Raw genomic sequence first — 72,089 nt, 5'->3', positions numbered from 1 at the left:
TCCAGTTGAAGTCTGTATTGGGTGGTAATGGCCTTGGGATAGGTGTTTCCAGTGGTTCTGCAAGCTTTACTCCCTTGTGGTCTTCTGTGAATTCCACCACTTCTTTGCAAACTTCTGCAACTTCAACTATATCTTGATCAAAGTCTTCGATATCTTCCTCATCACTTGAGTCATAATTGGGAGGTTGAGAAAAGTCTACCTCTGCATCATCTTCGTATTCACTTGGGGAAGATTCTTCTATCTCAAAGAATTCACTTGCGGATGCAAGTTCATTACTAGGGGAGCTTGACTTGTGATCATCATCATCAAGGAAACATGCGTCTTGGGTTACTCCATCCAATTCCTCATAGGATACCTGCTTTGGGGGTTGTGCACTATCCTCCTTAGCATCAATTGTAACGTCTTCGATGGAATTCTCCACAACTCTGGATTCTGGCGGAGGTTCGGCATCTCTTAAATCTTCAACCAACTCTTCTTTTTCTACAATGACAGCTTCCTCTACTTGTTCTAGCACGAAGTTATGCTCTACACTGTCCACTGGAGTTTCTAGTGTCTCCTTCATGCTACGTTCTTCATTGGATTCTCCACATGAAGCCATGGGGGTTTGTTGAGTGTACGAACGTTTGGAAGATAATTGATTTATTGCTTGCTCTAGTTGATAAAGGGTTGCATGAAATTGGTCTAATGATTCTTCGAAGCAAACCTGTGATTCTTGGCTTGATGGGTATGAACATGGTGCATAAGGGAGTGGTGGTTCTTGGGAGTAATTGGATTGGCGTTGGGGCGGGTAAGGGTCATATGATGGCGAATGGCAAAAAGAAGCTTGTGAGTATGGTGGTTCAAAGCTATGTTGAGAGGATGGTCTCTGAGCATAGGGTGGGGCTTGTTGGTAGCTACAAGGGTTTCCACCAAATCTATCAGTTCGGTATGCATTGTAGAATGGTCTCTGTTCATGATATCTTGGAAGGTGTTGTTGCCTCAAAGGTTGATCATATCCTCTTGGCTCCATCCATCTTTGATTGCTTAGACCTTGATGCATAGTCCTATTATAGCTTCCATTCCTTTCAACAAAAGTAGAACCAAAGTCAAAGTGAGAGGGGTGAGAATTCATAGTAGTTATTAGAAATAAGAAGGGAAAACAAAAACAAATAAACAAGTAAAAGAAAAATATTTACAATAACCAATAATAAGGCACACATTTGCAATTCCTCGGCAATGGCGCTATTTTGAAGAACTGAAGATTGATGGTTTAGAAGTTATAATAAATTCTTGTTGCAAGTATAGTTTCTAAACCAAGCAATCAACCTTTCTTACAAACGTTTGGTTGTCACAAGTAACAAACCGAATAAAATTCATTAACCGAAGTATTCAAACCTCGAGTCGTCTTCTCAAGGAATTATAGGGAGGTGTATTTTACTATCAGTTATGGAAAATAGTGTTTTTGGGTTTTGAAAAAGTTTTGAACAGGAGAAATGGATTGTAGAAATTAATAAATAAATAACGAAGAAATCTCTTGGCAAGGTATGAAACCTGGAAGTCCTATCCTAGTTATCCTTATCAATGGTGATGAGAATTATATTTCTACTACCACTAAGTCAACCTCAAACTATGAAGGTTAGTTAAGTGGATAAATTAATTTAACACCTAAAGTCCTAGTCAACTCCTTAAGGAAAGACTAGAGTTATAGGAATCTAAATTAATCAGTAAGAATAACAATTATCAATCACGATGAGTTTGATAACTCAAGAGTTACCAATTAATCAACCAGAACCAAGAATATGGAAAGCTAAATAAAAAACATAAATATCTGAAATACCTCAAATTATATTGAATGGAGATGTCAATTCTAACATGGAAAAGTTCATAAGCCAATTGGGCAACATAGATCACGACATCGAATGGTACGAAGGAAAATAAAAACATACAACTAAAAGGTCTTTAGGAAGCAAGTTTTCAATCATAGAATATTTTTAGGAAGGAATTATAAATACATGCAAATCATTTGAATAAGTAGGCGAAGACTTGACAAAACCACACAATTAAATACAATATGAATCATAAAATAGTGGTTTATCAAGTGCATTCACTAAGATCAAAGTCCAAAGAATTGTATGTACTCAATTCGCTCAGTGTTTAGGGTTTAACCACTCAATTCTCCTTTTTTTATGCTTTTCAAAGATTTGTAAGTCATCCAACAATCGACTAGTATTTAATGCATGAATAACAATTATCATGAGGTCTTTAGAGGGATGTAATGGGGCTAGGGTTTAGGTAGGATAAGATATGGTCAAGTGGACTTAAGGAATTGGTTCTTTGATTAGCTTAAATGTCCACCTAATCTTAGATCACCTATATACACATATTAGCATACCCTATTTACCCATTTTCTTTTCTCTTCTCTTTTTTTTTCTAACTCACCTCACTTATGCATTTTCTTTTCAAACATGGCATATGCATCCTTTATTTAGCTCTTTATTTCATACTTTGTTATGCACAAGGTTTTTTTTTAAATTGAACTATGAATGCATATGTCTTCATTAGTGAAATGCATGAGCTTTACTTAATTGCCAAAACTTTTTTTTTTTGAATTAATGCTTCTATCACCCATGTGTTCCCAGGTTCCCCCCACACTTAGAATTTACACACTAATCCACCCAAGCTAATCAAAAAGTAATTTAAGGACATCAATAGCTTTTTGCTTAAGGGAAGCAATGTGCTATTATCAGAACAAATGGGATTCATAGGCTCAAAGGGGGTTCACAAAGGTGCATGCAAGGGTTGGCCATATAGGTTAGTGAGGTTATCATCAAACATGGCCTCAATCATGCTAAATGCATTCAAACACAAATACAGGACATAAGGAATCATGCAAATCAATGATCACAATAAAAAAGGAGTAATAACCACACAAGAACAACATTATGGTTGAAAAGTGCAACCATCTATTACGGCTCAAAACTCACAACGTATGTTGTTTGAGCTTTTTCCCATGTTCTACAAACAGATTACTTCAAGCAAGTCAGAAAACACCACATTTCTTCAATTCAATCCATGGTACGTGGTGCACGGAATTGTGATACACAACTCCGATACAACTAACCAGCAAGTGCACTGGGTTGTCCAGGTAATACCTTACGTGAGTAAGGGTCGATCCCATGGAGATTGTTGGCTTGAAGCAAGCTATGGTCATTCTGTAAATCTCAATCGGGCAGATTCAGAATGTTATGAGAGTTTAGATAATTAAAAGATAAATAAAACATAAAATAAGATAGGGATACTTATGCAATTTATTGGTGGGAATTTCAGATAAGCGTATGGAAATGCTTTGTTGCTCCTGAACTTCTGCTTTCCTATTGCCTTCATCCAATTATTCATACTCCTTTTCATGGCAAGCTGTATGTTGGGGATCACCGTTGTCAATGGCTACCGTCCGTCCTCTCTGTGAAAATGGTCCGGCTACGGGTTACATATGGCTAATCATCTGTCGGTTCTCACTTGTGTTGGAATAAGATCCAAAGATCCTTTTGCGCACTGTCACTGCGCCCAATAGTCATGAGTTTGAAGCTCGTCACAGTCATCCCATCCCAGATCCTACTCGGAATACCACAAACAAGGTTTAGACTTTCCTGATCTCAAGAATACTGCCAATTGGTTCTAGCTTATACCACGAAGACTCTAATTTCACGAAATTGAAAGGCTCTGTTGTCAGGAGAGGCAATTATGCGTCGTGAACCAGGAACCCAAGAGATACACACTCAAGCTCTCGCAGATAGAACGAAAGTGGTTGTCAGGCACGCGTCCATAAGGGGGGTGATGATGAATGTCACGGATCATCACATCTATCAGGTTGAAGTACGAGTGAATATCTTAGAATAAGAATAAGCGTGAATTGAATAGAAAAACAATAGTACTTTGCATTGATTCATGAGGAACAGCAGAGCTCAACACCTTAATCTTTGAGGTGTAGAAACTTCACCGTTGAAAATACAAAAGTGATGAAGGTCCAGGCATGGCCGAATGGCCAGCCCCCAAAATGTGATCAAGAGATCAAAAGTGATCCAAAGATAGTCTCAAAAATGATCTAAAGATATAAATACAATAGTAAAAAGTCCTATTTATACTAAACTAGTTACTAGGGTTTACAGAAATAAGTAGATAGTGCAGAAATCCACTTCCGGGGCCCAATTGGTGTGTTATTGGGCTGAGCATTGAAGCTTTCATGTGCATAGGCTTTCCTTGGCGTTTTACTCTAGCTTTGGTGCCAGTTCTGGCATTTTACGCTAGAAAAAGGGTCTTTGACCGGCATTTAGACGCCAGTTCGAGCCATCAAATCTTGAGCAAAGTATGGAATATTATACATTCCTGGAAAGCCCAAGATGTCTACTTTCCAACGCAATTAAGAGCGCGCCGATTGGGCTTCTGTAGCTCTAGAAAATCCATTTCGTGTACAGGAGGGTTAGAATCCAACAGCATCTGCAGTCCTTTTTCAGCCTCTGAATCAGATTTTTGCTCAGATCCCTCAATTTCAGCTAGAAAATATCTGAAATCCCAGAAAAACACACAAACTAATAGTAAAGTCAAGAAATATGAATTTTGCATAAAAACTAATAAAAATATAATAAAAACTAACTAAAATATACTAGAAACTATGTAAAAACAATGTCAAAAAGCGTATAAATTATCCGCTCATCACAATACCAAACTTAAATTGTTTCTTGTCCCCAAGCAACTAAAAATAAAATAAGATAAGAATAAGAGAATATACTATAAATCCCAAAATATCAATGAAGCTTAGTTCCAATTAGATGAGCGGGGCTAGTAGCTTTTTGCTTCTAAATAGTTTCGGCATCTCACTTTTTCCTGTGAAGTTCAGAATGATTGGCATCTATAGGAACTTAGAATTAAGATAGTGCTATTGACTCTCCTAGTTTAGTATGTTGATTCTGAACACAACTACTTTATGAGTCTTGGTCGTGGCCCTAAGAACTTTGTTTTCCAGTATTACCACCGGATACATAAATGCCACAGACACATAACTGGGTGAACCTTTTTACATTATGACTCAGCTTTGCTAAAGTCCCCAGTTAGAGGTGTCCAGAGTTCTTGAGCACACTCTTTTTGCTTTGGATCACGACTTTGACCACTCAGTTTCAAGCTTTTCACTTGGACCTTCATGCCACAAGCACATGGTTAGGGACAGCTTAATTTAGCCGCTTAGGCCAGGATTTTGTTCCTTTGGGCCCTCCTATCCATTAATGCTCAAAGCCTTGGATCTTTTTTACCCTTGCCTTTTGGTTTTAAGGGCTATTGGCTTTTTCTGCTTACTTTTTCTTTTTTTTTTCTTTTTTCTTTTAATTTTTGCCACTTTTTTTTTGCAAGCTTTGTTATTCACTGCTTTTTCTTGCTTCAAGAATCAATTTTATGATTTTTCAGATCATCAATAACATTTCTCTTTTTTTTTCATCATTCTTTCAAGAGCCAACAAATTTAACATTCATAAACTTCACTATCAAAAATATGCACTGTTCAAGCATTCATTCAGAAAATAAAAAGTATTGCCATCACATCAAAATAATTAAACTAATTTCAAGATAAAATTTGAAATTCATGTACTTCATGTTCTTTTGTAATTAGGAACATTTTTCATTTAAGAAAGGTGAATGATTCATGGAATTATTCATAGCTTTAAGACATAGACACTAGACACTAATGATCATGTAATGAAGCTAAAACATAGTCAAATATAAAGCATAAAAATCAAAAAATAGAAAAATAAGAACAAGGAAATTAAAGAACGGGTCCACCTTAGTGATGGCAGCTAGTTCTTCCTCTTGAAGATCTTATGGAGTGCTTGAGCTTCTCAATGTCTCTTCCTTGCCTTTGTTGCTCTTCCCTCATGGATCTTTGGTGCTCCATCCTTAGTTGCTCCATGTTAGAACTCAAATCTCCTAAGGAGGTGTTGAGTTTCTCCCAATAGTTGTGTGGAGGAAAATGCATCCCTTGAGGTATCTCAGGGATTTCTTGATGAGGAACTTTCTCATGTGCTTGTTGAGGTCCATGAGTGGGCTCTCTTGTTTGCTCCATCCTCTTTTTGGTGATGGGCTTTTGAGATGAATCTTTCCATCTCCCATGACTCGGAGGTGAAAGCAATTTCCTTCCCTTTCCTCTTCCTTAAGGTTTCTCCAGCCTTAGGTGCCATTAATGGTTATAGAAAAACAAAAAAGCAAGGCTTTTTCCACTCCAAACTTAAAAGGTTTGCTCGTCCTCGAGCAAAAGAAGAAAGAAAAGAGGAGAAGAAGAAGAAATAGAGGAGATAGAAGTGTGTGAAGGGTTCGGCCAAGGGGGTTTTAGTGGGTTAAGATGTGTGAAATTGAAGGTTTTAAGGAGGGCTATATCTAGCGAAAGAGAGGGGTGGGTGGCCGAATGGAAGTGGGTCAGTTTGGGAGGGAAATGGTTTGAATTTGAATGGTAAGGTAGGTAGGGTTTGATGGTGGGATTTTTGGGGAAGAGTGGATGGATGTGAGTGGTGAAGAGATTGTGGGGAAGAGGGTAGGATTTGATAGGTGAATAGTGGTTTGGGAAGAGTGTTATAGAAAGGTGTGAAGAGGAGAGATAGTGAGTTGAGGTAGGTGGGGATCCTGTGGGGTCCATAGATCCTGAGGTGTCAAGGATTTTGCATCCCTGCACCTTGCTGGCATTAAATGCCCCTCTGTGTGCCTTTCTGGCGTTTAAATGCCAGGTTGCTGCCCTTTTCTGGCGTTTAAACGCCAGTCTGCTGCCTTTTCTGGCATTTAAACGCCCATTTTAATACCTTTACTGGCATTTAAATGCCAGACTGCTGCCCATTTTTGGCGTTTAAACGCCCAGAATGGTGCCAGGCTGGGCGTTGAACGCCCATTTTGGTATCCTAACGCCAGTAAGCTCGTCCTTCAGGGTGTGCCATTTTTTATGCTGTTTTTTATTTTTCTTTAATTTTTGCAGTTATTTTTGTGACTCCACATGATCATGATCCTAAAGAAAACATAAATAACATAGATAAATAATATAAAATTGGGTTGCCTCCCAATAAGCACTTCTTTAATGTCAATAGCTTGACAGTGAGCTCTTTTCAGAGCTTTACAGATGCTCAGAGCATGATTGTGGCCTCCAACACCAAACTTAGAGTTTGAGTGTGGGGGCTCTGTCTGACTCTGTTTTAAGAGAAGCTTTTCATGCTTCTTCTCCATGTTTACAAAAGAAGATCCTTGAGCCTTAAATATAAGGTAGTCCTCATTCAATTGAAGGACTAACTCTCCTCTGTCCACATTAATCACAGCCCTTGCTGTGGCTAGGAAGGGTCTTCCAAGGATGATGGATTCATCCTCATCCTTCCCAATGTCTAGGATTATGAAGTCAGCAGGGATGTAAAGGCCTTCAACCTTCACTAGGACATCCTCTACAAGTCCATAAGCTTTTTTCATTACTTTGTCTGCCATCTCTAGTGAGATTATTGTAGCTTGTACCTCAAAGATCCCTAGTTTCTCCATTACAAAGAGTGGCATGAGGTTGATACCTGACCCCATGTCACACAGAGCCTTTTCAATGGTCATGGTGCCTATGGTGCAAGGTATTAAGAACTTTCCAGGATCCAGTTTCTTTTGAGGCAATGTCTGCTGAATCCATGTATTAAGTTTATTGATGAGCAATGGAGGTTCATCCTCCCAAGTCTCATTACCAAATAACTTGGCATTCAGCTTCATGATTGCTCCTAGATATTGAGCAATTTTCTCTTCAATAGTAACTTCATCTTCTTCAGAAGAAGAATATTCTTCAGAGCTCATGAATGGTAATAAGAAGCACAGTGGAATCTCTATGGTCTTTGTATGAGCCTCAGATTCCTTTGGTTCCCCATTAGGGAATTTCTTATTGATCAGTGGACGTCCATTAAGGTCTTCCTCAATGGAAATCACGCCATCTTCCTCCTCTATAGGTTCGGCCATTTTGGTCATATTAATGGCCTTGCACTCTCTCTTTGGATTCTCTTCTGTATTGCTTGGGAGAGTACTAAGAGGAGTTTCAGTGACTCTTTTACTCAGCTGACCCTTTTGTGTCTCCAAATTTCTGATAGAGGACCTTGTTTCATTTATGAAACTGAGAGTGGCTTTAGATAGATCAGAGACCATGTTTGCTAAGCCAGAGAGGCTCTGCTTAGAATTCTCTGTATGTTGATGAGAAGATGATGGGAAAGGTTTGCTATTGCCAAACCTATTTCTCCAACCATTATTATTATTGAAACCTTGTTGAGGCTTCTGTTGATCCTTGCATGAAAAATTTGGGTGATTTCTCCATGAAGGATTATAGGTGTTTTCATAGGCTTCTCCCATGTAATTCACCTCTTCCATTGCAGGATTCTCAGGGTCATAAGCTTCTCCTTCAGAGGAGGCTTCTTTAGCATTGTCGGATGCAGCTTGCAATCCAGTCAGATTCTGAGAAATTATATTGACTTACTGAGTCAGTATTTTGTTCTGAGCCAATATGGCATTCAGAGTATCAATCTCAAGAACTCCTTTCTTTTGAGTCATCCTATTATTCATAGGATTTCTTTCAGAAGTGTACATGAACTGATTATTTGCAACCATCTCAATGAGTTCCTGGGCTTCTGCAGGGGTTTTCAGATGAAGAGATCCACCAGCAGAATGGTCCAATGATATTTTTGACAACTCAGACAGACCATCATAGAATATACATATGCTCCATTCTGGAAGCATGTCAGAAGGACACCTTTTGGTTAATTGCTTGTATCTTTTCCAAGCTTCATAAAGGGCTTCACCTTCCTTCTGTTTGAAGGTTTGGACTTCCACTCTAAGCTTGCTCATCTTTTGAGGTGGAAAGAATTTGGTCAAGAAAGCATTGACCAACTTGTCCCAAGAGTTCAGGCATTTTCTAGGTTGTGACTCCAACCATGTCCTAGCTATATCTCTTACAGCAAAAGGGAAAAGCATAAGTCTGTAGACCTCGGGATCAACCCCATTGGTCTTAACGGTATCATAGATTTGCAGGACTTCAGCTAAGAATTGATGAGGATCTTCCGATGGAAGTCCATGAAACATGCAATTCTGTTGCATTAGAGAAGCTAATTGAGGCTTAAGCTCAAAGTTGTTTGCTCCAATGGTAGGAATTGAGATGCTTCTTCCATAGAAGTTGGAAGTTGGTGCAGTATAGTCACCAAGCATCTTCCTTGCACCTCCGCCATTGTTATTGGGTTTAGCCATGTCTTCTTCTTTTTCAAAAACTTATGTCAGGTCCTCTTCAGAGTCCTTTCAGGTTTAGGATCAGCTTCAACAAGAATATCTTTATCCTTGTTCCTGCTCATATGAAAAAGAAGAGAACAGAAAAGAAGAGGATTCCTCTATGTCACAGTATAGAGATTCCTTTATGTGAGTAGAAGAAGAAAAAAATAGAAGAATGAGGTTGAGGGAGAGAAAGGGTTTGAATTATGAGTAGAAGAGAAGTATTAGTAGATAAATAAAATAAATAGAAAGAGATGAGAGAGAGGGAATTCGAATATTAAATAAAAGAAAAAGGAAAAATATTTTTGTTTTTATTTTAAAAATTAGTTAATATTCGAAAATTAAGAAAAGGAATAAAATAAAATTAGTGTTTGAAACAATTAGTTAATTAAAAAGGTTTTTGAAAAAGAGGAAGGTGATTTTCGAAAATGAGAAGTGAAAAAGTAGTTAGGTGTTTTGTAAAGATAAGAAATAGTAAGTTTGAAAAGATAAGAAGTCAGAAAAAGATTTTGAAATTAAAATTTGAAAAGATATGATTTGAAAAAGATTTGATTTTAAAATTGATGACTTGACTAACAAGAAATTACAAGATATGATTCTAAAATTTAAAGATTGAACCTTTCTTAACAAGAAAGTAACAAACTTGAAATTTTTTGAATCAAATCCTTAAATGTTAGTAAAGTTTTCGAAAATATGAGATGGAAATAGGAAAAATATTTTGAAAATCAATTTTAAAATTTTCAAAAATACTAAGAAGAAAAATGAAAAGATTTGATTTTTGAAAAAGATTTGAAAAGAAAGAATTTTTAAATTGAAATTTTGACTTGACTAACAAGAAACAACTAAATTTTAAAAATCTTTGACTAAGTCAACCCAAAATTTCAAATTTTATGAGTGAAATAAGGAAAAGATATTTTTTATTTTTTTTGAATTTTAATGAAGAAAGAGAAAAACAACAAAAAGACTCAAGACAAAAATTTTGGATCAAAACCAATGATGCATGCAAGAACACTTTGAATGTCAAGATGAACACCAAGAACACTTTGAAGATCAAGATGAACATCAAGAACTTATTTTTGAAAATTTTTTTGAAAAGAATGACATGCAAGACACCAAACTTAAAAATTTTTAAACTTTTGATTCTAAGAATCCGAAAATGCATATGAAAAATAAGAAAAAACACAAAACAAGAAAATTTTAAGATCAAACAAGGAACCTTTATCAAGAACAACTTGAAGATCATGAAGAACACAATGCATGAGATTTTTCGAAAATCTTGGGAAAATTTGAAAACATGCAATTGACACTGATAAACCACTATTTTATGGTTTATCTTGTGCTCAATTTAGTGGTTTTTATCAAGCCTTTGCCCACTTATTCATATGATTTGCATGGTTTTACATTCTCTTTCCTGATTTTGTGCTATGATTGAAAGCATGTTTCTTTGGTTTTAATTTAGTTAATTTTAAATCCTCTCTTATTATCATTCGATGCCTTGATATGTGTGTTAAGTGATTTCAAGGATTACAGGGCAAGAATAGCTTAGAGGATGGAAAGGAAGCATGCAAAAGTGGAAGGAATACAAGAAGTTGAAGAAACTGCTAAGCTGTCTAGCCTGACCTCTTTGCACTCAAGCGGTCATAACTTGAGCTATACAGGTCCAAATAACGCGGTTCCACTTACGTTGGAAAGCTAACGTCCGGGGCTTCGATTTGATATATAATTCACTATAGTGGCTGTACATATAGGTGACGCGAACGCGCGCTTCACGTGGACGCGTCTCATCTGTGAATCTCATTCCACGCAAATGCGTGGATGACGCCTTCACGTCACTTGGCCGCGACCTGTTCGGACCAGAAAGCGCTGGAAGTGACTTCTGGGCTGTTTTTGATGCAGTTCTCAGCCCAGAAAACATAGATTAGAGGCTGGGAGTGGAGCAGAATCAGATGATGCATTCATAACTCACAATTTTAAGTTTTAGATGTAGTTTTTAGAGAGAGATGCTCTCTCCTCTCTCCTAGGATTTAGGATTAGGATTTTTAGAAATTAGGATTTATCTCATCTTTATATCAGGTTCAATATTCCTTTATTTTGACTTCTCTTCTACTTTGAGATACTTTAATGCTTTTATTTGTATTTGATTTATGTTGCCCAATTGGCTTATGACTATTTTTCATGTTAGATTTGACTGCTTTGAATGAATGTTATTTGAGGTATTCCAGATATTTATGATTTTTATTTAGCTTTTTATATTATTGGCTTTAATTGATTAACTGGAAGCTCTTGAGTTATCAACTATTCATGATTGATTGTTATGTCGGCTAATTAACTGGAATTCCACTAACTCTAGTCTTTCCTTAGGAGTTGGCTAGGACTTGGGAAATCTAACCAATTGGTTCACTTGACTTTCCCTTGCTTACGCAAAGGTTAACTAAGTGGGGTTAACTTCCATTCTTATAGGAGTAACTAGGATAGGACTTCCGAATCTTCATATCTTGCCAAGAGTTTATTTTATAGTCAATTATTTATTTTATTTGTCCTTTAATTTACTTGTTCCCCACTTTCAAAACCCCAATTTACAAAACCCATAACCAATAATAAGAACATACCTCCCTGCAATTCCTTGAGAAGACGACCCGAGGTTTGAATACTCGGTTATCAATTTTAAAAGGGTTTGTTACTTGTGACAACCAAAACGTTTGTAAGAAAGGTTGATTGCTTGGTTTAGAAACTATACTTGCAACGAGAATTTATTATAACTTCTAAACCATCAATCTTCAGTTCTTCAGACACCAAACGTAGGATTTGACACCAGACTCAAATAAGAAACACAAAATATTTTTTGGGTTTTTTTATTTTATTAAAAATTTTTTTTGAAATATATTATTATTTAAAAAAAGCTTCTTGAAAAGAAAATAAAAGTTCAAACAAGAAAGAAAAGTTACACAATCTAAGCAACAAGATGAACCGTCAGTTGTCCAAACTCGAACAATCCCCGACAACGGCGCTAAAAACTTGGTGCACGGAATTGTGATACACAACTCCGATACAACTAACCAGCAAGTACACTGGGTCGTCCAAGTAATACTTTACGTGAGTAAGGGTCGATCCCACGGAGATTGTCGGCTTGAAGCAAGCTATGGTCATCCTATAAATCTTAGTCGGGCAGATTCAGAATGTTATGAAAGTTTAGATAATTAAAAGATAAATAAAACATAAAATAAGATAGGGATACTTATGCAATTCATTGGTGGAAATTTCAGATAAGCGTATGGAGATGCTTTGTTGCTCCTGAACTTCTGCTTTCCTATTGCCTTCATCCAATCATTCATACTCCTTTCCATGGCAAGCTGTATGTTGGGGGATCACCGTTGTCAATGGCTACCGTCCGTTCTCTCAATGAAAATGGTCCGGCTACGGGTTACATAGGGCTAATCATCTGTCGATTCTCACTTGTGTTGGAATAAGATCCAATGATCCTTTTGCGCACTATCACTGCGCCCAACAGTCATGAGTTTGAAGCTCGTCACAGTCATCCCATCCCAGATCCTACTCGGAATACCACAGACAAAGTTTAGACTTTCCGGATCTCAAGAATGCTGCCAATTGGTTCTAGCTTATACCACGAAGACTCTGATTTCACAAAATTGAAAGGCTCTGTTGTCAAGAGAGGCAATCATGTGTCGTGAACCAGGAACCCAAGAGATACACACTCAAGCTCTCGCAGATAGAACGGAAGTGGTTGTTAGGCACGTGTTCATAAGGGGAGATGATGATGAGTGTCACGGATCATCACATCCATCAGGTTGATTTATGAGTGAATATCTTAGAATAAGAATAAGCGTGAATTGAATAAAAACAATAGTACTTTGCATTGATTCATGAGGAACGGTAGAGCTCCACACCTTAATCTATGAGGTGTAGAAACTCCACCATTGAAAATACAAAAGTGATGAAGGTCCAGGCATGGCCGAATGGCCAGCCCCCAAAACATGATCAAGAGATCAAAAGTGATCCAAAGATAGTCTCAAAAATGATCTAAAGATATAAATACAATAGTAAAAAGTCCTATTTATACTAAACTAGTTACTAGGGTTTACAGAAATAAGTAGATAGTGCAGAAATTCACTTCTGGGGCCCACTTGGTGTGTGCTTGGGCTGAGCATTGAAGCTTTCACGTGCATAGGCTTTCCTTGGCGTTTTACTCAAACTTTGGTGCCAGTTCTGGCGTTTTACGCCAGAAAAGGGTCTCTGACCGGCGTTTAGACGCCAGTTTAGGCCATCAAATCTTGGGTAAAATATAGATTATTATACATTGCTGGAAAGCCCAAGATGTCTACTTTCCAACGCAATTAAGAGTGTACCAATTGGGCTTCTGTAGCTCTAGAAAATCCATTTCGCGTACAGGAGGGTCAAAATCCAACAGCATCTGCAGTCCTTTTTCAGCCTCTGAATCAGATTTTTGCTCAGATCCCTCAATTTCAGCCAGAAAATATCTGCAATCACAGAAAAATACACAAACTCATAGTAAAGTCCTGAAATGTGAATTTTCCATAAAAACTAATAAAAATATAATAAAAACTAAGTAAAATATACTAAAATTTATATAAAAACAATGTCAAAATGTGTATAAATTATCCTCTCATCAATACGCCCTAGAAAAGATCTCATGGACATTCCTTGGTGTTTCAACAACATATATATTCTATCATGCAACATGAAAATAATAACTACTGAGGATCCATACGACAGAGAAATATTTACAACTAACCAAGCGAAATGTAAAAAAATTAATAAAACTACTCAAAACGAGGAAAAGTACTACAAAAAAAAAACATTGCAAAAGTATCTTGAAAGGAGAAATTTTTATCCCCCTTGGAATCATAGATCCTCCCCCACACTTAGTATGTGCACGGTCCTCCGTGCATGCTTATGCTCCGGGGAAGTGAAGAAGGGGGCCACCTTCAGCTGGTGGACTTGGAAGTAGGTTGATCAACCGCATCATACTCCTCCCCAGCTGGCTCGGATGAGGATCAAGGAATTGGGCCGGGGTCTCTTCCTTCTAACCTTGCCGCTATCCACTAGAAACACTTTTGCTCCAAATGCTCCTTATAGTGGATATCGTGCAAGATGTCTTCAAACAATTCGGGAAGAGGACGGAGAATGGGTAAAGCAGTTGATGAGGTTGGTAGACTTGGTGGTGGTGCTGTGGGTGTCTTCCTCTTTGAGGGGGTGGTTAATTTTTCCAAATCACCCTAGGGATGAACATGTTGCCTTTAGGAACCATGAACATGATATCTTACGGACGCCATTCTACCCCTGCTGCTTTTGCTATTTGCAACGATTCAATAAAATATTTATTTGAATTGGTGGGTACATGTATCAATACCCAATACAATGAATTTTGTTATGATGAGGATAACCAGAATTCGAATCACTTTTGAATTTATTTCAAATTCCATTGATATGATAACATCGATATCATATCATTCAAAATCAAATCTAATATCAATAAACTTTTTTATTAACTATATATTTTTTTCACTAGGTAAATCGAATTTTTTGTCCTTTAATGAGTCGATATGTATTCACATCACCATCGATGGAAAAGGAATGCTGACGTTCTTTTTCTCAATCAGTTTCCATATCAATGTGCGTAATAAAGGCATAATGGCTATGCTCTTTCCCTCCATGATAGCTGATGCACCACTATTTCGTGGCACATCTTGTGCTTAATTGAGTGGATTTTATCCACTAATCTCACACTTATTTATTGAATTCGCATGTTTTACATTTTCCTTCCTGATTTTGTGCTATGATTGACAACATGTTTCTTTGGTCTTAATTTAGCTAATTTTATTCCCCTCTCATTACCATTCAATGCCTTGATATGTCTGTTAAGTGTTTTAAGAGATTACAGGGTAGGAATGGCGCAGAGGATGGAAAAGAAGCATGCAAAAGTGGAAGGAATACAAGAAGCTGAAGGAACTGCAAAGCTGTCAGCCTTGACCTCTTTGCACTCATTCGATCATAACTTGATCTACAGAGGTCTAAATGAGGTGATCTCAGTTGCATTGGAAAGCTAATATCTGGGGCTTTGCAACGATATACAATTTTCCATATTTGGTCTGGCGTTTAAGGGAGCGCACACGCAAAGCACGCGTACGCGTGGATAGTGCGCAGACAAGCGACACGTACGCGCGCATGAGCCATGTGATGTACGTATCAGAAATTGTCCCCAGCAATTTTGGGCTATTTTTGACCCAGTTCTCAGCCCAGAAAACACATATTAGAGGCTGCAGAGTGGGGAAATCCATTCATCATTCATTCACTTCTCATTCACACAATTTAGGTTTTAGATGTAGTTTTTGGAGAGAGAGGCTCTCTCCTCTCTATTAGGTTTTAGGATTTAGGATTTCTCTTCTACTTTTATTTGCCTTGATATTCTAGTTTATTGATTTCCCTTGTTAATTACTTTAGTTTATGAATTCTCATGCTAGATTCATTTGCTATTTAATACAATTTGAGGTATTTCAGATTTATTGCTTCTTTTACTATTTGTTATTGATTGATGTTTGCAATTGGTTGTTTGGATTTAATATTCCTAGCTAGTTTTCTATGTTTTTATGTTATACCCTCCAAATACTTGACAAAATGCTTAGAAGGATATTAGAGTAGGCTTCTATGTTCTTGGCTTGGTTGAGTAATTGGTGACACTTGAGTTATCAAACTCCTTTATTGATTGATAATTGAAAGTTGCTGATTGATTTGGATTCCACTAAAGCTAGTCTTTCCTTAGGGTTTGACTAGGACTTGAGGAATCAAATTGATTAGTCCACTTGACTTTCCTTCATTCGTTGAGGGTTAACTAAGTGGGAGCAATGAACAATTATCATCACAATTGATAAGGATAACTAGGATAGGATTTCCAGTTCTCATACCTTGCCAATAGCTTTTCTAGTCATTTGATTTTCATTATCATTTACTATTCTTGCTTCTTATCTTAAAAAATCCCAAAACACACTTTTTCATAACCAATTATAAGCATACTTCCCTGCAATTCCTTAAGAGACAACCCGAGGTTTAAATACTTCGGTTATCAATTTTATTAGGGGTTTGTTACTTGTGACAAACAATCTTTTGTACGAAAGAATTCTTGTTGGTTTAGAAACTATACTTTCAACGAGAATTTATTTGTGAACTCTAGACCACACAAAAATCCGTTCGTCAAAATGGCGCTGTTACTGGGGAATTACAAATGTGTGCCTTATTATTGGTTATTGTAAATATTTGCTTTTTGCTTGTTTGCTAGTTTTCGTTAGTTTTAGGACTTTGTTGCTTTTTTGCTAGTTTTTGTTTTTATTTTATTTAACTACTATAAATTCTCACGCATTTGGCTAAGAGTTTAGTTCAAATTATGTTGTAGGGAATGGAGGCTACAATGAGAATATGCATCAAGGTTGGAACAATCAAGGTTGGGAGGAGCCGCAAGGATTTGATCAACCTTTTTGGCAACAACCTTCACCAACATACTATAACCAAGAGCCATTCCAAGAAGCATATCAAGATGACGGCTATGGTGAGCCTGAGTGGTTAAAGTCATGATCCAAAGCAAAAGAGTGTGCTTAAGAACTCTGGACACCTCTAATTGGGGACTCTAGCAAAGCTAAGTCACAATCTAAAAAGGTTCACCCAGTTATGTGTCTGTGGCATTTATGTATCCGGTGGTAATACTGGAAAACAAAGTGCTTAGGGCCACGGCCAAGACTCATAAAGTATCTGTGTTCAAGAATCAACATACTAAACTAGGAGAATCAATAATACTATCTGAATTCTGAGTTCCTATGGATGCCAATCATTCTGAATTTCAAAGGATAAAGTGAGATGCCAAAACTGTTCAGAAGCAAAAAGCTACTAGCCCCGCTCATCTAATTAGAATCTGAGCTTCACTTAAAACTTTGAGATATTATTGCTTCTTAATTTCTTTTTATCCTATTTTATTTATCTAGTTGCTTGGGGACAAACAACAGTTTAAGTTTGGTGTTGTGATGAGCGGATATTTTATACATTTTTTGGGGGTAATTTCATGTAGATTTTAGTATGTTTTAGTTAGTTTTTAGTATAATTTTATTTATTTTTAGGCAAAATTCATATTTCTGGACTCTACTATGAGTTTGTGTATTTTTCTATAATTTCAGGTATTTTCTGGCCGAAATTGAGGGAGCTGAGCAAAAATCTGATTTAGGCTGAAAAAGGACTGCTGATGCTGTTGGATTTTGACCTCCCTACACTCGGAATAGATTTTTTGAAGCTACAGAAGTCCAATTGGCACGCTATTAATTGGGCTGGAAAGTAGACATCCAGGGCTTTCCAGCAATATATAATAGTCCATACTTTGCGTGAAGATAGATGACGTAAAATGGCATTCAACGCCAGTTCCATGTTGTAGTCTGGCGTTCAGCGCCAGAAACAGGTTGCAAGTTGGAGTTCAACGCCAGAAACATGTTACAACCTGGCGTTCAACTCCAGAAACAGCCCAAGCACGTGAGAAGCTTAAGTCTCAGCCCCAGCACACACCAAGTGGGCCCCAGAAGTGGATTTCTGCACCAATTATCTTAGTTTACTCATTTTCTGTAAACCTAGGTTATTAGTTTAGTATTTAAACAACTTTTAGAGACTTATTTTGGATCTCATGACATTTTTAGATCTGAATTTTATACTCTTTGACGGCATGAGTCTCTAAACTCCATTGTTGGGGGTGAGGAGCTCTGCAGCATCTCAATAAATTAATGCAATTATTTCTGTTTTTTCATTCAAACATGCATGTTCCTATCTAAGATGTTCATTCGCGCTTAACTATGAAGAAGGTGGTGATCCGTGACACTCATCACCTTCCTCAATCCATGAATGTATGTCTGACAACCACCTCCGTTCTATATCAGATTGAATGAGTATCTCTTAGATTCCTTAACCAGAATCTTCGTGGTATAAGCTAGAATTGATGGCGGCATTTATGAGAATCCGGAAAGTCTAAGCCTTGTCTGTGGTATTCCGAGTAGGATTCTGGGATTGGATGACTGTGACGAGCTTCAAACTCACGAGTGTTGGGCGTGATGACAAACGCAAAAAATCAATGGATTCTATTCCGACATGATCGAGAACCAACAGCTGATTAGCCGTGCTGTGGCAGAGTATTTGGACCATTTTCACTGAGAGGATGGGAAGTAGCCCTTGACAACGGTGACACCCTACATATAGCTTGCCATGGAAGGAACTTTGCACTTTTGCATGAGTTGAATATTATATTACAGGAATTCAGAAGACAAAACATCTCCAAAACTCTAACATATTCTCCATTATTGCACAACAAGTAATTATTTCACGCTCTTTTATTTTTTTAGTAATTCAAACTGATAATTATAATTGATCTCCTGAGTAAGAATAATAAAATAAACATAGCTTGCTTCAAACCAACAATCTCCGTGGGATTCGACCCTTACTCATGTAAGGTATTACTTGGACGACCCAGTGCACTTGTTGGTTAGTTGTGCGGATTGCAAAAGTGTGATTGCAATTTCGTGCACCAGTTCACAAGGTGGTTGGTATGGTGGATATAAATTGGGGTCATATAGAGGTATTTGGTGGCAATAGGATGTGGATTGAGAGTATGATGGTTGAGGACTATGTTGAGAGTATGGTGCATCGAATGATGGTGGTTGAGTGGCATAATCATGATAAGAACCATCATATCCATGGGAATGATATGCATTATAGGAGGGGTTGCAATCATAGTAGCTTGGTTGAGGAGGTTGCCATGAGGATTGCTCACATGAATGTGGCTCCCTTCTCAAGAATTCTTTCCTCCCATAATGTGAGCCATCATTAAAGTTTCCATTACCTACAATATAGTCATGACCATATCCAAAACCACAAGGGTGAGAATTCATATGGAACAGAAAAAATTGAAACAAAGAATATCAAAAAGTAAAGAAAAAGTAAACTCCTAAGTACTAGCAAAACCAAGAAATAACCAAAAAGTAAGATATTCACAATATGAACATATTCATAATAGCCAATAACATAACACAATTGCGATTCTGATGAGCTATATTTTGTCGGTATAGAAATTTACCAAATAGGTTTGTCGTGAGTATACTCTAAGCCAACAAACTATAATACATCAAACAAAGAAAGTGTGTGTCCACAATCCAATTCAATAACCGAGAGTATTAGTCTCAATCATTCTCCCTAGGAGTTGCCCTAAGGTGCACATCATTGGCAAGGAGTCTCTTGGTATTTGAGGTTGAGTATGAAGAATGTAAACAAGCTTGCATAAAAGTAATGAACGAGTAGCAATGAAACTAAGGGACACAAGAAATTGGAATCAAGCAAAAGTGAATAACAATCAATCAATATAAAAGCCTTGGATAGGGTTGGGAATTGGACTTCCTATCATCATTATCTCTATCAATTGTGATGTCAATTGGTTATTGCTCCACTTAGTTAACCTCTAACTATGAAGAAAATTCAAGTGGAAATAATCAACTTGAGTCCACAAGTCCTAGTCAAATCCTAAAGAGAGACTAGAGTTAGTGTCATTCAAGTCAATTAGCAATTTCCAATTATCAATCAACAAAAGCTTTGACAATTCAAGTGTCTCCAATTATCCAACCCCTAAGTCAAGAGTGAAATTCTACTCTATAGCTAAAGTTGACATTTTCTCAAACAATTGGTGAGTAACAATGAAAGTCATCATGAAATTGAGAAAGGAGATTGAATTAAAGCTATAAATTGCAAACAATTAACAACAATCAACAATTAACAACAATTAACATGAAATTCCTTAATTCATTAATAGAAATCAAAGTAACAAAGTCTAGATCCAAGATCCACAATGTTAGAACAACAAAAACACTAAATTAAGAGTAGAAGAAGAAGATCTACAACTAGAACAATGTATAATTGAATCAAATTCAGATCTCACCAAAGAATCCAAATACAATTGGGATTGAGAAAGCCAAAAACCTAGAGAGAAGTTGGAGTTTCTCTCTCTAAAAAGTGTAACTACCAAAAACTAACTCTCAAAATATCTAAATGTGTGAAAAGAGTGAATCCCCTTCAACCCTTGGCTCTTTTAATCTTTTTCCGCCAGAATTCCACTCAGAATTGGGCCATGAGCTTCTCTGAAATCGCCAGGCACGCTTTCATTAAAGAGGTCACGTGCGCGCATCATGCGTCAATGAGAATTCTGGCCAGCTACGCTGAAGCGTCGACTTTTGCGCGCCAATTCCAAATCTGAGCTCCCATGCCTGAACGTAGGCTGCGCGTGCGCGTGCGCGCTGATTCCAATGCTTCAAAATTCCACTTTTATGCTCCTTCCACTTATGCATGCTTTCTTTCCCTCCTCTAGACCATTCTCGCCGCTATAAGCTCTGAAATCACTTAACAAACAGATCACGACATCGAATGGTAATAAAGAGAGATTAAAATATAGCTTATTTAGAGCCTAAAAAGCATGTTTTCAACCATTAAGCAAAATTAGGAAGGAAACACAAAACCATGCATTTTATGTGGATAAGTGTAAAGGAAGTTGATAAAGTCCTCTAGATTACTGGTACATGAAATTGTGATACACAACTTTGTGCAGCTGACCAACAAGTGCACTGGGTCATCCAAGTAATACCTTACGTGAGTAAGGGTCGATTCCACAGAGATTGTTGGCTTGAAGCAAGCTATGGTCATCTTGTAAATCTCAGTCAGGTGGATTCAAATGGTTATGGAGTTTTGATAATTAAAAGATAAATAAACATAAAATAAAGATAGAGATACTTATGTAATTCATTGGTCGGAATTTCAGATAAGCGTATGGAGATACGTTATTCCTTCTGAATCTCTACTTTCCTACTGTCTTCATTCAATCATTCATACTCCTTTCCATGACAAGTTGTATGTTGGGGATCATCGTTGTCAATGGCTACCTCCCGTCCTCTCAGTGAAAATGGTCCTCTACGGTTTCTGTACGGCTAATCAACTATCAGATTTCTTGTCTCGGATGAAAAATACCAGCCACAGCTACCGCATGGCTAATCAGCTGTCGGTTCTCGATCGTGTCAGAATAAGATCCAATGATCCTTTTGCACACTGTCACTGCGCTCCACAGTCGTGAGTTTGAAACTCGTCACAGTCATCCCTTCCCAGATCCTACTCAGAATACCACAGACAAGGTTTAGACTTTTCGAATCTCAGGAATGCTGCCAATTGTTTCTAGCTTATACCACGAAGGTTCTAATCTCATATTCAGATGCCCCATTGTCAGAGGGGAAATGATGTGAATCGTTGATTAGAGACTGGTGCACGAAATTGTGATCATTAACAATGGCTCCAACAACTTGGTGCTCTCAAACGTGAATCACACTTTGTCACAACTCTGCACAACTAACCAGCAAGTGCACTGGGTCGTCCAAGTAATACCTTACGTGAGTAAGGGTCTATCTCACGGAGATTGTCGGTATGAAGTAAGCTATGGTCATCTTGTAAATCTCAGTCAGGCAGATTATAATAGTTATAATGGTTTTCGAATGTAAAAATAAATAAAGCATAAAATAGAGATAGAGATACTTATGTAATTCATTGGTGGGAATTTCAGATAAGCACATGCAGATAATGTGTTCCTTCTGAATCTCTGCTTTCCTACTGCTTTCATCCAATCATTCTTACCCCTTTTCATGGCAAGCTATATGTTGCGTTTCACCGTTGTCAATGGCTACCTCCCGTCCTCTCAGTGAAAATGGTCCAAATGCTCTGTCACAGCATGGCTATTCATCTGTCGGTTCTCGATCATGTTGGAATAGAATCCTGTGATTCTTTTGCGTCTGTCACTACGCCCAACACTCGCGAATTTGAAGCTCGTCACAATCATCCCATCTCAGATCCTACTCGGAATACCACAGACAAGGTTTAGACTTTCCGGATCTTAGGAATGGCCGCCAATAATTCTAGCTTATACCACGAAGACTCTGATCTTTCGGAATAGAGGCTAAGAGATACACGCTCGTTCTAAGGTAGAACGGAAGTGGTTGTCAGTCACGCGTTCATAGGTGAGAATGATGATGAGTGTCATGGATCATCACATTCATCATGTTGAAGTGCAGCGAATATCTTAGAATAAGAATAAGCATGAGTTGAATAGAAGAACAATAATACATGCATTAATACTTGAGGTACAGCAGAGCTCTACTCCTTAATCTATGGTGTGTAGAAACTCCACCGTTAAAAATACATAAGTGATGGTCCAGGCATGGCCGAATAGCCAGTCCCATGAAGGTCTAAAATCGCATACACTGATTAAAGATCAATCAAAAGACCGAATGGTCAAAAGACTCTTAGTACAATAGTAAAAAATTCTATTTATACTAAACTAGCTACTAGGGTTTACAAAAATAAGTCTAAGTGCAGAAATCCACTTCCGGGACCCACTTTGGTGTGTGCTTGGGCTGAGCTTGAGCTTTACACGTGCAGGGGCTTCTCTTGGGGGTTAAACACCAAGTTGTAATGTGTTTTTGGTGTTTAACTCTGGTTTGTGACATGTTTCTGGCGTTTTACTCCAGAATGCTGCATGGAACTGGAGTTGAACACCAGTTTGCGTCATCTAAACTTGAATAAAGTATGGACTATTATATATTGCTGGAAAGCCCTGAATGTATACTTTCCAACGCAGTTGAGAGCGCGCCAATTGGAGTTCTGTAGCTCCAGAAAATCCATCTGGAGTGCAGGGAGGTCAGAATCCAACAGCATCAGCAGTCCTTTGTCAGCCTTCTATCAGATTTTTTTGCTCAGGTCCCTCAATTTCAGCCAGAAAATACCTGAAACCACAGAAAAATACACAAACTCATAGTAAAGTCCAGAAATGTGAATTTTGCATAAAAAATAATAAAAACATCCCTAAAAGTAGCTAGATCCTACTAAAAACTACCTAAAAACAATGCCAAAAAGCGTATAAATTATCCGCTCATCAGAGACCCAAGAGATATGCATTCAAGCTTATTTTCATGTAAAACGGGAGTGTTTGTCAGGCACACGTTCATAAGTGAGAATGGTGATGAGTGTCACTTGATCATCACATTCATCATGTTCTTGTGTGCGAATGAATATCTTAGAATAAGGATAAGCTTGTATTGAATAGAAGAACAATAGTACTTTGCATTAATACTCGATGAACAGCAGAGCTCCACACCTTAATCTATGGTGTGTAGAAACTCCACCGTTTGAAATACATAAGAACAAGGTCTAGGCATGGACGAATGGCCAGCCTCCTAAAAGTGATCAAAAGATCAAAATATGATCCAAAAATGTCAGTACAATAGTAAAAAGTCCTATTTATACTAAACTAGTTACTAGGATTACAGAAATAAGTAAATGATGCAGAAATCTACTTCCGGACCCACTTGGTGTGTGCTTGGGCTGAGCATTGAAGCTTTCATGTGTAGAAACTTTTTTTGGAGTTAAACGCCAGCTTTTATGCCAGTTTGGGCGTTTAACTCCAGCTTTTATCCTGTTTCTGGCGTTTAACGCCAGAATAGAGCAGGAAGTTGGCATTTGAATGCCAGTTTGCATTGTCAAAACACGGGCAAAGTATGGACTATTATGTATTGCTGGAAAGCTCAGGATGTCTACTTTTCAACGCAATTGAGAGCGCACCAATTGGGCTTCTATAGCTCCAGAAAATCCATTTTGAGTGCAGGAAGGTCAGAATCCAACAGCATCTGTAGTCCTTTTTCAGCCTCTGAATCAAATTTTTGCTCAGGTCCCTCAATTTCAGCCAGAAAATACCTGAAATCACAAAAAAAGACATAAACTCATAGTAAACTCCAAAAATGTGAATCTTGCTTAAAAACTAATAAAAATATACTAAAAGGTAGCTAGATCATACTAAAAACTACCTAAAAATATTGCCAAAAAGCGTATAAATTATCCACTCATCATAACACCAAACTTAAATTATTGCTTGTCCCCAAGCAACTGAAAACAAAATTGAATAAAAAAAGAGAATGTACAATGAATCTCACAATATCAGTGAAACTTAGTCCCAATTAGATGAGCGGGGCTAGTAGCTTTTTGCTTCTGAATAGTTTTGGCATCTCACTTTATCCTTTGAAATTCAAAATGATTGGCATATATAGAAATTCAGAATTTAGATAGTGTTATTGATTCTCCTAGTTCAGTATGTTGATTCTTGAACACAGGTACTTTATGAGTCTTGGCCGTGGCCCTAAGCACTTTGTTTTCCAATATTACCACCGGATACATAAATGCCACAGACACATAACTGGGTGAACCTTTTCAGATTGTGACTTAGCTTTGCTAAAGTTCCCAATTAGAGGTGTCCAGAGTTCTTAAGCACACTCTTTTTTGCTTTGGATCACGACTTTAACCACTCAGTCTTAAGCTCTTCACTTGGATCTTCATGCCACAAGCGCATGGTTAGGGACAGCTTGATTTAGCCGCTTAGGCCAGAATTTTATTCCTTTAGGCCCTCCTATCCATTAATGCTCAAAGCCTTGAATCCCTTTTACCCTTGCCTTTTGGCCTAAAGGGCTATTGGCTTTTTCTGCTTGTTTTTCTTTTTTTCTTTTTCTTTTCTTCTTTTTTATTCGCCATTTTTTTCACAGTTTTTTCTTGCTTCAAGAATCAATTTCATGATTTTTTAGATTATCAATAACATTACTCTTTGTTCATCATTCTTTCAAGAGCCAACAATTTTAACATTCAAAAACTTCACTATAAAAAATATGTACTGTTCAAGCATTCATTCAGAAAATAAAAAGTATTGCCACCACATCAAAATAATTAAACTAATTTCAAGATAAAATTTGAAATTTAAGTACTTCTTGTTCTTTTGTATTTAGGCACATTTTTCATTTAAGAAAGGTGACACATTTATGGAATTATTCATAGCTTTAAGACATAGACACTAGATACTAATGATCATGTAGTGAAGACACAAACATAGATAACACATAAAGCATAAAATAGAAAAATAGAAAGATAAGAACAAGGAAATCAAAGAATGGGTCCACCTTAGTGATGGCGGCTAGTTCTTCCTCTTGAAGATCCAATGGAATGTCTGAGCCCCTTTATGTCTCTTCCTTGCCTTTGTTGCTCTTCCCTCATGGCTATTTGATCCTATCTAATTTCATGGAGAATAATGGAGTGCTCTTGGTGCTCCACCCTTAGTTGGTTCATGTTGTAACTCAAGCCTTCCAAAGAGGTGTTGAGTTGCTCCCAATAGTTGTGTGGAGGAAAGTACATCCCTTGAGGCATCTCAGGGATTTCATGAGGAATTTCCTCATGCTCTTGTTGAGGTCCATGAGTGGGCTCTCTTATTTGCTCCATCCTCTTTTTAGTGATGAGCTTGTCCTCTTCAATGACGATGTATTCCTCTATGACAATTAGCTAAACTACATAGGTGACAAATGAGATGAGGAAAGGCCAATCTTGCCAAAGTGGAGGGCTTATCAGCCACCTTGTAGAGTTCTAGAGGTATGATCTCATGAACTTCCACTTCCTCCCCAATCATGATACTATGGATCATGATGGCCCGATCCACAGTTACTTCGGATCGGTTGCTAGTAGGAATGATGGAGCATTGGATGAACTCCAACCATCTTCTAGCCACAGGCTTAAGGTCCGGTCTTCTCAATTGAACCGGCTTGCCTCTTGAGTCTCTTTTCCATTGAGCTCCTTCCACACATATGTCCATGAGGACTTGGTCCAACCTTTGATCTAAGTTGACCCGTCTAGTGTAGGGGCATGCATTTTCTTGCATCATTGGCAAGTTGAATGCCAACCTTACATTTTCCGGACTGAAATCTAAGTATTTTCCCCGAACCATTGTAAGCCAATTCTTTGGATTGGGTTCATACTTTGATCATGGTTCCTAGTGATCCATGCATTGGCATAGAACTCTTGAACCATTAAGATTCTGACTTGTTGAATAGGGTTGGTGAGAACTTCCCAATCTCTTCTTCGGATCTCATGTCGGATCTCCGGATACTCATTCCTTTTGAGCATGAAAGGTACCTCAGGAATCACCTTCTTCTTTGACACAACTTCATAGAAGTGGTCTTGATGGACCTTTGAGATGAATCTCTCCATCTTCCATGACTCGGAGGTGGAAGCTTTTGCCTTCCCTTTCCTCTTTCTAGAGGTTTTCTCTGGCCTTAGGTGCCATAAATGGTTATGGAAAAACAAAAAGTAATGCTTTTACCACACCAAACTTAAAAGTTTTTCTCGTCCTCGAGCAAAAAAAGAAAGAAAGAAGGGGAAGAAGAAGAAAATGGAGGAGATGGAGGGAGAGAGTGAATTCGGCCAAGGGGGTATAAGGTGTTTATGATGTGTGAAATTGAAGGAGGGAATAGGGGTTTATGTAGGAGTGGGGGGAAGGGTAGGTTTGTGTATTTGGGGTTGGGTTTGGGAGGGAAAAGATTTTGAATTTAGAGGTAGGTGTGGTTTTTTGGTGAAGAGATATAGATTTGATTGGTGAGGGGTATTTGGGGTAGAGAGATGGAGGTGATTGGTGAAGGGTATTTGGGGAAGAGTGTCATGAAAAGGTGTGAGGGAGAGAGAGAATGAGTTGAGGTTGGTGGGGATCCTGTAGGGTCCACAGATTCTGAGGGGTCAAGGACTTCTCATCCCTGCTCCATTTAGGTGTGCAAAACGCTGTTAGAGTGCAATTCTGGCATTAAACGCCAAGCTGTAGCTTGTTTTTGGCGTTAAATGCCAGCTTTTATACCTTTCCTGGCGTTTAACACCAAGTTGTAGCCTATTTCTGGCGTTAAACGCCAGTCTGGTGCCCATTTCTGGCGTTAAACGCCCAGAATGGTGCCAGACTGGGCGTTGAACGCCCATCCTGCTACCCTTACTGGCGTTTAAACGCCAGTAAATTTTTCCTCCAGAGTGTGCTATTTTTAATGCTATTTTTGAATTTGCTTTAATTGTTGCAGTTGTTTTTGTGACTCCACATGATCATCAACCTAAAGAAAACATAAAATAATAATGGAAAATGGAAATTTAACATAGATAAATAAAAATCGGGTTGCCTCCCAATAAGTGCTTCTTTAATGTCAATAGCTTGACAGTGGGCCCTCATGGAGCCTCACAGATAATCAGAGCATGATTGTGGCCTCTCAACACCAAACTTATAGTTTGGTTGTGGCCTCCCAATACCAAACTTAGAGTTTGAATGTGGGGGCTTTGTTTGACTCTGTATTGGGAGAAGCTTTTCATGCTTCTTCTCCATGTGTACAGAAGGAGAACCTTGAGTCTTGAATACAAGGTAGTCCTCATTTAATTGAAGGACTAACTCTCCTCTGTCAACATTAATCACAGCTTTTGTTGTGGCTAGGAAAGGTCTGCAAGGATGATGGATTCATCTTCATCCTTTCCAGTGTCTAGGATTATAAAATCAGCAGGGATGTAAAGGCCTTCAACCTTCACTAGCACGTCCTCTACTAGTCCATAAGCTTGTTTCATTGATTTGTCTGCCATCTCTAGTGAGATTCTTGCAGCTTGTACCTCAAAGATTCCTAGTTTCTCTATTACAGAGAGTGGCATGAGGTTAATACCTGACTCTAGGTCACACAGAGCCTTCTCAAAGGTCATGGTGCCTATGGTACAAGATATTAAGAATTTACCAGGATCCTGTATCTTTTGAGGTAAAGTTTGATGAATCCAGGTATTCAGTTCATTAATGAGCAATGGAGGTTCATCCTCCCAAGACTCATTACCAAATAGCTTGGCATTCAGCTTCATGATTGTTCCTAAATATTGGGCAACTTGCCCTTCAGCAATGTCTTCATCTTTTTCAGAAGATGAATAGTCATCAGAGCTCATGAATGGTAAAAGGAAGTTCAATGGAATCTCTATGGTCTCTATATGAGCCTCAGATTCCTGTGGTTCCTCATTGGGGTACTTCGTAATGGCCAGTTGACGTTCCCTGAGGTCTTCCTCACTGGGAATCACTGCCTTTTCACTCTCTCCAGGTTTGGCCATGTTGGTCACAGTTATGGCCTTGCACTCTCTTTTGGGATTCTCTTCTGTATTGCTTGGGAGAGTGCTAGGAGGAGTTTCAGTAACCCTTTTACTCAACTGACCCATTTGTACCTCCAAGTTTATGATGGAGGACCTTGTTTCATTCATGAAATTGAGAGTGGCCTTAGATAGATCAGAGACTATATTTGCTAAGTTAGATGGATTCTGCTCAGAATTCTCTGTCTGTTGCTGAGAGAATGATGGAAAAGGCTTGCCATTGCTAAACCTGTTTCTTCCACCATTATTATTATTAAAGCCTTGTTGAGGCTTTTGTTGTTCCTTCCATGAGAAATTTAGATGATTTCTCCATGACGGATTATAGGTGTTTCCATAGGCTTCACCCATGTAATTCACCTCTGTCATTGCAAGGTTCTCAAGATCATAAGCTTCTTCTTCAGAAGATGCTTCTTTAATACTGTTGGATGCAGTTTGTAATCCATTCAGACTCTAATAAATCATATTGACTTTCTGAGTCAACATTTTATTCTGAGTCAATATGGCATTCAGAGCATCAATTTCAAGAACTTCCTTCTTCTCAGGCATCCCATTATTCACAGGATTTCTTTCAGAGGTGTACATAAACTGGTTATTTGCAACCATTTCAATGAGTTCCTAAGCTTTTCCAGGCATTTTCTTTAGGTGAATAGATCCACCTACAGATTGGTCTAATGACATCTTAGACAATTCAGACAAGCCATCATAAAATATATCCAGGATGGTCCATTATGAGAGCATGTCAGAAGGACACTTTTTGTTCAGTTGCTTGTATCTTTCCCAAGCTTCATAGAGGGATTCACCTTCTTTCTGCCTGAAGGTTTGAATATCCACACTAAGCTTGCTCAACTTTTGAAGAGGAAAGAATTTGGCTAAGAAAGCCGTGACCAGCTTATCTCAAGAGTTCAGGCTATCTCTAGGTTGAGAGTCCAACCATATTCTAGCTCTATCTCTTACAGCAAAAGGGAAAAGCATAAGCTTATAGACCTCGGGATCAACTCCATTGGTCTTAACAGTATCACAGATCTGTAAGAATTTAGTTAAGAACTGAAAAGGATCTTCTAATGGAAGTCTATAGAACTTGCAATTCTGTTACATCAGAAAAACTAATTGAGGCTTAAGCTCAAAGTTGTTTGCTCCAATGGCCGGGATTGAGATGCTTCTTCCATGGAAGTTGGAAGTTGGTGTAGTAAAATCACCAAGCACCTTCCTTGCATTGTTATTATTGTTGGGTTCAGCCATTACTTCTTTTTCGAGATTCTCTGTAAGGTTTTCTCTGGATTATTGTGCTTTACCTTCTCTTAGCTTCTTCTTCAGAGTCCTTTCAAGTTCAGGGTCAACTTCAACAAGAATATTCTTGTCCTTGCTCCTGCTCATATGAAAAAGAAGAGAACAGAAAAGAAGAAGAGTCATCTATGTCACAGTATAGAGATTCCTTTATGTGAGTAGAAGAAGAGAAGAAGAGAAGAATATGGTAGAGAGAAAATAAAGAGAATTTGAACACAGAGAGGGAGAGAGGGTTCGAATTTTAAGAAGGAGAGAAGTGTTAGTAAATAAATAAATAAATGGAAAGAGATGAGAGAAAAAAGAAATTCGAAAATCAAATAAAATAAAAAAAAGAAATAAAATAAAATTAGAATTTAAAACAATTAGTTAATTAAAAAGATTTTCAAAAAAGTTGTTAGTGGTTTTTGAAAATTGATAATTGAAAAAGTAGTTAGATGGTTTTGAAAAAGATAAGAAATAGTAAGTTTTGAAAAGATAAGAAGTTAAAAAAAGATTTTGAAATTTAAATTTGAAAAAGATATGATTTTAAAAAGATTTGATTGAAAAAGATATGTTTAAAAAGATATGATTGAAAAAGAGATTAAAAAGATTTGATTTTTAAAATTAAAATTGATGACATGACTAACAAGAAACTAAAAAATATGATTCTAGAATTTAAAGATTGAACTTAACAAGAAAGTAACAAACTTAAAATTTTTTTTTTGAATCAAATCCTTAATTTTTAGCAAGGTTTTCGAAAATATGAAATAAAAATAAGAAAAAGATTTTAAAAATCAATTTTTAAGATTTTTGAAAATATTAAGAAGAAAAATGAAAAAGATTTGATTTTTGAAAAAGATTTGAAAAGATAGACTTTTTAAATTGAAATTTTGACTTGACTAACAAGAAACAACTAAGTTTTAAAATTTTTTGACTAAGTCAACCCAAAATTTCGAAATTTATGAGTGAAATAAGGAAAATATATTTTTTTGATTTTTTTGAATTTAATGAGGAAAGAGAAAAACCACAAAATGACTCAACACATAAAAATTTTGGATTAAAACAAATGATGCATGCAAGAACACTATGAATGTCAAGATGAACACCAATAACACTTTGAAGATCATGATGAACATCAAGAACTTATTTTTGAAAATATTTTCAAGAAAAGAAAAACATGCAAGACACCGAACTTAGAGATTTTTCATGTTTAGACACTATGAATTCAAAAATGCATATGAAAAACAACAAAAGACACAAAACAAGAAAATATGAAGATCAAACAAGGAGACTAATTAAGAACAACTTGAATATCATGAAGAATGCAATGTATGAATTTTCGAAATTTTTTTAGAAAAATTAAAATGTGCAATTGACACCAAACTTAAAAATTGACACTAGACTCAAACAAGAAACACAAAATATTTTTTTTGGTTTTTATGATTTTATTAAAAAAAAATTTCGAGAATTATTTATGGAAAAGAAAATAAAAAATTCAAAAAAAATTTCAATAGGAATTCCAGGAAGCATGCAATGTTAGCCTAAAGTTTCAGTCTAAAAGGATTAGACACGGCTAGCCAAGCTTCAGCAAGACATCACATACAACAGCCAAATTGATGGGAATCAAAAAGGCTCTTGTGATGATGAAAGTATCATCTGAAACTCTAGAATTCATTCTTAAAAATTTTGAACAATTTTTCGAAAACAGAAGGAAAGTTTTGAAAGATTTTTTTGAAAATAAAACGAAAAGAAAGTTACCTCATATGAGTAACAAGATGAACCGTCAGTTGTCCAAACTCGAATAATCCCCGGCAACGGCGCCAAAAACTTGGTACAGGAAATTGTGATACACAACTTCGTGTAGCTGACCAGCAAGTGCACTGGGTCGTCCAAGTAATACCTTACGTGAGTAAGGGTTGATCCCACAGAGATTATCGGCTTGAAGCAAGGTATGGTCGTCTTGTAAATCTCAGTCAGGTGGATTCAAATGGTTATGGAGTTTTGATAATTAAAAGATAAATAAACATAAAATAAAGATAGAGATACTTATGTAATTCATTGGTGGGAATTTCAGATAAGCGTATAGAGATGCGTTATTCCTTCTGAATATCTGCTTTCCTACTGTCTTCATTCAATCATTCATACTCCTTTCCATGGCAAGCTGTATGTTGGGGATCACCATTGTCAATGGCTACCTCTCGTCCTCTCAGTGAAAATGGTCCTCTACGGTTTCTGTACGGCTAATCAACTGTCGAATTTCTTGTCTCGGATGAAAAATACCAGGCATAGCTACCGCATGGCTAATCAGCTATCGGTTCTCGATCGTGTCAGAATAAGATCCAATGATCCTTTTGCACACAGTCACTGTGCCCCACAGTCGCGAGTTTGAAGCTCGTCACAGTCATCCCTTCCCAGATCCTACTCGGAATACCACATACAAGGTTTAGACTTTCCGAATCTCAGGAATGCTGCCAAATGTTTCTAGTTTATACCACGAAGGTTCTAATCTCAGATTTAGATGCCCCATTGTCAGAGGGGAAACGATGTGAATCGTTGATTAGAGACCCAAGAGATATGCATTCAAGCTTGTTTTCATGTAGAACGGGAGTGTTTGTCAGGCACGCGTTCATAAGTTAGAATGGTGATGAGTGTCACTTGATCATCACATTCATCATGTTCTTGTGTGCAAATGAATATCTTAGAATAAGGATAAGCTTGTATTGAATAGAAGAACAATAGTAATTTGCATTAATACTCGAGGAACAGCAGAGCTCCACCCCTTAATCTATGGTGTGTAGAAACTCCACCGTTGGAAATACATAACAACAAGGTTTAGGCATGGCCGAATGGCCAGCCTCCCAAAAGTGATCAAAAGATCAAAATATGATCCAAAGATGTCAGTACAATAGTAAAAATTCCTATTTATACTAAACTAGTTACTAGGATTACAGAAATAAGTAAATGATGCAGAAATCTACTTTCGGGCCCACTTGGTGTGTGCTTGGGATAAGCATTGAAGTTTTCATGTGTAGAGACTTTTCTTGGAGTTAAACGCCAGCTTTTATGCCAGTTTGGGTGTTTAACTCTAGCTTTTATCCTGTTTTTGGCGTTTAACGCCAGAATAGGATAGGAAGTTGGCGTTTGAACGCCAGTTTTCATAATCAAAACTCGGGAAAAGTATGGACTATTATATATTGCTGGAAAGCTCAGGATATCTACTTTCCAACGCAATTGAGAACGCGGCAATTGGACTTCTGTAGCTCCAGAAACTCTATTTCGAGTGCAGGCAGGTCAGAATCCAACAACATCTACAGTCCTTTTTCAGTCTCTGAATCAGATTTTTGCTCAGGTCCCACAATTTCAGCCAAAAAATACCTGAAATCACAGAAAAACATACAAACTCATAGTAAAGTCCAGAAATGTGAATTTTGCTTAAAAACTAATAAAAATATACTAAAAAGTAGCTAGATCATACTAAAAACTACCTAAAAACAATGCCAAAAAGCGTATAAATTATTCACTCATCAATTACACACAAAATATACCACGTGGCGCATCAGATTCCTCGGCAACGGCACAAAAAACTTGATGTTTATACCGATTTGGAATTTATCAAAATAATTTCGTTGTGAGCATAGTCCAAACCAATAATCGATCTTCAAATCAAATTTCAATGTTTAGTTGTCACAAGTACAAATCCCAATGAAAATTAACTGAAGTATTTAAACCTTGGGTCGTCTCACAAGGAATTGCAATGAAGTGATCAATGATTGGCTATGAAGGAACAAGGGGGTTTGATTTGGTAATTGACAAGAAAATAAATGACAAGAACTAATAAAAGAAAGGAAAGAACTCTTGGCTAAGGCATGGGAATTGAGATCACCATCCTTGTTCACAAATTATATATTGACAATTATGAGGGATGAAACCCATTAAGTCTACCTCTATGCTTGAAGTACGTATAATGTCTACTTCAATTCTTGAAGTACGTCAAATAGGGTTGATCAACATCAATCCATAAGTCCTAACCTAGCTACTAATTGACTTAGTAATAGGCTAGTGTTAATGGTTATCAAATTGATCACATAGGGTTCTCAAATCACCAATTCAATGAGACCCAATGATTCAAGGTCACTTAATTCCCTTAGCCTAGGCCAAGAGTAAAGAAAACTACTCTAAAACTAGTGAGAATATTTTATCAAACACCTAGAGTACAATAAAAGTAAACATCACAAAATGCGAGAATTAAAGAAACCCATAACTAACACTAGCAAGAAATCAACAATAGCAACTAAGATAAACATAAAAAGACATGGAAACATAAAATTGTATTAAAAGAAAATAGAAATCCAACAAGGTTCATAAACATAAAAGAGAGCAAAATAAGAAAATTAATAAGAAAATCTAAGAAGATTGAGATAATAGAATATAAGGAGAATTGAAATAAAAACAAGAATTGAAAGTTGGATCTAAGGAAATTTAACCTAAACTACCCTAAATTCTAGAGAGAAGGGAGAGCTTCTCTCTCTAGAATTCTAACCTACAATATGATGAATACTATCCTATGACTATTCCCCCATTCTCTTGCAATCCTTGGGTTCAAAATCATCAAAAATGAGTTGGATTTGGGCCTCCTTGAGCTCAGAAATCGCCCCAATATTTTACCTTTAGTGAAGTCACATGCAGCTTGTCACGCATACGCATGGGTCACACATACGCGTCACTGGCAAAATTTCTCTTCACGAGTGTGCGTGGGTGACACGTGTGCATCGCTGGGCGAATCTCCTTTTCACGCGTACGCGTGGGTGGCACGTGTGCATGGCCTTCTGTTTAGCAAATCCTCATTTCTTCATGAATTCTCCATTTTTGCATGCTTTTTCTTCATTTCTTCAACCCAATCTTTGCCTTTTAATCCTGAAATCACTTAACAAACATATCACGACATCTAATGAAATTAAAGTGAATTAAAATTAGCGATTTAAGCCTAAAAAGCATGTTTTTACTCTTAAGCACAAATTAAGAGGAATTCACAAAACCATGCTATTTCATTGAATAAATGTGAGAAAAGTTGATAAAATTTTCAAAATTCAACACAAGATAAACCACAAAATTGAGGTTTATCACACAACCTATAAGCTCATTGACTTTCTTATAGAATTTTCCCTTATTCCATGTTAGAGCAGTTATTGGCTTGGGAAAAAAAATTCTGCAAAGAAGTTAAGATAAATAATCTTTCTTTTTGCTTATTTAACAATCTAAAACTTTTTGTGTTTTCAATTGATTTAATAAACTATTTGTATAAGAGAGGATTATTGGAGTCTTTGATGAGAGTAAGATCAATGCGAGTTAGATAAATAGAATTGTAGATATGAAATGAGTCATAATCTTACTTCTACTCTAAAATAAAATATTATGTAATGCTATAGCAATAATATAATGATGCAGATATTTATTTTTTGAAAATAACATTTCTTTCTCTCTTTTACATTTATTTATTTGTTTAATTTAGAATAAATCTTTAATTTGATTCGAAATTTTTTTTTAAATGTTAGTTGTTTTTAAAAGATTAATGGCATTAAATAAGCCTTTAAATTTTATATTATTTTGATGATAATTGAAAGCACATATTTATTTCTAATCATTTTTTACCAGTTGCTTTAGAAAGTTTGATTTCATTGAGACAATTGCTTTATTGAGTTTTCTTTTTTTTATTTTGTTTTTTTTTATTTGACTGATTTTCAATGAATGATTATTTATTTCCATCTTATCTTTGCACTTAGGGCCAGTTTGGCTAAATTTTTTAAATAAGTTCTTTTGAAAAAAGAGCTTAAAATATAAGGACTTTTATTAATAATAACTTTTAAATAAGTTATTTTGAGTTTGAATAGTTATTATAGAAGTCCTTGTTTTTCTCCTTTCAGTTCGTGTTTCTCTTGAAGTCCGGCTATTCTCTCAATGATAGTCTGCTCTCTTTCTCTTTTCGGACTATATTCTCTCTCTTTCGGTCTCTCTCCGAAACCTAGATTCTCAACCCCGCTTTTCAGCTTCTGGTTCATATTTATTGTCAACCGCCGCCATTTTTTTCTAAATGTTTGTTGTTTCATTCGATTTTATGTTAAGAAAACTAACTTGGTTGCATTAATTGCAGCTCCCATCATCAAAAGGTGTAAAATGGAAAGGCGAATTCAACAGAGGCGATGCCGAGTAAGTATCATTATTTTTTATTTCTTTGCCGGTTACTCTATTTTCTTTTTTGATCTGACTCGTGTTTTAGTGTGAATTAGACAAAATAATTAGGGTTTAGGGTTCTCCATATCTGGGATCAAAAGCTGTTAAGATAACGGGTTGATCTGAATTTTAACGTGTTAGATATTTGGATTTAGTTGTTCTGTGTGCTATTTCGTGATTTTTGTGTTGTATTGTCAAGCTTGTCGTAAATAAGAAAGGAATGGCCGTCGCCAAAGGTGACAGAAAAATCGGAAAGGAAAAATGTGTCTAAGACCCTAAGAAACTAAAGAGGCCACTGAGTGCTTTCTTCATTTTCATTTGATTGCCGATATGCTATTCTCTTTTCACTGAATATTTTTCACCTAAAAAACTTTTTGCCACACAACATGGCAATTAATTAATTCTCTGTTGTTATTTCTTAAATTATTTCTACTGCTATATATTTTTCTTAAATTAAATAATCTTAAACTATACATTGTTACAAATGATAATGCTTTCCAGGATTGAATTCCTATTCTGAAAATTAGATATCAAAATGGCAAATGGCGATTTGTAATTTGTTTCTTTTTTTCATATTTGATGGTTTATGGTAATTAGATTTTTTTATCTTATTATTTTGTGTTTTATAATTTGGAATAGTTTAAGCACCGCTACTTTTCATGTGACTGAGGCTGAGTTATATGTGCTTCTTAGCTTTTTGCCCATTTTGATGCTTGCTTTATGTTTTGTAAAATATTAATGTTTATTGTGACAGAAAAATGAAAAAGTCTTGGAAAATGGTTCAAGAAATTTATCTTGGGAAGAAAATCATCATCAAAGTATAATTTCTCAAAAAAAAAAATGATATTTTTATAAGTATGATTGATTTTAGATACGATTTTATTGTTTTTGTGTGGTTATGATTTGCCACATTTAGTTTTGTTTGTTAGAAAAGAGAGTATGGAAGAAAGAGTTCTTCAGTATGGTGCCTGTTGTAGGTCTTTATATTTTGAAATATGCATTTATCGGAGTTCTAATTGTTTGTTTCAATTTCTTTTAAAGAAACTAAGTAACAATTCATATCCAATGATGATCTTATTCTTTTCAATTTTGTTTTGTTTTACTTTTCTTTATTTATTTTTTAACTAATTTTCAGTGAATGATTATTTATTTCTATGATATCTTTGTACGCAGTGTCAAACTAGACATGGCTCTTCATATAAATTTTGTTAACAGATAAGTAGTTTAATAACTATTAATTTTTAAGATCTACATGCCATTCATTAGAAACAAGTTAATGTTTTTATAGGGTGCAATTTCAGCTGTTAGTGTTTGTAATTTGTATTTTGGAAAGTCTTGATGTGTTTTTTTACAATTTTTTATTTTGTTATTTCTCTCATTCTCTGTTTTTTTTTGTTTTTTTTTGAGTATTTATTTTATAAATACAAATTTTGTTTTCTTTTTTTTTTTAATTTTGGTAAGAGCAATGTTAGGGGCCAGCAATTTTTGTGATTGTTAGCCATCAACTAGCCATCAATGATAATTTGATGGTGTGAGATTGGTGTTAGATTTCATCCAATGGCTCACATTTCTCTGCTGGTTACATGCTGGCCAAAATTCAATAAAACTGCTGGCCCCCTAGAGTTTTCCTTTTGGTAATTTTATGTGTAGATTTTTAAAATTTTAAGACTCCTTGATTCTATATTATTATAGAGTCATGCATCTTCATCTTTCATCTATGTTTTTCCCTCCCACGGCGTCGAAAGGGTAATCTTTTTCTCAAGCTCATAACCCTCTTTCCCTTGATGTGGGTGAATACAAATTTTCATTGAAGATCAGAACTGGCTCCATATTTTCTAGATCATATCGTATCTTTGCCTCTTTCACAGGTATTCAGCCATCCAAATTCTTATCCATATCTATAAATCCTATTTCTCTCTACTTCGCAACATCTTCTTCCCTATTTTGGAGTAGAGTTTTTTTTTTTTTTTTTTTTGTTTCAGTTATTGGAGTAGAAACTGGTTCTTTTCCCTTACGCCTATAAATCCTATTATCCCTTACTTCCCAGCGTCTTCTGTGTTTGAAATTGGTTTTATTCCATATACTCTAAATCCTATATTCTGCTATGTATAGAGAATAGTCACCTGAGTCTACTAATAGAGTTTCTTTGTTGATGTGGTGGTGCATGATGGCTTATAATGAAGTTTTATAGCTTTTTTATGTTTTTCTTCTAATTAAAATTATATGTGCTGTAACTTGGTAACCATGTTTCATTTGAGTAGTACAATTAATTGAACTATTTCTCTGAGTTATCTAATATATGTTATTTGACGATTGTTGTTTTTTTTTTTGTGTGGTGGTGATTAAGCTGTCTTCTGGATGAAAAGATGCACTGCACAACCTACAAGCTAGCTGACTTCCGCAGAGAATCGCCCATTCCTCCATGTTGCAACAACTCCTGACTTGGGAGAAGAAGTTCTACGAGGAAGTAAGGTAAATTGTAAGACCAGAGCTTTTGGAAATTTTATTATAAGCCAATTCCAATTTAATTTATTTGTTAAAAACTTTAATTTCAGAAATTATTTTATTAAATATAATTAAATCAAGTTTTGATAAATTGAGTTTGCATTAAATTAGGATTTTTATCTAATTTTATAATTATTAAATCATTTTTATCTTCAAAATTTCAAAATTTAAAGTTTTAGTAGTTATAAAACAACAAGAATTTTATATGATTCAATTTGAATTTTAAGATATTGAATCTAATTTTTATGAATAAAACAAAATTAAGCAGAATATTACCTTATTTGAAAACCAATTAGCAAATTGATGAATAAATAGAATCCTCAAAGTAATTTTAAGAGATTAAATTAGGTTTTAAATTACTACTTGTAACACCCTTACTACCAAACTATCACACTTCCGGTTACGCCACTCTGACAGCGAGGATATTATGACAACATCCATATATTTTTATAATAAAATAGGAGCCTTTTAACTTGGAACTATATCAACTTTTTATTGAAAAACCAGAAATACTATGTCTTGAAAACTTACATACATACAGACATTGTTGTCAAACTCGCGAGTTAACTCGTAAACTCGTAACTCGTACGAGTTTACGAGTTTAGGTAGTGGAATCGAGTTGACTCGGATATAAACTCGATCTTGAGTAAACTCGGGTAGACTCGACTAGACTCGGTCAAACTCGGTCAAACTCGCGATTCCATGGCCGAGTTAGCGAGTTTGCTTTGTGCCCAATGTTCTTGGCCCAAAATGGCCCAATAAAAAACATTTTCCTTATAGGGTTTCAAAACACAGACTCGCTCATTCATTGCACCATTTTTCACTCGAGTCCCAACTCTCACTCTCTCATTGTGTCACGCTGCCGCCTTTTGTCGCGATGCCGCCGTTCATTGTGCTGCCGCTGTTCATTGTTGTTCTCCATCGTTCGCCTATTTCTCCTACCTCTGCCCTTCTTCACGCCATCATCCTTGGTCTCTATTGCTCTTTTGCTCTTCTTTGCTTTGTGCTTGTATCGTCCGCAACTCTACCGCGCTACCACTGTTCCTCAGTTCGTCACGCCGTCATCTAAACTCTCAAGTTTTTAACTTTCTAGCTCTCTACTTTGCTTCGTGCCACCAAGCCGTCCATCTCTGCTCTACATGACGTCTTTGCTCTCTCTGTTTCACGCTATCATTGTTCTCAATTGTAATTGGTTGCCTGGACTTTGTTCTCCTCATCTGAATTGCTGTATTCAAGTATTTTTTTTAAATATTATTTAAAATTTTTATAGATTAGAATTCAGCCATTTAGATATTACAATCTTTTTAATCACTCTGTATTATCATTGGTTCATGATTGTAGTTTTGTAGACTAAAATTTAGTAATTTGATTATTTAGTAATTTTATTGCTTTAAGTTTTTTCAGAAAGATTGGGATTTAGGCATATAAATTTTACAAGCTTTTCTAATCACTTTGTATTGCTTTAATTTTATTGCACTTGATTTTACAGATTACTTGAATAGGATTTATTAATTTTAGTATTTGATATTGTTGATTTAGTAATTTGAGTGTTTGTCATAGAAGACGAAGATGTCGAAGGATTTTAGATTTAGTTTATTAGAATATTTAATTGTTGATTTGTTATATTTAAATGTGTATTCTAAATTACCAATTATAATTTGTTCTACTATTTTAGTATATTTTGTATTTTAATGTTGAAATTGTTAATTTTAAATGTCTAAATTTGATTAAATATATATAAAATTTTAAAGAATTCATAGCTAATAAACTCGTCTGAGTCTACGAGTTAAATCGCGAGTCGAGTCTAGGTCAATTCCCGAGTTTACTTAGACTCGCGAGTTTGACAACCTTGCATACAGACAAACCAATCACAATATATAGACATAATAACGAGTTTTTTATACAAATAACTAATCATGACTCCTATCCCTCTTTACAAAAATATAATATTAATGACGAGGGAAATAATAACTAAACTAATACAACAATATCGTATAAACAAAAATGCAATATGAAACACCCTAATTAGTCTAAAGCTTTATCTCGCATCGTAAAGCAAAGGTTAATCAAAGGTTACGATAATTCTAAGCATAGTTATCAGAACCAAACCGGTAATTGATTTGGTCATATGACTGGGTCACCGGGTCATTGGTTCAATCGGTGGGTGATTAATTTATCCGATTAACCCGGTCATAATTAAATAAAAATATAAAATTATAAAAATAAAAAAATAAAAAATTAAATGCATGTTTTCAAAAAATATATTAATCATTAATGAAATATCAATTCTTAAATAATATTTATGGTGCAAAAATAGATAATAAATTAGTCGTTAGTATAAAATATTTTCTCAATTTAAATGAACGAGAGAAAACAAAAAGATAACACAATCAATATCAATATATCAATATGTTTGTATATTAGGTATTGTTATTTGTTTGGTATCCATGTCAATTCATGTTTAAAAGGATAAAAAAAGATATTTATGATTATTATATATTTAATTTTTGTCATAAGAAGTATGAAGATGCTTGATGGCATAACGGCAAGGGCTAGGGTCTGCATACTCATCACTCCGTGCTCGAATCGGTCGGTTTTCAACGAGTTTGACTACTGTTGATCGGTTCAACTGCATGTTCGGTTCAACTAACTAACCGAATTGGCCAGACTATCAGTTCATCGGTTTTTTGGTTGAACCAGTTGGTTCGGTCCGATTCTGATAATTATGGTTCTAAGCTCATACGTATGACATATAAAAGAAATAATATAATCTAGAAGCATATAGCTCAAAACAGAGTTTAAAAAGCGCAAAACGTACTAACGAAACTTCTAACTTACAGCACATGAAACATATATAATATAATAAAATATCATAGTGTAATATCATAAGGAGTCTAGCCATGGCTGGCGGAGTTTAAGCCGGCTAACCATATATACAGACAAAATAGAATTCGAAGCTTAAAACAGCTTATACAAGTTTTCCTCTCAATTACAAGCCTCTAGGCAAAAGTAAAATACAAAAGTGAGATATATATATATATATATATATATATATATACAGAAAATAAATCAAAAAGACTCCAAGAATAACAGGATCTTCCGCTTCTATCACCATCAAGCAACTCACCGAGGTCGGTTGCGACCTGTATTTGAAAAACACAATAGAAATATAGTAGGAAATTCTCAGTATGGTAACAGTGCCCACCGATGTAAGATATAAGACTTCGAGACGCCAAAGGTAATCCTGGACTTCATATCCATCACAAGATTTCAATCTTAAGGCATACTAAAACAATAAAGAATATATGTATAAATCTTAACATAAATAAAAAGGGTTATCTATCTTTGGGATTTATATTCTAACCAAACACCGTTGTTCCACGGCCTTCACCAATCTATCCTCCATGCGATTCTATTACCACCTCCTTCCAAACCTCTTCAATCCTGGTAGAAATCACAATTAATTACAATGCAAGTAAAACACAAGTAGAAGCATATAAGACTAGTAGTTCAAGTAAGCAATTAGGCATGCTATACAATTAGGCAAGTAATTACAAGTCGGTAAAGCAAACAAATAGATAGAAAATGCAGATGATGAATGTATGTCCTACTAGCTATGGTATCACATTGTCGGTTCAACTGCCAACTCGACACACCTCCATGAAGATGTTGCCATTCGAATCATCATTGGGAACCCCCGAGATATAGTGTTCGGATCACCGTCTAGAATTTTGTGCCTGCACACTCTATTGATCTGAAGGGATGCGAGCGGGATACTCTTGGCTCAGACCTCACATCTCAACGTAAGCGGGATTAACCACCGTCCTTACGCCGCTGCTACCTCGACAGAAGGGATTAACAACCGTCCCTACTGAGCGTATAACGTCTCATCAATCTCAAAATAAAATAGTAGTTCAGTGGTTCTTTTAGAAAACATTTTCAATACACCAATGATTCATCATTGCACATTCGAGTCCTCGACTCATCTCAACCACTTTCACATCAACATTTCCATTTCGAACTCAACAGTTCCTCAGTTCTCATTTCATATACCAATCTAACTTCGCATGCTATCAAACCATCCTCAATACATCTGAAATCTAAGCCTCCTTTTTCTAATTTCATAATAATATCAACTAAAACTCTTAGGATATTTTCCATGTTCTCATACTAAAAACTAAGCCCAAAAGTCTTAAAATAGTGTCACGGAAGCTTACAATCTTGTTGGGAAGGTAAAATAGTTGAAAACAAAATTTAAGTTTGAGAAACAGGGCGTGTGCGTACGCATAGGAGTATGCGTGCGCACGCCCAGAGATTTTTAAAACTTGTGCGTATGCATAGAGGTGTGTGTACGCACAGGTACCAAATTTTGCAATTCTGTTCGCTCGCACAGGCTGTGCTAGCGTCCTTTACAGATTGCGCTTCCCAACGTGTGCGTGCGCACCGGGCTGTGCGTGCACACAGGTTGTAAACTTTCATTGGATATGTGCGCGCACAAGCTGTGCTAGCGCTTTAAATAGATTGCCTGCCTCTGCGTGTGCATACGCACAAGTTTGTGCGTGCGCACAGGTTGAAAATTTCGCAAGGGTGTGCGTGCGCACAAGGCTATGCGTGCGCACATACCAGAAATCACAAAATTCTGCAATTTTGCAGAATTTTAGATTTTCAACACCAAACTTTGAATGATCATAACTTTCTCTACAAAAATCCAAATTTTACAAACTTTATATCAAATTGAAGAGTTTCTAATAAACTTTAATTCTAAACCAAATTTAACAAATTTTGAAAACCGAGGCAAAAGTTATGATCAGACAAAGTTCACCAAAAGCCAATTTTTTTCCAAATCCCACAATTTGTTGTAAAACACGGCCCAAACCATACCAAACCATTCCAAACTCCATTTTTCATCAAAATCTACCCTTTGTGTCATATTACGCCAATCTCACAACATTTTCCTTCACATTTCATGATTCTCAACCTCGACATCAAATACATAACGCTTATGATCAATCCAGCTTTAAATTTACCATCCACATTACCATTTCATCAACCTCAACATCGCATCTATCATACCAAATGACTTTTCAAATCCACACAATCATTCATCATCAACATATCATTATCAATGATCATAATTAAACTCAAAATTCATCAACCCATCATAACATCATACATTAACATTCAACAATTCATCAACCATTATAATTCAAACATATCCTATGAGTCACTAACCTAAGTGTCCATGAATATTATATACTACATAGAGGAAACCAAAATCATACCTTGGCTGATTCCCAATATGCCAAAAACCAAAAAATTGAGTTCAACTCAAGCTTTCAACCACAATCAAGCTTCTAATTCCACTCCAAAAAACACCAACAAGTTCCAGTAGCTTCCAAACTCATAATAATCAAGCTATATATGCACAATTCATCACTAATCAAATTAGGGCTCAACATAATTGAAATTTCACAAGGGTTCAAGACCTCTTACCTTTCCCAACAGCTTTGGAAGATAAAATCCAATGCTAAGCAAGGATTAGAATATACCTAAACACTCAAAATCACAAAAATTCACTTAATCACAAACCCTAGGATTCAAAATTTTGGAGAAGAATTGAGAGAGATTCGTGATTTTCTTACCACTTTCTTGGAAGGGTTTTGTAGAGCTCTTCACGAGAAACGCGTGGCCGCAAACGGTGCGGCGATTGAAGATCTGTAGCTCAATATATGAGCTTGAGAAGATGAAAGTGAATAGTATCAATGGAGCTTTTTCTCCTTCTTCTCTTATCAGCTGGTGGTGTTGTGCTTTAAGTGTTTTGTGTTGAAGTGGGTTCATTAAATGAAACTTTATATATGTTGGGTTTGGGCCCAACTTGGGTCCGGTCCAATCCGTTAATGTTTTTAGCCTGTCGGGCCAAACCTTTTAAAATTAACATCCGATTTTTGACTTCTAATATTTTTCTAATTTTTTTACTGTTTTCACTTTTTCTTGAGCAGTAATGGACAGACTTGAACCGGTTCAACTGGCTCAACTGTCAATTTGCGGTTTTTTACGATTTTTCGCAGAAAATATATTTTCTGACTCAAAAAACATTCTCAGTCCAAAAATCATATTTGAATCATCAAATCTGACTTTAATTTTTCGGAACCTAATTTAGGCAATATTAATTACTTAATTAAACAATTAATTAAGCTCGGTTCTTACATTCTCCCCACCAAATAAGAAATTTTGCCCTCAAAATTTAATGATTACCTGAGAATAGCTCGGGATAATCCTTTCTCATCTCAGACTCCAATTCCCAAGTATGCTCTTTAACTCCTGCTCGCTCCCAAACAACTTTAACCAGCTGAACTTCTTTTTCTCGCAGCTTCTTCACACTAGTGTCATCGATTCTCACTATTGTTACTTGAAATGTCAAGTTCTCTCTCAACTCGATCGACTCAGGCTCTAAAACATGAGCTGCATCCGACGTGCACTTACGAAGTTGTGACACATGGAATACATCATGCAAGTTAGACAAGTGAGGTGACAAAGCTACTTGATATGCCATCGGCCCGAACCGACTCAGAATCTCAAACGGTCCAATGAACATCGGATTCAACTTCTTGGTCTTAATTGTTCTTCCAACCCCAGTTGTCAGTGTAACCCTTAGAAACACGTGTTCTCCCACTTCAAATTCCAATAGTTTTCTTCAATGAACCGCATAACCTTTCTGTCAGCTTTGCGCAGTCAAAATTCTTGCACGGATCTTCTTAATGTTCTCAGTAGTCTCTGCTCCCAAATCAGGACCCAAAACACTTACCTCACTAGTTTCATACCATGTGGAGATTCGCATTTCCGTCCATACAAGGCCTCATACGGAGCCATTCTAATGCTCGCATGAAAGCTATTGTTGTACGCAAACTTTACCAATGGTATGTAACGGTCCCAACTTCCAGGTTGATCCAGGACACATGCTCTTAGCATATCTTCCAACATCTGAATAGTTCTTTTCGATTGTTCATCCGTTTGTGGATGATATGCGGTACAAAGACACAGCTTCATACCGAAAGTTTTTTGAAAAGCTCTCCAAAATCTTGATGTGAATCGGGGATCACGGTCCGATACTGTGCTCGATGGCACACCATGCAATCTTACAATCTCCTTGATGTACAATATCGCCAACTCCTCTATAGAACAGTTCACTCGAATAGGCAAAAAATGAGCGAATTTGGTTAAGCGATCAACGATCACCCAAATTGCGTCAAATCCTGACCTAGTCCTCAGTAAACCAGTCACAAAATCCATTGTGATTCCTTCCCACTTTCACTGAGGAATTTCAAGTGGTTGTAGCATCCCCGACAGTTTCTGATGCTCTGTCTTTACCTTCTAACAAGTCAAACACTTGGATACCATTGTAGCTACATCACCTTTCATTCCAGGCCACCAGAACATCTTCAAGTCATAAGACATATTCTGCTTCCGGGATGAATAGAAAACCCACTGTTGTGAGTTTTCGACAACAAGTCTTGTCTCAAACTCCCGACATCTGGTATGCAAAGCCTCCCCTTAGACCTCCATAATCCTTCATCATCCTTGGTGAATTCTCCACGCTTCTTATCACCAACTAGTTGAAACAATTGTTGAAGCTGTTGCTCATCTTGCTGAGCCTTTTGTATCTCTGTTTTAAATGTACTCAAAATCTGTAATTGATTCAAACAAGCTCTTTCGACAACTTCACCAATATCCAGCTTAAGATCTACAAACTTATCCACTAGCTCCTCTTCCTTGATCCTCATCCAAGCTATGGTTAAAGATTTCCGACTCAATGCGTCTGCTACCACATTCGCCTTTCAAGGATGATAACTTAGTTCAAAATCATAATCCTTAAGCAACTCTATCCACCTCTTCTGTCTTATATTAAGCTTTTTCTGATCAAAGATGTACTTGAGACTCTTGTGATCAGAAAAGACGCTAAACCCCACTCCGTACAAGTGGTGTCTCCAAATCTTCAATGCAAACACAATCGCCGCTAATTCCAAATCATTAGTTGGGTAATTTACCTCATGCGGTCTCAACTGACGCGATGCGTAACCCACCACATTCCAGTGTTGCAACAACACGCAACCCAAACCCTTCAAGGAAGCATCACAATATACTTCAAATGGTTTATGTGGTTCCGGTAAAATTAAAATAGGTGCTGAAGTTAACTTCTGCTTCAAAGTTTGAAAATTTTTTTCACACTCTGACGTCCACACAAACGACACCTCCTTTCTTGTCAATTTAGTCATCGGTAGTGCAATCCGGAAAAATTCTTCAATAAATCTCCGGTAATATCCGGCCAAGCCTAAGAAACTTCTGACTTCTGTCACCGTTGTTGGCCTTTCCCATTCCATCACCGCCTCACTACTAGAAATAGGGCTTTTTCGGACAAAAATTTCAAACGAAATTTATTCCGTCTGAATGACTTTTTCATTTCGGACAAATTTGAGACAAATGTTGAACAATTTTTAGTGGAGATATTGAAATAATATATTCTGTCGTAAATTTGTCTAAATTTTGTCCTAAATTTTGGCGCCAAATTTTTTTTAGATGGCGCCAAAATTTTCATACAGATTAGCAACACATTTTGGACAAAAACTATAATTCGTCCGTATTCCATCTGAATATGCGCAATAACTTCAGACGGATTTGGGACACATTTTGAAAAATGTTAATTCTATCCTAAATTTGTCTATAATTAGTCTTAAATGTTTTTACTATAACTAACCCTTCGAAGTAGACAAAATTTTTTCCCACAAATTTGAGACAAAAATAGCATCATTTGTAAATTCCGTTTGAAAGTTCATCAAATTTCAATCAGATTTCAAATATTTATTAAAAACTTTTAAAATTTAGTATAAAAATATTATTTATATTTTAAATTAGTCTATGATTTGTCTCAAAATTTTTACTATTCTAAAATAAAATTTTTTCTTAAAATAACCTTAATTATATATAACTTATAAAAAGGTACCGTTTTTGTTTGCACCTTTCAACTCCAAAACCTCTTGATTAAAATATGAAATAATCAGCATACCAATTAACATCTTATTTATTATTATACATATTTTTTAAAATTGGATTAATAAGTACGTTAGCGCTTATTTATGCATGCTTTTTTATATAAATAAGTAAATAAAAAAATTAATTCTCATAATATGCATGCAGAGAAAGCTTTACAAAAATGCGCAGGCCATTGTTCGCAAAGCACTCGCGAAATGGATTTAGTGTCATCATCTTAGGAGAGGCGCACACGAATTGAAACTTCTGGTGGGGGAAGTTTTTTTGTGCCTGGCGCCAACGAAATAGGTACTTTTGGTGGGGTTACCATGAAATTTAGTTGGTTTATTTTTAAAATATATTTTTAAATATTTTAAAAAATAAAAAAATCATTTAATTTTTTATTAAGTTAATAATTTATTTTTATATAATATCAAATATGAAATAAATTACAATCTTAAAATAATTAATTGAATCATTATAAATCAACCATTAAAATATAAGACTAGTAAATAAATCTATTATTCACAGTAACTCTTTTAATTCAAGTAGTACGTACTCAGTACTAAATAAAAAAAATTTAACAAATATACCTATTCAATCCTAAATTTTAGAACTAAATTGATTATATTAGTTTTTTTTTTCTATCATTATATATTATGTTTGATTTTTTTTTAGTTAAACTTGGAAACTCTATCTTTTATTTTTTTTATATACTCTATCTTCTTTTTTTTATTATTTTATTTTATTATACTTAATATTAAATTTCTCATACAAATTTTTATAAACCATCTTATATTTAATTTTGATTTTTTTAGTTACTTCATATTATTTTTTAATTTATTCTTTTAATTATTTACGTTATAATAATTCAAATTTTAATTTTTTAACAAATTTAAGATAAAGTGTATCAAAGAATTACATAGGTAAAAATTTTAAAAATAAATTAGAAGAGTGTTAGGAGTCAGCAGATTTTGTGATTTGTAGCCATCAATTAGCCATCAGTAGTGTTTTTAATGGTGTGAGATTACATCTAATGGTGGATAATTACTCATTTTTCCTTTAATGATTAAATGCTGGCGAAATTTTAATAAAAGTGCTAACTCCTAGACTTTCTCAATAAATTATATCCAATCTTCTAAAAAAAATAGTAAAAATAAAATATAATAAAAAAATCACGTAAAATAAAAAAGTCATACTTTTTCATAAAATTGTAGTATATTAAAAATTAAAAAAATACAAATAAATACATTTCTTAGTGGACTTTTTCATACTATTCATTTTGATCTTCATCCTCATTGTTCTCGTCGTCGTCCTCGTCTTCGTTCTCATCCTCATCCATATCTTCGTCTTCATCCCCAAGTGGCATCATCATCATCATCATCATCATCATCATCATCATCATCACTTGTACTATTGGTTTCCAGTAAATCAACAGTAATGTCAATATCATTTGAGATATGATTGTTAAATTGATTTGTGCCATCTTCTTGATATGCAAAATCCTCCGTTGTTTTAATCTCAATCTCACCTCTTGCTTTAGTCTTGAATACAAACCACCATTCTGCTTTTTCTTTGGTGTTGCTTATTGGATGAGGTGCAAAATATACTTGAATTGCTTTATATGCAATGATAAACGGATCATATTTACCATATCGTCGATTCTTTCGAATCTGTATGATTCCATACTCTTTGTTTACCTTTGTTCCTTTGCCAATTGTGGGATCAAACCATTCACATTTAAATAGTACAACTCTTTTTAGTGGTAGCCCAGTATACTCAACTTGAATAATTTCATTAAGCTGGCTATAGAAATCATTTTCATATTCACCATAACCTGTGCCTTTGACACATATTCCATAATTCTGAGTTGACTTTCCACTTGAGTGAGATCTTGTGTGAAACTTGAAGCCATTGACTTTGTAGATAGGCCAACATTTAACAATTCTCAAAGGACCCCATGCCAAGGAATGAATATTCGAATCTGTCACATTATTTAAAGGATCATGAACCTGTATTAAATAAGAACCAATAAGTAAGAATATAATATATCATTTACCAAAAATTGTGTGTACAATAAGACTATCATATCATGTTGACTTACATAATTTTTAAACCATTTTGCAAACTCCGCTTCAATAAATTGATCAACTTGTTCATCACTTAAAGTAATATGATCTTGGCGTATGAAATCCACAAAGATCCTATAGTACATGAATTTCAAATAAATTAAAATTATTAATATAAGGAAATATTATTAATAGTAAGAATATATATAGGAAGATAAATACTCACTCAATATATGGCTTAATTTCATCACAGTTTATTAGTATATGATTCATGGCTGCACTGAATTCTTTGTCATCTAAATAACGAGTTTTGCATTCACCAGCAAAACAACCAGGCAAATTAAAAATAGACAAATTTTGCTGAATTGAATCATCACCTTCATCATTTTGCTTTGCGTCGATGCTAGTTTGGTTAAAATAGAACTCACAAAAGTAAGAAATCTCCTCAATTAGGTATGATTCAACGATAGATCCTTCAACATGTGCTTTGTTCTTGACTTTTTTCTTAAGATGATGGAGAAACCTATCATAAAAAAATTCATAACAAAAATCAAATAACAAATAGTTGACCTAATAAAACAGTAAAAAGAAATTTGAGAGTAAATATAGAGGTGTAAATAAGGTACCTCTCAAAAGGATACATCCATCTATATTGCACAGGACCACCAAGCAATGCTTCAAATGGCAAATGAATAGGTAGATGTTCCATTGAGTCAAAAAATCCAGGAGGAAAAATACGTTCTAGCTTGCATTGCACAATTGGAATATTTTCTTCTAGCTTATTTAGAACATCTTCTCGTAACGATGTTGAGCACAAATCTCGAAAGAATCGACTTAACTCTGTTATTGGCTTCCATATCTGCTCTGGCAATGAACTAAAAGCAATTGACAGTAAACGTTCCATAAATATATGACAATCATGACTTTTCATTCCATATAACTTGCTCTCCTTCATGTCAACACATCTCCCTAAATTTGAAACATACCCATCAGGCATCCTTAACTCTTTCACCCATTCACATATTGCCCTCTTTTGCTGGAGGGTAAATGTGTAGTTTGCTTTGGGTTTTATAATTTTATCTCCACTTTGTTCTGGCAGTTCTAAATTTTTTCGCTTGTAGTATAATGACAGATCCATTCTAGCCTTTACATTATCTTTAGTCTTCTCTTTGATGTCCATGACAGTATTGAATATATTATCAAATATGTTCTTCTCAATATGCATTACATCAATGTTATGACGGATTAAATTATGACGCCAATAAGGCAAATCCCAAAATATGCTTCTTTTGGTCCAATTATGCGTACTTCCATATCCTTCTATCTCAAGTTGCTCAACATCACTTATCTTATCAAATTTCTGAACTATATACCATATTTGCTTTCCAGTCAATCTTGGCGGAGGTTCTGATCTCTCAATTCTATTCTTATAGAATGCATCCTTATTTCTTCTAAACATGTGATTATTTGGCAAGAATTGTCTGTGGCAGTCAAACCATGATGGCTTTCCCCCATTTTTTAATTGGAATGTCTTGGTTCATTCCATACAGTATGGGCATGCTAGCCTGCCTGCTGTCATCCATCCAGACAACATTCCATATGCAGGAAAATCATTAATAGTCCACAACAATGCAGCTCGCATTACAAAATTTGACTTGGAATGAATATCATAAGTTAAAACGCCATCTTTTCATAGTAGTTTTAGCTCATCAATCAAGGGCTGCAGGTATACATCAATCCTAGTTTTGGGATTACGAGGACCAGGATAATCATGGATAAAAACATGTAAGGAGTTTTCATGCACATAGAAGGAGGCAGGTTATACGGAGTGACAATTATTGGCCAACATGAATATTGTTTACCAGATTTACCAAAAGGGGTGAATCCATCAGCACATAATCCTAGTCTGACATTGCGTGGTTCTTGAGAAAATTGTGGATGTTTTCTATCAAAATACTTCCATGCTTTTGAATCCGATGGATGCTCAAGAACTCCTTTAAACTCGTGATCAAAATGCCATCGCATGTGAGATGTTGTGTTCATTGAAGCATAAAGTCTTCTTAAACGAGGTATAAGTGGTAAATAGTGCATTCGTTTCAAAGGAACTTGTTTACCCTTTTTACCTATTTTGTACCTTGGAGAATGACAAAATTTACATTCTTTTCTTGGTATATCATCCTCCTTGTAATACAGCATACAACCATTAATGCAACAATCAATTTTATTGCTTTCCATGCCAAGTTTCGATACTAGCTTCTTTGCTTCATAAAAATTGGAGACAAGTAAGTTATCCTTCGGCATCACTTCTTTCATAGCTTTCACGAAATCATCAAAGATTTGTTGAGATACATTCCCTTTAGCTTTTATACTCAACATTTTAACTGCCATTGATAATTCTGAATGATCAATACATCCCTCAAATAATGGGCGCTGAGCAGACTGTAATAAATCATAAAATTTTTTAGCTTCTGCATTCGGAGACTCCTCCATGTTTTCTTCAAATTGACTCATAAATTCTGGTCCAGCAGCATCAACCACCATAGATTCATACGAATTTCTTATTGGCACATTAGCATGCGGAGAAGAACATGCACCGTCTTGATTATTATCTTGATCTAAATTCAAGGGCAAAGGACTCTCTCCATGTGAATCCCAACACCAGTATCTTGGCATGAAACCACATTTATATAATTCTAATGAAACCTCATCCGGAGTTAAGAAAATCTTACTTTTATGTTTGTTGCAAGGACATCTAAGTACACCGCCTTCAAGTACAAATTGAGGTTGTTTTGTAACTGTATCAATAAAATTTCGAACACTATTGACAAATTCCTGTCGTAATCCTCCTCGATTTGGCAAATTTCTATTGTACATCCACTTTCGATGTTCTGGAATTTTCATATCTACATATATTAAAAATTAAATTAATTAAATTATATTTTTATGACATAACCAACTATGAGTATAATTAATTTAATGTTACAAAATTATAATATTATATTTTGATAAATAATAAATTATCTCAAAAAAATGTACCACACTTCACCGATAATTTAAATTACTATTAAAAAATTAGTATACCATACTATTAAAATGAACTATTTTACTATAATTTTTTAGGAAAAAAACTTAAATGTATGTGTTGACATTTATAATATGAAAAAATGATCATAATAAATAAAATATATACTAATTTTAAAAACACAAGGTAAAAATTACACAAAGTCAAATAAAATAATAATATTATTCTATAAAAAAATATATATCGATAATAATGATAAAAAAATTTATATCAACAATGAATAATAAAAATTCATGTAAAAAATTATAAAAATATACTTCAGTGAACATAAAAAATTTTTAAAAATTTTTAAAAATAAAAAAATATAAAAATAAACTTGCAAATATCTTATCCATTGTTATTAAAATTGAATCAGATCGATCGCTTCGACAAAAAAATCGGTCAAATCCTAAAAAACCGATCAAATTCGATAAAGTCGGTCCGATCGCACCGTATGAAGTTTAAAATTTCTCAAAATATGTGAAGTGGGTTCGAACCCTTTTCATTTACAATGAAAATATCTTTCTATGCCACTAAGCTGATTTAACTCTCATTAGTGTGTATGCAAATTATAATATATATAAATATATTTTATCAAATAGTTTACTTCTATTTAATTTATTTTAATTTTAATTTTAAACTCATTCATTCTTAAATTAATTATATTTTTAGTTAATAATAATTATAAACTCAATTATTTTTTTTATAATGATATAATACCTATTAATATCATTTTTGAGACAATTACTTGTAGTATATAATAGATATAAACTAATAAATAAATTATTAAAATTTAAAAATAATAGTTATTTTAATATAAAAATAAAATAAAAATATTTATAATAGAATAAAATTAACAAAATATATATTATTTCTATTCTATATTGTTTTAAATTAGTTGAATATTTTTAAAATATTAATAAAAATATATATTTTTTTAAAATTTTTTTATTACATTACTTTTTCAAATTTTTCAATCATAAAATTTCAAAGAGATCTACTGGAACCTTACTAAATCATACCGGTATTATAAATCTCATCGTTTTGAATATGACCGTTCATTGTTTCAAGTTTTTAACGTTATTTAATTTAAAACTTAAAAAGTATTCCATTCGTATGGCTGTGTTTGTTTATAGAGACAAGACATGATATGATATTGAGACAGAGACAGAGACAATAGGATGAAGACAATAAAAATTATTCTTTGTGTATTGTGTTTGGATACGATGTACAAGACACTAATATAATGTCCAGTATTATGTTTGGATACACATGGACAAGACTAAAATATTATAGTGAATGACTAAAATAATCATGTAATTCCAATTTTTTTACATTAAATACAAACTAATTTAGTAGAGAATGAGAGGACATAGGAGTACAGACAAACTTGAAAAAATGTTTGTAGAAGCCAAAAATTTTAATAAAAAAATATATAATAATATTTATATTAAAATAAAATTTATAAATATAATTATTTTATTTTTAAATTTAATATTTATATGTAGCAATACATATGGTTAAGATTAACAAAAAAATAAATCTGAGTTTGATTAATAAAAAATTTTGTTTAAGTTAATAAGTCAAACTAATTTTAAATAAAAAATCAGTTTTAAAAAAGAATTCATTTTTACATGAAAAAAATAGTTTTTGCACATAAAAATCTATTTTTATTTAGAAAACCAATGTTTTTTTATCTAAAAATTGATTTTTCTTTAAATTATATAAAATCAATTACAACTTATAAATTATTTTTTAGCATTTTAAAAGATCAATTTTACCTTTGATAATATTTTCAAAAGTTTTAAGATTAATTATTTTTGTTATTATTTTTATTACAAATCAAATAATATAATACAAGGTTAAAATGGTATTGAAATAAGAACAATAAGAAGGAAGGAATTATGAAGTCCAATAAAAAATTCTACAAAAAGGAGAGAATACCTGAAAGAAAGAGAAAGAAAGAACGCAGAGATAAAGAAAGACCAGGAAGAAGATAGTACCTCTTTGAACATAATGTAATAAGAAAAATAAGAAGGGGTAATAGTGGAATAATAAAAAATATCTATAGACACAAAGGAAAACAAAATTTATAAAAAAGTCTGTGCCCATCCTTCTAAATTCCGTGTCCATCACTGTCCTTCGTAAAAGAGTGGACACAAAAGTATAAAAAAACTGTCTCGGATAGATATTAAAAATTTTTTTACTCTTTATTCTTTTTTTTTTATAAAAAGACACAAATAACTTTTTATCTTAAAAATTATTAATTCAACTAAACAAGATAAAGTAAATAAAGAACTAATCGGTAAATAATAAAATTATTAATAATGAAAAATTATAATAATAAACATTAAATCACATAATGATAGATATTAAAATTTTTTTTACCTATGTACGGATTGTGAGATGGATCGAAAATTTGCGAGTTAAGACAATTTGTCTTATTGGAACGATGGGGCAGGTACTTATAAAGATACTCCAACACAGAATATATTTAAAAAGTATATATGTGTAGAATGAGTAATATAATTGAGGAGTCTTTAACACCTTTTTATATAATTTTAGACAATTATCTTATCTTATTTTATCTTATCTATCTTATCCATTAATATAAAATATGTATTTAATTATGTTGATCTTCTAAATATTTAGTTTTTAAGATTATTATGTAACAAAAATTTAAAAACATAATTTAATTCAAATACTTTAAATTTAATATTAGATATAATTTTTTAAAATATCTATCTTTTAAAAATCAATATTCCATAACTTATTTTTAGATATTTTCGTTATAATCTTTTTTTTTAATTTGAAAGTAAAAATTAGATATAATATTAATTTTAAAATTTATTATATGTAGTTATTTTAAAGCCACTTATTTACCTGCGCCAAAAATCCAAAATTTTTAATCAAGACCGCCATTTGGGTTCCAGGAATTTCAGATTTAGAGTGCCTTCTCCCTCCTCATATCACAGCTAGGGTCACTTTCTTCTGTGTGCTCTGCCTCCTGCTTGTGGCCGCCGCTGATCTTCCGGGACGAACGCTAGGCAGGCCTCAGACCTCACACCTCATGCAACCTCCACGCTCGTGCGTCGCGCTCAAGGCTACAACCCCAGTCGCTCACACTGCTTTGCTCACACCGTTCTGCCTCCTGCATGTGGCCACCTCTTCCGGTCTCAGAACTCGCATCCCGCTAGCCTCAGACACTGTACCTGAGGCGACTTCCACCCTCGTGCTTAGCTAGGTTACCCTTGCCTCCTTCTCCTCTCTGTGCATCCTCTGTCAGGTTCTAATTTTTATGAGTAGTAATTGTTACTCTGTCAGGTTCATTGTTAATTAATTTTCTTCGTTGTTAATTTGATTGTTATTCAGCATTGTTCATTGTTAATTTGGTTGCTAATTTTTGTGCGTCCTCTGCCAGTTAGATTTGTGTTTTTTTTTTCCTTTTTATTTATGCATGATTTTTCTGTTTTTAATGTCAATTTTAATAATTTGTCAATCTTTGTTTGCGAGTAACCAAGCAATTCAATGTGTGTATATGCTGAGACTGAGATCGAGAAGATGCATCTATGTAGATTGTGTGTCATTCATCAAATTGTGTTTAAATGATTATATAAAACAGTGATTTACTTAGTTTGTGGCTTGCAAGTAATAACTTGAACAGAGACAACCTTAATTACTTCTATTGGCTATTGGCTGTGATGAGTGTTCTCAACTTTGTGTTTTACTTAGTTTGTGCTTCTTGGTATAAGTACAAAGCAGTAGAAACAAGCACCGTGATTCAAAAGATAATGCTCTAAAAATGGTTAATGCGTAGGCCTGCACGCTCTTTATTGTAATTTATAAATTATATGCTGCTGTTAATTCTTACAAGAAGCTAGTTAAACTGTATAACAAGGAAATTGTTATTATTAATAAGTGAAAATAATGATTGTAGTTGGCTTTTGTATGTGCTATGGTTCCTATTAAGACAGCAATGACTGTTGTTTCCCAAATTCATTCCTGGATCATCATTAAGCAATCATACTGCAAGTTGAACAAAGTAATATAAGAAACAGTCCTTGTATAAAAGCCCGCGTTGCATTTTCTATACATGTTTTTATTTTATTTTATTTTGTTTCGTATCTTATGGTGAATGAATATGTTTTTTTGGCATCTTGGAAGCTGATCTCATAAATAATTTTATTTATGCCAAAAGGTCTTGAAATGGAGAGTAAGTTAGAGATAATTTATGCCAAAAATATTATATGCCAAAAAGAATGTTTAAGAATCCATTGAGATGAAATTTGAAATGGAAAGAGTGGTAGAGTACAAATGATAAATATTTCCTATAAAAGTTTAGGAAGAATTTATCTTTTTAGTTGTGTTTATCTTTTTCTTTTATAAGAAAAAACAACATATTAGGAACACATAGAAGAACTATAAATTATTAAATTGTTCAATAAAAAATATTCTTTAAATTTATTAATAATAAAAAAGAGTTTTGTTATTAAATCATATTAAATTCACAAATTATAAGTTGTTCGTACAATAATTTTATACTTTATTCATCCGGTTTTGAATCTATAGTCTTTTATAAATATGAGACTTTCTTTTCTTGATTGCATTCATCATATTATTCTTAGTTTATCTATGTATATAAGTAATAAATATTGATAAGAATTATCTAATATAGTTGTGAGCAATAATAGTTCCTGATTGCATTATTTCATATTATTCTTTGGCTTCAATATGGAATTTGCACTTGTACAATGGAGTAGTTGTGAGCAGTTGTGGAATATAAGTATTATATATATATAGAAAAAATGACCTTAATTTTAACAATATTTAAACCTATATAAAGTCAATTAGTTGCATTTTATTCAAATTGTTTCTTTTAGGCGCTTCTCAAGAGTTGTGAATCCTTCGTGAATTGTTTAAGTTTGTTAACTTTTTGATTGTGTCCTTTGTATGGCTTCTTTTAGAAAAGTAGGAGTCAGTAACAAGCTACATGCACACATATTTTAGTGAAGACTACGGCATAATCATGCATTCTTATGAAGAAAGGAGTAAAAAGGTATTTATGACTGGAAGTTTGATGTTAAAACACCCAGCGTTGTATATGTGATTATTTGATGTAATTGACTTTAGTTTTTGACTATGAATTATAATTGTCGTTGATATTATTGTGATTATAGTTTATTGGTTGGATTTAGTTTGATTATGTTGTGTTGCAATTATGACTATGAACTTGTTAAAATGCTCATGTGTACATATATATTAGTAGTTTAGTACTAAAGCATAGTAGCACTTTATTTTACATCCTCATTGATTATTTTGGCAGCTAAGTATTATTTTATATTGTTATTTTTTAAATTTTTTCGATGATGTACATGTTATTGAAATTTAAATGCAATGTCTTACTAATCTTATAAATCTTTGTTGTTTTAGATGTCAGGTTCTAAAAAAAATAAAAAACACTTGTCAATTAAAGTACAAAAGTCTGGTTGTAAGGAGGTGATTAGTGCACACAAAACTAAGCTTTCACACCCTAAACCTACAAAATCACGAGCTCCAGTTCCTTCACATGTATCTAAAAAGCCTTCAGCATTACCACCCTCTTCTTCGCAGCCACCACAAAAATTCAAGAGAAATTTACTATCTTCCCATGCCAATCATACACCATCACCATCACAATCACCAGCTGAATCACCATATTGTTCACCTATCCAACCTCAGTCATTTGATAATGCTCCTAATAATGAACGAAATTTACATCATGCTCACTCATCGGATGAAAATCATCAAGATGAATCTCTTGCTCAAGAAGGTGAACTTGTCACTCAAGAAAGGCTCTTGAAAATAGAGCCTTTTGGCAATGAGTAAGTACAACAATCAGTTTTCTGTTTTAACGTTCTCTCTATATTGTTTTTATTGTGAATACATGTGTAATTACTCATTATTTGAACTTCTTATATGTTTAATCCATGTACTGCTGTTCGTCATGTAACAAATGCCATTAAAAGCAAATTTTCAGAATTCTGCCCTTTCTGGAGACATGCTAGTGAGCAAATGCGAGATTTGTGGTTTACTGAATTTAGGGTAAGTATTTATTATCATTTTTTTGCTATTTTGATATTATACATAGTGGGTAATTCAATGTATATGTTTGTTTTCTTTTATAGAAAAATTGTATGTGGGAACCTCAACACAATGCAAGAATTCGTCAAATTTTTGAGATTAAAGAGAGTGATCGATTAAGATCGTTGATGAATCAGGAGAGACACAATTATTCAAATGACCCTAACCATGCACCAAAATATATTCCTGAACCCATTTGGCATCAACTATTACATTATTTTGCTACATATTCGAACTTTAAGAACTGGTCAGCAGCAAATACTGTGAATCGAGCATCAAATGCTGGAAGTTCCATGCATACTGGTGGTTCCATATCTATGGGTGAACATGCACGCAGAATGGTAAGATAAAAATAGTTTATTTATAGTATTGTTCTTATTATTTTGCAATGTTCTCTTATTCTTTTTTTCCTATCGATTAAAATTGTTATATTATAGGAGAAAGCTACGGGAGTAAAACCTTCTCTAGAAGAGGTTTATACCAAATGCCACACCAAAAAAGACAAAAGTTGGATTGATGAAAGATCTGAGAAAGTCATTGTATGTGATGCTAATTTGTTCTTCTTTTTGTTTTTTTCAACTGCTAATTTTCACTATATGTTAGTATTTGTTCATGGCATATTTAGTTGCGATTAACATGAATTGATTTTGTAGGGTGAATTCAAAAAGCGAAAGACAGAACTTTCTCAAGTAGCTTTATCCTTGGATAATGAGGGAGATGTTGAGGCATCTAAGGAAGGCCTAGATATACCAGATGATTATACTGTTTGGAACGAAGTTGTGACAAAGGGAAAAAAGAAAGCTGCTTTTGGTTTAGGTTCTTTTGGCTTAGATCTCTCTTCAAAGTTGGATTCCAGAAATTGTCCAGAGACATCCAAAGACAATCTAAATATTGAGCAAGAACTTCACATGTGGAAAGAAAAAGCAAAGGAGCAAGAAATAATCAATGAAGAGCAAAATGTTAAGTTGAAAGATGCTGAGCACAAGTTAAAAGATCAAGGACGTCAACTAAAAGTTCAACAGAAAAGAATTGGTTCTACTGAAAAGACAATTCATGCTTTGTATAAAAAGTTGAATCTCTCACTTCCTTCAACCTTGTCTGATCCTACGGAAGATGAGCTTGGGACAGGCTCTAGTGATGATAACATGAGTGATTGATATTTGGAGTATATGTTTCTTCTGATTTAGATTAAGGAATTTTAGGTGAATTAGTTAGTACATTTTATTTTATTCATGATATTTGACTTTTTTAAAGGCTTTTTTTGTTTTAGTTTAAGTATTTTTTTTCTTATTTTAGTTTGATTACATTTATGGACAAAAGTATTTTAATAATAAATATTTTTTTAACTCTTTTATGCTAATTAACTTTTTCATGATTTTATTATGTGTTTATAATTTGGATGATGTAATTTGAAAAAAAATGATTATGATGGTTTTAATATAGAAAGCAAATTGAATACAATTTATTTTCTAAAATATTTATCTATTAAATAGCAAATTATTTTGTATGAAAATTATTTGAAATATTATATTAAATTTGTAGAAAATTTGTGCGAAAATAATTGGTTGTTTTGTATGAAATTTGTTTCAAATACGTAAATTCTTTTAAATTAAATTTGTCTAAAATTTAATTGAAAAGAAATATTTGATTTGTCTAAAATTTGTTCGAAAAAAATTTGTTATATTTGACTAAATTCGTTAGAAATTTGTCTGAAATAAAGTATATTTTTTGTTTGAAATTTGTCTGAAATACGTTGTTTTTATGTTAGCTAATCTGTCTGAAATTCGTCTAAAATACATCATAATAGTTAGAAATCTAGCAAATAAATGCCTATTCGAAATTTGTCACAAAATCGTCTGAAAAAAATTTCGGACGAAATTTCAGACAAAATTTAAATTAGCAACAAGGCTTTTTGGGACAAAAAAAATTCGTCCCAATTTTGTTTGAAAAAAAATTTGTCTATAATTTGTTCGAAATTTATTTCAATTTCTTCTCAAAATTCGTCCGAAAAAGCAATATTTCTAGTAGTGCCTCCACTTTAGAAAGATCCACCGCTATCCCTCTTTTGCTCACCACGTGAACTAAGAACTTCACTTTCTCCTTCCAAAACTCGCACTTGGACAACTTAGCATACAATTTCCACTCCTTCAAGATTTGTAACACAATCCTTAAGTGTTCCTCATGCTCTTTTGTCATCTTAGAATAAACTAAGATGTTATTTATGAAAACCACCATGAATTTGTCCAAAAAGGGACGAAACACTCTGTTCATGTAATCCATGAAAACAACAGGTGCATTCATTATCCCAAAGGAAACGCGTCCTAAATGCAATCTGAGGGATATCATCCTTTTTCATCCTTATTTGACGGTAACTAGATCTCAAATCAATATTGGAAAATACTCCAACTCCTTGCAGTTGATCCATCAAGTCATCTATTCTTGGCAGCGGGTACTTATTCTTCATAGTCACTTTGTTCAAATGTCTGTAATCCACACACAGTCACATTCCTCCATCTTTCTTTTTCACCAATAAAACTGGTACTCCCCACGGTGATACACTCGGTCGAATGAACCTCTTATTCAAAAGCTCCTTCAACTGAGTCTTTAGTTCATCCAGCTCTATCAGAGCCATTCTATACGGCGCAATCGTCAGTGGTCCAGTTCCCGGCACCAATTCAATTGCAAATTCAATTTTCCTTTGAGGTGGAAACTCAGGGATATCTTTCGGGAATACCTCAGGAAAGTCTCTTACTATCGGGATTTGATCTAAGTTCAGGGCATCGCCCGATGCATTAGCAGTCATCAAGATATAACCTTAACACTTTTTCGCATTACAGTGCACCATTACAGAGTTCAGGTAGTAACCCTCAGCTACCACTCCTCCATTTTCTCCTTCCGGCATAAATTGAATCGACCATTCAAAACAATCCAACAAAATCCGGTTCTTTGACAACCAATCAAACTCCAAAATAATCTCCAATCCAACCATTGGCAAACAAATCAGGTCATGCACAAAATCTCTACCCTCCAGTTTAAATCCTACTTGCCTACAACCTGACCTAGTCATAACCGTCTGATGCGGAGTATGTACATGCAATTCAAATGCTAACTCTGGCACTTTCAAGCCTAATTCCTCAACTTTATCAAATAAGATAAATGAATATGAAGCTCCAGTATCATACAATGCAATTAAGGTTTTATCACTAATTAGACATATACCTCTCATCAACGGATCCGCCTTAGAAGCATCCTTGGCGTTCACAGCAAAAACTCGACCTTGATACTGACTCTGACCTGCATTCGGGTTCTTCCCACGAGCGCAATCCTTCGTAATATGACCAGGCAATCCACAGTTGAAGCAACCACCTAAACCAATCTTGCAAGAGTCATATGGATGAAAACACCCACAACGTACACAAGTCAAATTCGGAGAATTCTTACTCTGATTTCCTCTTCCTTTGGCATACTGAAACTGATTTTGAATGTTCTTTCTAAAACCTCCTTGTTCTTGAGGCACATATTATCCTCTCTTGAAACTCTGACCCCTCGAATGAAAATACTTGTCACGTCCCTTACAAGTATTCCCTCCATGAGTGTCCTTGGATGCAGCTACTGTCTTGGCATACTCCTCAACCACCCTCGGCTTATTTACCGAATCGGAGAAGGTACAAATCTCTATAGGAGTCACAACAGTCATTATGTTATCCTTCAAGCCCCTTTGGTACTTGATACACTTCCAGCTCTCGTAGGTCTTCGGGGCAACCCGACACACCCTAGAAAACCTATAAAGCTCCTCAAACTTACTTGTGTAGTCTGCCACCAATAAGGAACCTTGCTTCAGCTGCATAAGTTCCATCTCCTTCGCTTCCCTAGCAGACTCAGGAAAGTATTTCTTGTAGAAGTCCGTCTGGAATACGTCCCAAGGAACATCGGTATTCTGAAGCTGTAGCAAGCAGCACTCGGCTTCCTACCATTGTTGGGCCTCTCCCGCAAGCTAATAAGCAGCAAACTCTACGTATTGGTTATTCGGGATGTGCTGTGCTTGTAAAGTACGCTCCATGGCTTGAAACCAGTTGTCTGCTTTTGTAGGATTAGTTGATCCTTGAATAATTGGCGGATGAACCTTGAGAAAAATCGTCAAGGTCATCAGAGCAACTCCCGTGTTATCGCTGTTTCCCTCAGCATTGTCATTTGCATTTCCTTCGCCATTCTCATTTTCGTTTCCGACCGGTTGGCCTAACCTCTGCATAGCTTGCAGAGTCGTAACAGCATTAGCCTCCATAGTGTTCGCTAAATTTGTCATTGCCACCATAAATTCGGCATGGTTGTCTGCCGGTTGCTCATTCCTATTTTCTCGTGAATGTGCTCGATCTCGTCCACGAGTGGACATTAGGGTTCCTGTCTACACCAAATAGTCGATATCAAGGTGATTAGTCTCAATATCAAAAGCCTAGTGCTTCAATCATCCCAAACGGGCACTCACAAATAAGCATGCTATGAAATATCAAGTAGATAACCTAATAGCATCAAAGAAAAGACATAGAGTATGCAATGAAGCACAATTGGTCTATCCCTTAGGCTCACGAGGACGAACCGCTCTGATACTACTAAATGTAACACCCTAATTAACCTAGCTTTTACCTCGCGTTGTAAAGCAAATGTTAATCAAATGTTACGACAGTTCTAAGCTCATACATATGATATATAAAAGAAATAATATAATCTAGAAGCCCGATGAAAGATATAGCTCAAAACAGAGTTTAAAAAGCGCAAAATATACTAATGAAGCTTCTAACTTACAGCACAAGAAACAGATACAATATAACAAAATATCATAGTGTAATATCATAAAGAGTCTAGCCACGGCTCGCGGAGATTAAGCCGGCTAACCAAAAATACAGACAAAACAGAATCTGAAGTTTAAAACAGCTTATACAAGTTTTTCTCTCTCGATTACAAGCCCCTAAGCAAAAGCAAAATACAAAAGTGATATATATATATATATATATATATATATATATATATATATATATATAAGACTCCAAGAATAACAAGATCCTCCGCTTCTGTCACCATCAAGGAACTCACTGTGGTGGGTTGCGACCTGCATCTGAAAAATACAACTGAAATATGGTATGAGAACCGGAGGTTCTTTGTATGGTAACAGTGGCCAGTGATGTAAGATATAAGACCCCGGGACGCCAATGCAATCTTAGACTTCATATCCATCACAAGATTTCAATCTTAAGGCATACTAAAATAATAAAGCATATATGTATAAATCTTAACATAAATAAAAAGGGTTCTCCATCTTAAGGGATTTCTATTCTAACCAAACACCGATGTCCCACAGCCTTGAGTTCATGCGATCCCATTGCCACCTTCTTCCGAACCTCCCCAATCCCAGTAGAAATCACAATTAATTACAATGCAAGTAAAACACAAGTAGAAGCATATAAGGCAAGTAGTTCAAGTAAGTAATTAGGGATGTTATAAACTTAGGTAAGCAATTACAAGTCGGCAAAGCAAACAAATAGATAGAAAATGCATATGATGAATGCTTGTCCTACTGGTTGTGATATCACAATGTCTGTTCAACTGCCAACCTGACACACCTCCATGGAGATGTTGCCCTTCGAAATCATCATTGGGAACCCCCGAGATATGGTGCTCGGATCACTGTCCATGATTTTGTGCCTGCACACTCTATTGATCCGAAGGGATGCGAGCGAGATACTCTTGTCTCAGACTTCACATCTCAATGTAAGCAGGATTAACCACCGTCCTTACGCAGTCGCCGCTACCTTGACAGGCGGGATTAACCACCGTCCCTGCTAGGCGCATAGCGTTTCATCAATCTCAGAATAAAACAGTAGTTCAGTGGTTCTTTCAAAAAACATTTTCAATACACCAATGATTCATTATTGCACATTTGAGTCCTCGACTCATTTCAACCACTGTCACATCAACATTTCCATTCCGAGTCCTCGACTCATCTCAACTACTGTTAATTCACATTTTCATTTCGAACTCAACAATTCATCAGTTCTCATTTCATATACCAATCTAACTTAAGACGCTACCAAACCATCCTTAGTACACCCGAAACCTAAGCCTCTGTTTTCTAATTCCATAACAATATCAACTAAAACTCTTAGGTTATTTCCCATGTTCTCATACTCAAAATTATGCCTAAAAGTTTTAAAATAGTGTCACGGAAGCTTACAATCTTTTTGGAAAGGTGAAATAGTTGAAAACAAAATTTAAATTTGAGAAACAAGGCGAGTGTGCGTGCGCATGCCCAAAGAGAGTTTTAAAACATGTGCGTACGCACAGGTACCAAATTTTGCAATTCTGTTCGCTCGCACAAGCTGTGCTAGCACCCTCTACAGATTGCCCTTCCCAACGTGTGCGTGCGCACAGGTTGTAAACGTTCATTGGATATGTACGCGCACAAGCTGTGCTAGCACTCTAAACAGATTGCCTACATCTGCGTGTGCGTACGCACAGGTCTGTATGTGCGCATATGTTGAAAATTTCGCAGGGGTGTGCGTGCGCACATATCAAAAATCACAAAATTCTGCAACTTTGCAAAATTTTAGATTTTCAACCCTAAACTTTGAATGATAATAACTTTCTCTACAAAAATTCAAATTTTACAAACTTTATATCAAATTGAAGAGTTTTCAATATATTTAATTCTAAATCAATTTCAACAAAATTTGAAAATCGAGGCAAAAGTTATGACCAAACAAAGTTTATCAAAAACTAACTTTTTCCAAATTCCACAATTTCTTGTAAACACAACCCAAACCATACCAAACCATTCCAAACTCCATTTTTCATCAAAAACTACTGTTTGTGTCATATTACCCTAATCTAACCATATTTTCCTTCACATTTCATTATTCTCAACCTCGACATCAAATACATAACCCTTATGATCAATCCACATTCAAATTTACCATCCACATTACCATTTCATCAACCTCAACATCACATCTATCATACCAAACCACTTTTCAAATCCACACAATCATTCATCATAAATGAATTCAAAATTCATCAATCCATCATAAATCATCATACATCAACATTCAACAACTCATCAACTATTATAATTCAAACATATCCTATGGGTCACTATCCTAAGTGTCCATGAATATTATATACTACATAGAGAAAATTGAAACTATACCTTGACCGATTCCCAATATGCCAAAAATCCAAAAATTGAGTTCAACTCAAGCTTTCAACCACAAGCAAGCTTCCAATTCCAGTCAAACAAGCACCAACAAGTTCCAATAGCTTCCAAGCTCACAATAATCAAGCTATGTACACACAATTCATCACTAATCAAATTAGGGCTCAACATAATTAAAATTTCACAAAGGTTAAAGACATCTTACCTTTCCCATCATATTTGGAAGCCAAAATTTAATGCTAAGTAAGGATTAGAGTATACCTAAACACTCAAAATCACAAATTCACTTGATTATAAACCCTAGGATTCGAAATTTTGGAGAGAAGAACTGAGAGGGATTTGTGATTTCCTTACCAGTTTTTTGGGTCGGTTTTCTAGAGCTCTTCATGAGGAATGCGTGGCCACAAACAGTGCGGCGATCAGAGCTCTGTAGCTCAGGGTATGAGCTTGAGAAGATGAAAGTGAATAGTGTTAATGGAGCTTCTTCTCCTTCTTCTCTTATCAGCTGGTGATGTTGTGTTTTAAGTGTTTGTGCTGAAGTGGGTTCATTAAATGAACCTTTATATATGTTGGGCTTGGCCCAACTTGGGTCCGGTCCAACCCGTTAGCATTTTTATCTCTTTTGCCCTAATTTCAGGCCAAACCTTTTAAAATTAACGCCCGATTTTTGACTTCTAATATTTTTCTAAGGTTTTTGACTGTTTTCACTTTTTCTTGCGCAGTATCGGGCATACTTGAACCGGTTCAACCAGTTCAACTGCCGGTTTTCCGTTTTTCGCGATTTTTTGCAGAAAACACATTTTCTGACTTAGAAAAATTTACTGAGTCTAATAATCATATTTAAATCCTCAAATTCTCACTTTAATTTTTCGAAACCGAATTTGGGCAATATTAACTACTTAATTAAATGATTAATTAAGCTCGATTTTTACACGATAAACTCTTCAAAAGCTTTTTCGTTCGTTTCCTGAAAAGATAAGGCTATAGGGGGTGAGAACCTAACCACACGGTCTCACCAGAGGAGTTCCAGAATTGTCACAAGAAGATACATAAAGAATGTTATTTTCAACAGCAGTGATCATCGTTCGTCTTATGAACCTTTCTGAAAACAAACAGTTAATCACCCAAAATCCAAATTCATATTTTTCTTATAAAATCTTAAAAGTTACCTAAGCTGTATGAATGACCATCCTGTTCCAGGAAAAGGTACATTAAGTCTGTGTTGAACTAGTTAGATTTTTCATACTTTGCTAAACCTCAACACAAATCAATCTCGACCTCTAGCCCATCACATAATCAATCATGGCCTCCGGCCTAAACATAATCAATCAACATTCAATCCACCATAATCCGACCAACTAGTCACAATCACAAGTAATGATGTTTAAACACAATCAAGAGTAAGTACAACAAGTATGGAAATTAGCAGTTAAATAGAAATATTCACATAGGCAAATCAAGTACAATATGCACCCGTAAACCATGTAGCATAGATGCACATGATGCATGCCTGTCCTATTGGCCATGAGCTCACATATCGGTTCTGTTGCCATACCTAGCTCGAGCAAGCGGGATTAACCCACCATCCTTACTATTATGCTCTATAAAAGCAAGCAGGATTCACCAACCGTCCTTTCTTCAAACTTCCCTCTCTATCTTGCATCTCCAGGAGGCATATAATTCAGGGATTAGTGCGCTACCACCTTCTCCTAGAGGCAACGCTATCTAGGGATTGCGAGCTCGGCCTCTTATACGTTAGAGGGAACCAAAAACAAGCGGGATTAACCAACCGTCCTCGTTCGGAGAAAATCTTAAATCAGTACGCAAGTGGGATTCACCACCGTCTTGCCAATCTCAGTAATATTTACAATCAATCAAGCATAAAATCATAATCAAAATCGAACTATAAGCCTTTAAACTCATTTTCATCATGATTCTAAATCATTCTTGGCCCATTCACTTTCAAGAACAAAATGTATTTAGTTCACATCTCGCTAAGAATTACTTCCATATCTCATTTAATCTAATATTCACTGTCAGATTTGAAAACCATTTAGAAACTCAATTCATCAGATTTTCTCACTCATTCCATAGTTTAAAAATCAGTTATCAAACATCATATGGGTTTTACAAGGAATTACAAATTTTCTAGGAAAGCTAAATAGTCAAAAATAGAGTTCTTCAAAGAAAACAGGACGGGTGCGTACACACCACCCTGTGCGTACGCACAGCTTGCAATTTTTCATTGGCGTGCGTACACACTATCTTCAACCCACCCTTGTTTAGTGCGTATGCATGCGGCATGCGCGCGCACACCAACAAAATTTTGAAATTCATTTTTAAAGCCCAATTTTCAAACCTTTGTAACTTTTACTATAGAAATTAGTTTTTGTCCGTTCTTCGAACGTCATAAACTAGACAAACCGAAGTTTCATTCAAATTAATTCTGAAATTTTTTATTTCCTGGGACCAAGTTATGGCCTGTCTAATTTAACCAAAAATCATTTTTTATCCAAAAACTTAGTGCATTGAAAATAAACCATTTCCAAATTCATTCTCTTGAAATGCAAGTTAAATCCTTTTTCAAAATTACTTTTCCTTTAAAATCAATACCACTTTTGTAATATTTTTTGAAAAATACAAAACGACTTCACTTAAAACCATTTCTATTTTATAAAAACTAACTTTCACTCAACCAAAATCCTCGAACTAATTTCAAAACCGTTTCGAGTTTAAACCTTTCTCAGAAGACTTAAAAATTATTTACCCTTAAATCAATCACTTAAATAAATTCAAACTTATAAAAATTTTGGTAGCACTTTCTCTTAAACTTAGACTTTTTCATCCTTCAAGAATTTCATCCAAACCACATTTCTCAACCTTTTTCAACAGTTTCAAAATGAAACCATTTCTTAATATAACATATAAATAAGAACTTCAATACAAAACTATTTTTCTCAATAAAGATATGCAAATCCAATTTTCACCATAAAACCACTTTTTAATATATACATTCAAATCAACTTTTCAAATTAGTTTTCATTAACTACCACACGCTAACTTAATCAATTAATAATTCACTCAAGTAAATAGTCATATTCATCCAAAATAAACCAGTCAATCCATAAATAAGACTCACATAATCACCAAATATATATTTTTTGCATTAATATCAATTAATAAATATTTCGTAATGTAAAATATGTTTTAAGAAAAATCATACCTCAAATAGTCGAAACCCGTAAGCTACAAATCACGTCAAGACTCTTTTTCTCTCAGCCTGCAATAGCGACAGCCGTAATCACATCTTCATACTACTTTTGCAGCAACAACAACAACTTCAATCGCGACATGCAATAACCAAAACTCAACCTTATGGTAATAACACCGTAAAAACCTCAGTAACATATAACAGAATTGTGACTATAAGGGTTTTCGGAGTAAAAATAACTTATTGTACCTAAAGGAACCAAGTACATCTCGGCCGCAGCCCCAACGATTGACTCTAGCGAGTTCCATGATAAACTTCAATTTTGTGGTTTATCTTGTGTTGAATTTGGGGAATTTTATCAACTTTTCTCATATTTATTCAATGAAATAATATGGTTTTGTGAATTTCTCCTAATTTGTGCTTAAGAGTGAAAACATGCTTTTTAGGCCATAAAATAGATAATTTTAATTCACTTTAATTTCACTCGATGCCTTGATATGTTTGTTAATTGATTTCAGGATTAGAAGGCAAAGATTTGGTTGAAGGAATGAAGAAAAAGCATACAAAAATGGAGAATTCATGAAGTAATGAGGATTTGCTGAACTCAAGGTCATGCGTACGCGTCACCCACGCATACGCGTGAGATGGAGATTCACCAGCGACGCGCTCGCATCACCCAACGCGCACGCGTGACAAGTAGCACGTGACCAACTTAAGGGCAATATCCTTGCGGTGATTTCTGAGCTCAAGGAGGCCCAAATCCAACTCATTTCTTATGCTTTTAAACCCAAGGATTGCAAGGGAAATTGGGGGGGGGGAGTCATAGGATAGTTTTCATCATGTTGAAGGTTAGAATTCTAGAGAGAGAAGCTCTCCCTTCTCTCTAGAATTTAGGGTAGTTTAGGTTAAATTTTCTTAGATCCAACTTTTAATTCTTTTTTTGTTTTAGTTTTTCCTTTTAATTTATAGTTGTTACATCTTTACTCTTCTAGTTTTACTTAAAATTTTCTTTATTTTGTTGCTTTTGTGTTCATGCACTCTTGTTGATTCCAATTTTCTTTTAATGCAATTTTATGTTTCTATGTCTTTTTGTGTTTATCTTCATTGCTATTGTTGATTTCTTACTTATGTTAGTTATGGGTTTCATTAATTCTTGCATTTTTTTATGTTTACTTTTATTGTACTTCAGGTGTTTGACAAAATGTTTTCTCTAATTATTGGGTAGTTTTCTTTATTTTTAGCTTAGGCTAAGGGAATTGAGTGACCTTGAGTCATTGGATCTCATTGAATTGGTGAGTTGAGAATCCTTTGTGGTCAATTTGATAACCATCGACACTAGCCTACTACTAAGTCAATTAGTAGCTAGGTTAGGACTTATGGATTGATGTTAATCAAGCCTATTTGACGTACTTCAAGCGTTGAAGTAGACATTATACTTACTTCAAGCATAGGAGTAGACGTAATGGGTTGGTCTCTCATAATTGTCAATATATAATTTGTAGACAAGGATTGTGATCTCAATTCCTATGTCTAGCCAAGAGTTCTTTTCCTTTCTTTTATTAGTTCTTGTCATTTACTTTCTTTTATATTTTCTTGCCACTTATAAAATCAAACCCCCTTGTTCTTCATAGCTAATAATTGATCACTTCGTTACAATTCCTTGTAAGACGACCCGAGGTTTGAATACTTTGGTTAATTTTTTATTGGCGTTTGTACTTGTGACAACCAATCTTTTAAAATTTGATTTGAGTATTGTTAGTTGATTGGGAACTATACTATCAATAGAAATTATTTTGTGTGAAATTCCTAACCGACGAAAATTCTCTCATCAAATTTTTGACGCCGTTGCCGGGGAATTGCAATGGTGTTATGTTATTGGCTATTGTATATATGTTGATGTTGATATTGTGAATTTGCTTCTTTGTTAGTTTTTTCTTACTTTAGGAGTTAGTTTTTATTAGTTCTTATTAGTATTTGTTTTTATTTTCTCTTGTCACTATGAATTCTCATCACTTTTGCTATGAGTGTGGTTACAACTATGTTGTAGGAGATGGAAATTACAATGACAACATGCATCAAGGATGGAACAATCAAATATGGGAGGAGCCTCAAGGATTTGATCAACTCTCTTGGCAACAACCTCCCCAAATGTGCTATGAGCAAGAGTCATTCCAAGATGCATACCAAGTCAATGGTTATGGTGGACCCCCTTGTGATTATCAACAACCACCACCCTTTGCCTATGAACCCCCTCCACATTATAGTCCTCAACCATCATACTCACATGTCTCAAACCACCAAACACCTCCATATGATCCCAATCCGTATCCACCATATCAACCACCTTGTGAACCGTATGAACCATATGTAGAATCACCCTAATTCCACCACTAATACCCTCAAGAACCACCACCTTCATACTATTACCAAAATAAACCACCTCCCATGTATGAGAACTTTCAACCACAAGATGAATTTTTCTTTCTACCACAACCGTCCATGGAAGAATATCCATATCCATTAATCCAAGAGCAACATGATCCTACCTATGTTACTAAAGTGGAACAAGAACCAAGTTATCGTTTCAAGGAAGCAATATATCGGCTCCAAGCAATCATTCGTCAAAAGGAGCAAGAGGAAGCCCAAAGGATGAACGAAGCTATCGAGACCAACCTTGCCAAAATTAAAGCTAACTTAGACTCATGGGATTTATACTGTAGACAAAGCATCTCCACGGATGAATCTGAGAAATCAATCGAAGAGTGGAGCATGAAGGAGATTTTAAAATCCCAACATGAGGACAAGGAGATGGGGTATGTCTTGCAACAGGAGGAAGACCTAGGCAAAGTTGAACAAGAGGTGGATTCTAAGCTTGAGAAAACTTCCACACCAAGTAATGTTGTTGATGATTTTGAGGAAGTTGTTGAACCTTCTTCCATTGAGCTTGAAATTGATGTTGAGGAAGATAATGTATAACCTCCAAGGCATATCTTGGTTGAAAACTTTGAAGAAGTTGATCAAGAGATGGATTCAATCATTGATGAATTCC

At 35.0% G+C, this 72,089-nt stretch overlaps 4 protein-coding genes, 1 long non-coding RNA gene and 1 other non-coding gene across 6 annotated transcripts; 3 read left to right on the top strand and 3 right to left on the bottom strand.

Annotated features, from left to right (window-relative positions):
- The first annotated feature begins 8,741 nt into the window (after positions 1-8,741).
- LOC112718672 (small nucleolar RNA R71) lies at positions 8,742-8,849 on the top strand. Its single transcript, XR_003161002.1, has one exon. It is a non-coding gene; the product is annotated as a small nucleolar RNA R71 (small nucleolar RNA).
- Positions 8,850-37,558: 28,709 nt separating this feature from the next.
- Positions 37,559-39,798, top strand: LOC114924575 (uncharacterized). The gene is made up of 2 exons (XR_011866586.1): positions 37,559-37,714; positions 38,194-39,798. It is a non-coding gene; the product is annotated as an uncharacterized lncRNA (long non-coding RNA).
- A 4,663-nt stretch (positions 39,799-44,461) lies between these two features.
- On the bottom strand, positions 44,462-44,904 carry LOC140175629 (uncharacterized). Its single transcript, XM_072204156.1, has 2 exons — positions 44,607-44,904; positions 44,462-44,502 (listed from the first exon to the last, which is right to left on the bottom strand). Exons 1-2 carry the CDS (start codon positions 44,902-44,904, stop codon positions 44,462-44,464), a joined length of 339 nt encoding a protein of 112 aa, XP_072060257.1.
- Positions 44,905-45,790: 886 nt separating this feature from the next.
- On the bottom strand, positions 45,791-48,717 carry LOC140175628 (uncharacterized). Its single transcript, XM_072204155.1, has 3 exons — positions 48,650-48,717; positions 46,397-46,754; positions 45,791-46,183 (listed from the first exon to the last, which is right to left on the bottom strand). Exons 1-3 carry the CDS (start codon positions 48,715-48,717, stop codon positions 45,791-45,793), a joined length of 819 nt encoding a protein of 272 aa, XP_072060256.1.
- A 2,440-nt stretch (positions 48,718-51,157) lies between these two features.
- LOC140175627 (uncharacterized) lies at positions 51,158-52,345 on the bottom strand. Its single transcript, XM_072204154.1, has one exon. The coding sequence runs from the start codon at positions 52,343-52,345 to the stop codon at positions 51,158-51,160; it is 1,188 nt and encodes a 395-aa protein (XP_072060255.1).
- Positions 52,346-58,675: 6,330 nt separating this feature from the next.
- Positions 58,676-59,967, top strand: LOC112718227 (uncharacterized). The gene is made up of 3 exons (XM_072204809.1): positions 58,676-58,966; positions 59,063-59,164; positions 59,279-59,967. The coding sequence occupies exons 1-3, from the start codon at positions 58,679-58,681 to the stop codon at positions 59,780-59,782; spliced, it is 894 nt and encodes a 297-aa protein (XP_072060910.1). The 5' UTR covers positions 58,676-58,678; the 3' UTR covers positions 59,783-59,967.
- Positions 59,968-72,089: the final 12,122 nt, after the last annotated feature.

Source organism: Arachis hypogaea, chromosome 10 (assembly GCF_003086295.3).
Source record: "Arachis hypogaea cultivar Tifrunner chromosome 10, arahy.Tifrunner.gnm2.J5K5, whole genome shotgun sequence".
Lineage (NCBI taxonomy): Eukaryota > Viridiplantae > Streptophyta > Magnoliopsida > Fabales > Fabaceae > Arachis > Arachis hypogaea.
This window is presented reverse-complemented; position numbering and strand designations above follow the sequence as displayed.

Excerpts from the sequence above, each read along its gene's own strand:
- LOC140175629 (XM_072204156.1), bottom strand. The coding sequence starts at position 44,904 with ATGGCATATCAAGTAGCTTTGTCACCTCACTTGTCTAACTTGCATGAT. Across the intron at positions 44,503-44,606 it reads TTATCCCGAGCTATTCTCAG|GTTCCGAAAAATTAAAGTCA; the intron begins GTAATCATTAAA and ends TGCCTAAATTAG.
- LOC140175628 (XM_072204155.1), bottom strand. The coding sequence starts at position 48,717 with ATGGATGAGGATGAGAACGAAGACGAGGACGACGACGAGAACAATGAG. Across the intron at positions 46,755-48,649 it reads GATGAAGATCAAAATGAATA|CCCTATTTCTAGTAGTGAGG; the intron begins GTATGAAAAAGT and ends TGTCCGAAAAAG. Across the intron at positions 46,184-46,396 it reads GTCAGTTGAGACCGCATGAG|GCGAATGTGGTAGCAGACGC; the intron begins GTAAATTACCCA and ends CATCCTTGAAAG.
- LOC140175627 (XM_072204154.1), bottom strand. The coding sequence starts at position 52,345 with ATGAAAATTCCAGAACATCGAAAGTGGATGTACAATAGAAATTTGCCA.
- LOC112718227 (XM_072204809.1), top strand. The coding sequence starts at position 58,679 with ATGTGGGAACCTCAACACAATGCAAGAATTCGTCAAATTTTTGAGATT. Across the intron at positions 58,967-59,062 it reads GTGAACATGCACGCAGAATG|GAGAAAGCTACGGGAGTAAA; the intron begins GTAAGATAAAAA and ends GTTATATTATAG. Across the intron at positions 59,165-59,278 it reads AAAGATCTGAGAAAGTCATT|GGTGAATTCAAAAAGCGAAA; the intron begins GTATGTGATGCT and ends TTGATTTTGTAG.